The 54,659-nt window shown below is 34.4% G+C and overlaps 2 protein-coding genes across 2 annotated transcripts in view; one reads left to right on the top strand and one right to left on the bottom strand.

The window, feature by feature from the left end:
* LOC110033649 (RRP12-like protein) overlaps positions 1-16,402 on the top strand; it is a 39,449-nt gene extending 23,047 nt beyond the window's left edge. Inside the window, exons 15-21 of the mRNA XM_020737700.1 lie at positions 7,141-7,302; positions 7,436-7,564; positions 9,642-9,743; positions 10,249-10,325; positions 15,129-15,165; positions 15,460-15,551; positions 15,865-16,402. Of these exons, the coding sequence (XP_020593359.1) occupies positions 7,141-7,302; positions 7,436-7,564; positions 9,642-9,743; positions 10,249-10,325; positions 15,129-15,165; positions 15,460-15,551; positions 15,865-16,402 (1,137 nt within the window). The remainder of the gene's footprint in view (positions 1-7,140; positions 7,303-7,435; positions 7,565-9,641; positions 9,744-10,248; positions 10,326-15,128; positions 15,166-15,459; positions 15,552-15,864) is intronic.
* Positions 16,403-18,421: 2,019 nt separating this feature from the next.
* LOC110033658 lies at positions 18,422-46,049 on the bottom strand. Its single transcript, XM_020737712.1, has 9 exons — positions 45,860-46,049; positions 28,014-31,122; positions 27,857-27,928; positions 23,003-23,155; positions 22,718-22,881; positions 22,251-22,398; positions 22,031-22,153; positions 21,541-21,628; positions 18,422-18,859 (listed from the first exon to the last, which is right to left on the bottom strand). Exons 2-9 carry the CDS (start codon positions 30,900-30,902, stop codon positions 18,693-18,695), a joined length of 3,804 nt encoding a protein of 1,267 aa, XP_020593371.1. The 5' UTR covers positions 30,903-31,122; positions 45,860-46,049; the 3' UTR covers positions 18,422-18,692.
* Between the last annotated feature and the right edge of the window lie 8,610 nt (positions 46,050-54,659).

Genomic DNA, 54,659 nt, shown 5'->3' on the forward strand with positions numbered 1-54,659 from the left:
GAAGCGGAGCGGAGCGGAGCGAAAGAATCTGTCCAAACCGGGAAGTTACGTTATATGGGTTGGGGCTATACGGTACAGGGGTAATTTGGGAATTACATATTGTACTGTAGGGCTTACTCTAGGATTATAAATAGACCTGCTTGTAATCCTAGGTCTTTGAGAGAGTTGGATCCTCTATTTTGTAACATCTTTTCTGAATATTGAAAGGAATACGCCGCTCTGCTCCCGAGGATGTAGGCATCTTTGCCGAACCTCGTTAAATCTCTGTGTTCTTCTGGATTTGTGTCGATTACTGTTTTTCTTCGCCCTAATTTTCTCAACACTATCAATCACCGATGAGTTTCAATTTTACTCCAAGATATTTTTTCGATATTGATGTATGCTACATGTTCAATATTTAGTTTGTTTATTTTTTTAATTGATGGATTTGATTTTGATAGGCGACCTTTTTAGCATGACTTGTGTTCGGGTTTGGGCTGGGGATTATATCCCTTGGAAACCTCAAGATTTGATTTAATAAATTTTTTTGCTTTATATCGATTCAAATGGATAGAGATGGGGCTTACATTCATAGGAAGGCCTATTCCTCTAGCTTCTTGAGACTAGTTGCTCTATTTGCAATAAGTCAAGGCTTATAGTATTGGCTTTTGGCTTGTCCGCAGGTGGGACTTATGACTCAAATATTGGAATCGACGTAATAGTTGGTCTTATAACCTCAACATATTAGCAAGGCAGCCCATATAACGCAGTTTTCAATCTCATCCTACAGGCAAGATGACTAGCTGATTTTTAAGATGGAATGATTTGAGCTTTTAAACTGTGGATTTTTCGAAGTAGGTTTTGATTACACTTTTTTTACTTTTAGTAGGCAAAACACACATTAAAAGGAAATATAATGCATTATTATTATTATTATTATTATTATTATTATTATTATTATTATATTTTTTTCTTTCTTAAAGTATCGTTAAGAGAATGATGTGGTTGCCAAGGACATCACCCCATGGTTTTGTGGTTCTTGTTTTAGTAAGGTAACAAGGCATGCATTTGTAGATGCCCTAATGGAGCATAGTTCAATTTACACCTTAGTAAAGGCTACAAGGCTCACCCTGACGTACTGCAGCTCAATTATCTTTCAAGAGATGCTCCTAGTTTTATTCAATTAAAAGGAAAACATTTCAACTATAGTAGAGGGAAGCTCTTTGTGATAACTAGGGGGAAATAATAACAATTACATTTTCTCGTCCACCACCAACCAATGTTTTCACGTCAGGTGATTGCATTATCTTTCGTTCACTGATACAAGAAAAGTGACATTTATATTTTCATTTTTAACTTTGTACACTTTGCAACTGTGTTAATTTATCCCATTTTTTAAAGTTTAGTGGATATTTATCATTATGCAACTGTGGATGTATCATCGCATCACATAAATTAATGTTTTGTAATTGTGAATTTTGGTTTTTTCCCTCATGTTTTCACTTTATTTCATCTTTATTACTATCCTTGTAGCGGTTAGGTTCATGATGGTGGTTGCCATGGGCTGTGCACTTTGACTAGGCATTAGGCAATCCAATCAGCAAAAACAAGGAGGCAAATATAGATCGGAGATTTGAGGTGTCAGTTATGTTTGATCTTTGTTCCCCTTGAGTCATACACCATCAGAATATGATTTTATCCTCTTTGCGGCTCTCTTTATATGCACTTATATTGTGTGAGATAGTTTAGGATTTTTAGGTAGTGTAGGTGGTTGGGGGCACTTTTAAATGTTTACTTTCACTGTAGGAAGTGCATAAGGTTGGGATAAGTCATGCAACTGGTTCAGTTTGAGTCTAATCTAAAATTCTTAGCAAAGTTTAATAAGACTTTATTCAACCCAACTAGTCCTAGAGTAGGCAACCTTGGATTAATTAAGTTCGAATAGTCTAATCTTGTTTCACTAGCTAATCATGAGTTGACCTAATTAAGGATTGAGCTAACTTTAGTCAGCCCTAGGTCATTTTGTTCACCAATGGGTTCACTAGCCAATGAATTTATTATGATCGAGCTTTTAGGTTAACGGGTCATGATCTGACTAGCTTAAACCAAATTATAAGCTATATTTGACTTGAGTTCATTTAGACTTGACTTATAGGCTAGACCTCGGGTCAAATAAGTTGATCTAAAGTGCTATGGATCCCGCAAGGATATGCTCTTCATAGGGGTTAGGTCTGGGTCATTGATTTAGAGTTTGGCTAGGTTAGACCATTTGTTGGCTAGAGTTGATTTGGGTTTGTTCAAAGTTTATAAATACGATATTAGGAAATGAAATTTTTGCCTTAGTAAGGCAAGGCATAAGTCTCGCAACAACAACAACAACAACAACAACAATAACAACAACAACAACAACAACAAAGCCTTTATCCCATCAAGTGGGGTCAGCTACATGAATTCTTTTTCTCCATTATGTCCTTTTGAGTGTCATATTTTCATTTAATTCTAATAGATTAAGATTATTTTTTATACAATATGCCCAAGTCTTTTTAGGTCTACCTCTACCCTTCTTTCCAAAAGTCAAATCTAAAACATCTACTCTCCTAACAGGATCATCAATTGGTCGACGTTTAATGTGACCAAACCATCTAAGATAGACTCTCTCTAGTCTTATCTACTGCTAGAGCTACATCAAACTTACTGATATATTCATACTTTTGTCTTTAAGTGTAAAGAAACTCATCCACCCAATTATTCCCATCTCAACAACATTTAGTTTTATGCTTCACTTTCATAGGCCAACATTTTGCACCATAAAACATTGCAGGTCTCACTTACATCTTATAAAAAAATTTCCTTCAAGTCTAAGTGGTACTTTTTTATCACACAATAGGCCCAATGCAATCCTTCGCTTCAACCATCTAACTTAAATTAATAACATCCCCATCTATATCATCATCACCATGAACAGTAGGTCCGTGATGTCTAAAACTTACACTCCTTTTAATGACTTGGATCACCTATTGTTACAACCACACCACTTGATCTACTGTTGTTACTAAAATTACATCCCATGTATTCAATTTTAGATTTACTCAAGCAAAAGCCTTTAAACTCTAAATTTAACCTCTAGAATTTAAGTATTTCCTAAACTCTTTCTCTAATCTTATCCACCAAAAAGATATCGTCGACAAAAAGCATAAACCAATGTACATCCTCATGTAAATGTCTTGTAAGAACATACACAACTAAAACAAAAAATATGATCTTAAAGTCAATCACTAATGTAATCCAACTTAAATAGGAAAATACTTGGTCCAGTCTAGAAACTTGAATTCATTGATCATTGTCGCGGGGCTTGTTGGGGTCGGTTGAACAACTGGCCAGCACTGGCCTGATGGCTGGCTGAACCAGTCAGCCATAAAGCGCCAACCGCCCATCCCCTTCTTTTTTTTTCCTATTTTATTACTTCCATAGGAGGGATCCCCTTCCTATTCTATTTCCTGCCTTTTTCTATCCCGTTCCTATTCTAATATCTTGCCTTTTCTAGTGCCTTCCTATTCCATCCTTTTTTTTAATACTACTTATTGGTTTTATCTACTTCCACATATTATATATATGTTACTTTGCTTGCTTAGAGGGGGTTTCTGATTGTTTCTAATTCACTTTGCTGCCCCTAAGGCGTTTCAGCCCTTTGAAGGTTGTATCTGACAGCGAAAAGGTGCTTTGGTTGTAACTTGTCCGAGGTGGTGATTATCTCCGCTTGTTCCATCCCTTCCGATTGATGTCCAGTCCATTGCAATCTCTCCCTACTGCTGTCCAGTTCACTGCAAGCTCTTTTAACTATCGTCCACTCCACCACAAACCCTTCATGGCTGTTGTCCAATCCACCGCAAGCCCTTCTAGTTGCTGTCCATTCCATTAAAACATCTTCCAGATGCTGTCTAGACCACCGAAACTTCTCCAGCACATGCCTTATGACCACCGACAGCCTCCTGCACCTTCCAGCTTCCTTCCGGTAGGTCGAACCTCTTCCAGCTTCTTTTCGACAGACCACCCTCCTACATCTATAAAACAAACCGCTGACCTCCTGTTGCTCCATCCAGCACCGCAGCCACTTGCTGCCAACCACCTTCTAGCACTACCGCAGCTCCCTTCCTGCCCTTCCGGAACTGTCGCTCTCCCTTAGAGAGAGTGATGTGCTATTTTCTTCCTTATTTTTGCAGATTCGTCATTATCACATGCCGTTTGCATGTTTGTGTTGTTTTATGTTGAGGAGTCATCATAACTTTTTGAATTCAACAACAATATTTATTGTTCGGTCGTGGTTTGGATTAACGCTGGTATCACTAAGGTACATCCTCATGTAAATGTCTAGTAAGAACATTCATAACTAAAACAAAAAGGTCTTAAAGCCGATCCCTATTGTAATCAAATTGAAATAGGAAAATACAAGGTCAATCCTTCTTCTGTTCGAACACAAGTAACAACTCTGATATATATATCTTTAATGACTTGAATATTAGTCATATGAACATCTTTCTTTTCTAAAACTCTCAAAAGTATTTTTCTTGGTACCTTATCATAATTTTTTTCTAAATCAATTAAAGAACATATGTGGATCCTCATTGTGCTCTTTGTACTTCTCCATCAAACGTCTCAATAAATGTTTTGTTTTCATAGTAGACTTACCTGACATAAATCCAAATTGATTTTGAGAAACCTTTGTATCACGTCTTTAATTTATGTTCAATTGCTCTCCTCGATAATTTTAATGTATGTCACATTAATTTAATTCCTCTATAGTTTGCACACCCTTGTGCATCTCCTTTATTCTTAAAATTAGAAACCAAATACTCTTCCTTCACTCCTCAAGGATCTTTTTAGTTTTTAAAATAATAATAAAAAGTTTGATAAGCCAAAAAATTCCTAAATCCCCTACACATTTTTACATTTCTATTGGGTTACCATCAAATTCTATTGATTTTTCGTCCTTCATTTTCTTTGAAGTTTTTTCATATTTCGTTATACTAATGTGACTATGAAAATAAATTTTTTTTATTATTATTAACTATTTGAAGATCACCAAAATCGATTTTATTTTTAAAATCTTCATTAAAAAATTTATTAAAATATCTCACCCATTTTTGTTGAGTATCATCATCTAAGAAAATCACTTTTTGATTTTCATCCTTAGTACACTTTAATTGAACTAAGTTTTTAACCTTTCTCTTCTATTTCTTTGACTAACTTATTCATATATCTTTCGCCCTATTTAATATCTAATCTTTTATAAATACCACTAAAAACAAAATTTTTAGTATCATAAATTGTTCTCTTAGAGTTTCTATGGGTCACCTTATATTTTTCTTAATTATCTAAGTTTTTACATTTAAACTAATATTTTTAACAAAATTTTTTATATTCTATCTTTTCTTGTACATTATTAATCAATCATTAACTATTTTTATTTATAATTTTTTTTCTTTTTTTGATTCTCCAAGTACTTCTTTTGCAATTTGCTTAATAATGTTCGATACTCTATCTCACATTGTATTAACTTCTTTATGAACATCCTAAAATTTAAGATTTTAAAGTTTACTAATAAAAATAATTTTATTTGTCTTTAAGTGCCCCCAACTAATTTTATGATAATATTTTGTTGTATTGTTTATCTTTCAACTCTTCATCTTAAAATCTAAAACCAATAATTGATGTTGAGTACTTACATTTTTACTTGGAACGACCTTACAATCTTTAAAATCTCAACATTTTTTTTTCTCAAAAGAAATTAATCAATTTATATTTTATTAGATTCATTCTTATAAGATAATATGACTCTACCTATTTCATTAGTCACTCTAAAACTGTAGTCACCGTGAATATTTATAAAATATTCTACCACTCTACCAACATGTCAATTTATATCTCAAATAATTTTTTTTTTTCAAGAGTTATTCTTTGTATTAATTCTTCTATGTCGTTTCATTTTTTTTAACATGTACCTAAACCTACTTGGTGAGCATAAACATTTATAACATTAAGAATCTTAGTATCAACAACTTTAAGACTAATTCTATCTTCAATTATAGTCATTTTAAAAAATTATCTTTGAAACTCATATATAATTACACCTGCACCATATCTATTATGTCTCATATCTGAATACTAAAATTTAAAATCTAAACTATCAATCTTAGCCTTTTTCTTCAATCAATTTCTACTAATTTCCTTGAATGCATAAAATATTTATTTTTCTATAAACCATAATATCTACTAATTTCAGTAATTTACTTGTGAGAGTACTTATATTTAAAGATCATGTTCTAATATTAATCTCGTGGACTAACTTTTTTTGCCCACATTTGTCTATAATATGAGACCCTATTTAACACTACACCCGAGCGTCGGTGCAGCGGCCCTTGCACACTTTTTCACTGTTACAATACACACTTAAAGCGGACACCAATTTTCATAACATTTTCATTAACAACAACAACAACAACAAAGCCTTAATCCTACTACGTGGGGTCGGCTACATGAATCCTTTTTCTCCATTGCGTCCTATTTAGTGTCATATTTTCATTGCGTCCTATTTAGTGTCATGAAAATATTTAGTTTCATAACATTTTCATAATGATTTAAAAATTTTTTGGTAGTTGCCGACTACCTAATTCAACTCTTCTTTTTTTCAAATCCGAGGCTTCAGACCCGACAATGGAAATGTTGAAGCATAAGTTTCACAATAGAAAAAATTATAAAATTAGATGTAATTAATTAATATGATACGAGTAAATGATATATTGATTTAATTCTTTATCATAAAGACACAAACTGCAAATCTCCATTTTAAATTTTAATATAGAATAAAATTTTGAAACGAGATTCAGGTAAGAATCCACTTAAAATTTCAATAAATTTTGAGGTTCAACATCCAGAATGACTTTGATTCTTATTTCATCTTATTTACAAGAATCAACATATTTAATAATTTCACTATCATCTGTTTCCAAGTTGTTGACATTGAAACGCATGAATTAGTTTTATTTTGAGTCCAATGTTTTTCTTTATTAGTGAGTTTTCTCATAGTGTTGTTGAGACTTGCTATAAATATCCCAGATTCTGAGTACTTCCATTACTAAATATTCCTTTCTCTAACCCCTTCAGGTTGCTGGAGGTTTGGTTAGTGAAACACCACATATGGTCAGCGCAGCTATCAAAGGTCTAGCTCGCTTGGCATATGAGTTTTCAGATCTCATAGGTGCTGCCTACAAGTTGCTCCCATCTTCATTTCTCCTCTTACAGAAAAAAAACCGTGAAATAATTAAAGTAAGCTTGCTTTCCATTGTTTTTTTTCTTATTAAATGTTCGTTACCAAATTTATAAATGCATGCATCTCTCTGGCCACATTTTAGCTAAAAAGAAATTCCTGCAATTTTTTGTTTTGTTTTTGTCATCACAGGCTAATTTAGGTTTGATTAAAGTATTGGTTGCGAAATCTAAAGCGGATGGTTTGGAAGCACATTTGAAGGGTATAGTTGAAGGTTTGTTGAAATGGAAAGACGATACCAAAAACCATTTTAAAGCAAAGGTATGATATTGTAAATTTGATAATATATAATGACTTATTATGGTCTATTACCTTGGGCACACTATTTTACTTTATGCCAGGACTGCATTTTTTGACACACATTTATAAGATTTTTCTCTTGATTATTTTGAACAAGAGACTGAAACTGCTACCTTTCTGATTCTTGATTAGCGCCAATTGATTATGGGACATCCCTATAAAAACTTAGATTATGAGCTCTGGCCTTCTCTGACACCAATCTTTTAGTAATTTTTTTTTCTTTTTACCTTTTTCCACTCCCAAGTTTTAATTTTTTGTTTTTCCCTTCACCATCTTCCACTCCAAAGTGTATCTCATCATGACCAGAGTTGCAGTTCTCCTTAATCTCTCCTCAATATGTAATTTTGTTGCATGTGAAAATATTATTACCAATCAAGTTTTCAGAGAGTAGTTGATGTATACTCTTGTTGAGGCTTGCTCTTTTGATGGAGATTGAAGAGCTCAATCACATGGAAGACAAGGAATCACGAACGTGCCTCTTTTTAATTCCACAAGCATGATTCATGTTGGAGGAAGACGAAGCAATTGGTTTTGAAGGAGCTTATTGTTGTAAAAAAAAAAAAAAATGATTTGGACCGTGTATGATGTAGAGCAAGGAGGGAAGTTTTCACTCATCTTTAATAAGCTTTGCAACATAGAGACAAGTTTCAAATCTTCATCAATAAGACTTGGGTATTTGATCATCAATTATTGCCACCATCGTTCATCAAGAAAGATTCCACAATTAATTGAGTAGCTTTTCATCATGGAACTCAATAATCATCATTATGTTAATGCCTGATTTGTTGGTGTCCTTTGAAGCATGAGAATGAAGATTCAAATTCTTACGGCAAGTCATGACTTGAAACTAGGAAGTAGTCACGCAAAACAGGGAAGGTAATTCAATAATATAAAAATAATCTCCTTATGTGGTTGATCTTTTGAAGGATTTGTTTTTTATGCATGATATTTGTGATGAGATGATTTTTCAATATGCTTGTGAATCAATGTAGAACGTAGGCTCTTTTCTTATAGGGAGTGCTTGTAAATTACCCTAAAACATAATTTTTGATTACTTTATTGAATAATTGTAACATTCCATTATGCCGTTGCATATGTTCATTTCATTTTCCATTTTAATCCCCCTCCCCATGCTTCAGCTCAACCCCCACTTCATTATTCACCATGGCCGGCCTCGATGAGATAACGAAAATTTGATTAAGGCGGTGCATTTGTTTGTTAATGGTGAGGTGACGTACCTTAGTGTGGAAGGGGCTATTAAAAAAAGATAGAAATAGCAATATTATATCGCGTGTTCATTTTGGACAATGATTTCGATGCTATATTTTTTGGAGTTGACATCAGAAATTGCGATAGGTCCAACTTTTCGTCTAGACTCGACTCGTTGTTGTCCATCACAATAACATTTTCTCCCATTCTTCTTCTATTTTTGAAGGAAGAGATCAAGGTTCTTTTTTAGTATTCTTCTTTTATGTTGTCAACTATCTAACAATGGTCACATAAATTATTAAAAACATCAATCTTGTAAAAGGAAGGTCATCAATAACCTTCTTTGCTTTCTTTCTTTTGGGGCAAGAAGGCCCCGTTTCAGAAGGGTCACAGAACTTTTAACAGGTTTCAATTAACTTTTGGACATATTATATTTGATTTTAAATAATTGGCCTTGTCCTTATAACCTTATTTTTACGAATAGAGACCCATGGTTTGAAATATAATTATTTTCGAGGTCAATGGAGTGTTTTATGATCCAAGTTGCGTACGAGCTTCTGGTTTATGGCCATCACATATTATATTGGAAGTGCACATCTTGATTACAGTTATCCTTGTCTAAATTCAGAACTAGCTGACATCTTCGTAAATCATTAACCATTTGTATCTACTTGAAAATAAGAACAAGTTTTATCATCAACACATTGATTTTTTCATCAGATGTTTAACTCATTTGTATAGGCAATTTTGCACAATATTTTAGCAATGCTATATTGTTACCTTCTTTCAAATCCATTCACAAGAATTTTTATTTTTATATTTTTGCCAGATTAAATCTCTTATTGAGATGCTTGTGAGTAAATGTGGTGTAGAAGCTGTGAAGGCAGTAATGCCTGAAGAACACCTGAAACTTCTCAAAAACATCCGCAAGGTAAGGAGCTTTATTATGTCTTTGCTTTGCGTTTGCTGTTTGATTTTTGGAGCATTTACATATATAACACACAATTCTTATGTATTTACATATCTGATGCCTAAGCTCATATTTACACAAATAGCACTTAAATATTTAATATCACATAAAAAATAACACTACCATCACAAGTCAAATACACCTTTTAATGCATAGATTTATAGCACAATAGTGCTATGTATGTAATATGGAAATTTAGGTGTAAGATATGTAAATACATAAGAATTGTCTCCTACGTTTGTAAACTTCCCTTGTTTTTTTTTCGAGTTTGTCCAATCTCACATTATCACATAAAAAATAGCACTATCACCCCAAAGTCAAATGCATCTTTTCATGCATAGATTTAAAGCACCATAGTGCTATGTATGTAAATATGGAAATTTAGGTGTGAGATATGTAAATGCATAAGAATTGTGCCAAGTATGTAAATTTCCCTTGATTTTTTTCTGATCTCACGTTTTGTCAGATAAAGGACCGAAAAGAAAGAAAAGCTAAATCTTGGGCAGATACTAATTCACTGTACTCGAGAACAAGTGCTTCTAGGTATTTCAGTCTGAATTTAAATGTATTCTGTACTTGGAGTTAATGGTAAATTTGTTTGCTTGGGATAGCTGTCAGTTGATTTACAGCATGTTTTTCTTGCATTTACCTTTATGCGACCCAATTCCTACGTATTTACATATCTAACTCATAAACTTTAGTTTTTTACTTTCCTACGTATTTACATATCTAACTCATAAACTTTACTTTTTTACCACTAAATCTTTCATATCACATCAAAATTACAACTATATTGACTTTTAGAAAGTGAAATAAATATTTCCATGCATCAGGTGGCATATATAATTTTTTTAGAAAGTGAAATAAATCATTTATATCTCATCAAAATTACAACTATCGCTTCTGGCATAGGTTGAATGACGCGGGTGCAGGAGAAATTCCCGCGTGGAATAGCCTGCCGGTTCGGCCGGCTGGCATAGGGCTTGCCTAGGTCCTTTTACTGAACCGACCAACTTCTTGGAGGGGCGAGACTGTCACTCCTCCTTTCTATTGCGTTCGTTTTGTGTTCTTTCGCTGTGGGAGTCTTATATCTACTGATTTTCTGGAGTTAGGGCTTAGTTTTTGTTATGTTTGGTTTTGGATTTCCAGTGTGGAGTTCTTTTCCCTCTTGCTAGGACTGTATTCGTCGATAGGTGGTGCTCTGGCCGTATCCTGCTCTGATGGTTTTGTATCTTCTCTTTTACCTTTATTTAACCCTCTTTCTACCCCTTGGCCGCCAGCCACCTCATCTCCCTCAAACAATTCTGCCACCACCCTGTTGCCACCAAAACCTGTTGTCCAGTCATTCAGTCCACATTCCAGCACCCCGTCCTCCCTTCCCCTACAACCACCTTTGTTGTCCAGCCCTCCAGGCCATCTTCCTGCATCCTGCCATCCCTTCCCTGCAGCAATTCTTGTTGTCTAGCCCATCTACAACCCACCAAACCCCATTCCAACATACCATACAACCACTAGGCCTTCCTCACCTTTCCTTGCCACTTTGCTGACGCCACCACCACTCCCGGATCTTTTCTTCCGACCCAAACCAGAGATTAGTGTTGTATTTTCTTTTTTTCGTTTGTGTTGTATTGTAACCCTTAATTCCATACATTACTAAAAGTCCGTTTTCATTTCCACTGAATTCCGAATTAGTTCCAGTATCATTTGGTATCAAAGCTAGCCTAACCCTAGTCTTATCCTAGGATTTCCTAGCATCCACCTATTTCCAAGCCATAGCCTCCAAATCCCAAATTCTCCTTTGGTGATTTTCAAAATCAACAAATCTAAACAATTTTTCTGCATCTGCCATCAATCGCATACACCCTCTCTCATCTCGACCAAATAATTTCCTTCCACAACACAAACCCTAACCAGCCCATCAAAATTTTTCTTTCCTATTTCTTAATCCCTAGCCATGCTACCAAGGAGAAATACACCCGAGCCTACCCGAGAAGAGATACGACGAGAGTTGCATCGTCTTCAATAGAGGCTTGCAGAGATTGAAGAGTTAAAACAGGAGGAAGTTACCTTTAAATGGGAGCTAGAGAGTCAAAGAGAGAGATTGGATCAGAATCATTTCCATAGGGATAATTTAAGCGATGAAGAAGATAGGCCTTGGCGTTTTAGAATCCAATGTCAGAGGAGACCGAGTGAGGGATATCTGAATCCCTTACATAGGGAGAATTTACAGAGATGAGATATCATTTGGAGGGCACAAAGAATTTGGCATCAAAGTTGATCTACTAGAATTTGAGGGAGATATGGATCTGAAAGATTTTATTGGTTTGCTGCAATCTATTAAACGAATCTTCGAATATAAGGATGTGTCAGAGAACATGAAGGTCAAATTTGCTGCTATCAAGATGAAGAAAATTGCTTTTTTTTGTGGTGGGAGAACTTATAGAGAGAGAGGAAAAGAGAGTGATAAGATCACCAGGTGGGAAAAGATGAAAAAACAATGCAGAGAAAATACCTTACACTCCATTACCGTCAGGATATGTTTCTTAGGCTCCATCACCTGCAGCAGAGGGATCTGTTAGTAGAGGAGTTCACAGAGTTAGCAATGTAGTGTAGCCGCAACTTTTTTCGTCACTTGGAGATGCTCAAAAACTAGCCCTAAAGGTGGAGAGACAGCAAAAGTAGAACAAGCAATAGTCATCCTTTGGGCACCAATCGTGAGACAGGCAGTCATTTACAGTTACCACGACTGACTAAGGTACATTGGGAGACACTAGCAAGCCCAAATAAGGGAATGACACTTCGGATCAGAGCGGGAAGAAACATGAGAAAGGTAGCTCCTCCAACACTGTACGACTAAGAAATGTTATAGATGTCACAACTACAACGAAATAGCCTCCAGCTGTCCCCTGAGTAGGGTAGTCACACATACATATCAGGGTGCCGTGGAGAGGTTAGCGCCGAGGAGAAAGCTGAGGAACAGGGTGAGGTGTACCAGCTTCCACCAGGTGGAGAGACACTCGTGATTTAACGGATCATGCAGACCGAGACCACAAGGGATCCGCTGTGGCTTTGCCACAATATTTTCTACACTCGCTCCACCGTGAACAGGAAGGTATGCAGTTTTATCATCGATGATGAGAGCAACAAGAATTTGGCGTCGACTCATATGGTAGAGAAATTGGGACATGCGACTCATAGACATTCCTAACCGTATTTGCTACATGGATGCTGAAGGAGAATCTGGTCGACCGTAGATGCTTGGTGGATTTTTTGATCGGAGGCCTGCTGCAAAACCAAGTGTGGTGTGATATGGTCCCTATGGATGTCTATCACCTTCTGTTGGGAAGACTTTGGCAGTTTGATCGAAGAACTCAACACGATATATTCAGAAACACATTCTTTCACTAATGACGGGAAACACATCATCCTACTTCCTTCAATGGAGCCCGAGCGTCTGTGGGACCAGTTCTAGTGACGACACAAGATGAGAAGATTGAATACCTGCTCCAGACACGGAACATATACGATGGAGTATTTCGGGATCCACAGTCACCACCGTACCCTTGGCTCCACCATTGAGCCAGACGATTTTGTCTACACTCACTGCACATTAGACTGAACCGATAGTGGGTTACTTTAAGAAGATTCAACAGTACTAGCGGAGCTCGCAGTCCCAGGAGAGTAGATCGATACAGAAGTATGCTCTCAAGTTGAGCAAAGTCCTCTGGCGTTTTGGAGTACAGTACAACCGACAGTGGGAGTCGGGTGCTAATAGGACCATAGTTGACAATTCGTCCGTCCCGGAAGATTACATCTCCCTCGCCATTCATGTGCTCATAGAAACTTCAACGAATGAGGTTGAGGCCCCCCCAACTTCAAGAGACTGTCGTGGGTGTAGGAGAAATTCTCGCGCGGGAATAATTAACCGGCTGAAACGGCTGTCATAGGGCTGATGTTGGTCCTTTTCTGAACATGGCGACTTCCTGGAGGGGCGAGACTTTCACTCCTCCCTTCTTTTGCTTTCCTTTTGTGCTCTTTCTATGTGGGAGTATTATATTTACTAATTTTATGGAGTTAGGGTTTAGTTTTTGTTATGTTTGCTTTCAAATTTCCTGTGTGGAATCCTTTTCCCTCTTACTAGGGCTATATCTGACTACAGGTGATGCTCCGGTTGTATCCTGCTTTGAGGTGGTATTGTTTCTTCCCTTTTACCCTTACCTAACTCTTCTTCTACCCCTTCTCTAGCTGCTAGCCACCCTCATCTCCCTCCAACAGCTCTGTCGCCACCCATAATGCCACCGAAACCAGTTGTAATGCCATCTAGTTCACATTCCAACACCCCGTACTCCCTTCCCCTACAGCCATCTTGGTTGTGCAGCCCTCCAGGCCATCTACCCGCATCCTGCCATCCCTTCCTCGCAACAATCCTTCTTCTCCAGCCCACCTACAAACCATCAAACCCTGTTCCAGCCGACTCACCAGACCTTCCCCAACTTTTCTTGCCACTTTGCCGATGCCACCACCGCCCTCAGATCTTTTGTTCCGGCCCTAACTAGATATTAGTGTTGTTGCATTTTCCCCTTTTTCCGTTTGTGTTGTGTGTTTACTTTCTTTTCCGCAGAATTCCGAACTAGTTCCGATATCACTAAATTTATCTGTTTAGTTACCATTTATAGTTTTTGTTTTAGGATAATTAACATACATAGAACCCAAAAGATTGCTATTCACAAAATCTAATACCAGATGATATTTTTAAACGATCAAATCGATGTATTTACACGTGCCACAATTAAATCATTGAGAATTTGATAAAAATGAAAAATATGGGTTGGGATTTTATCATGAATTTTTGATATTTGAGTGAGAATTTGAAAAATGGATGAAAGAGGGTGCTAGATTTGAAAACTACAATGTTTCTGATGCTATGTATGTAATTGCCTCCCCTTTTTTTAGTGCTGTGAAAGGTCAGATAATCAGAAGAATTATTATAAAGAACCAAATCAAGTTATAAAACTGGATAAATATGATATCAATTTCTTAATTCATGCTTTTTCATAAACACAATTCTATGAAGGGACGAATAATCAAATGGATATTTATCAAAAGAAAAAGGAGAGGTAGAAGTGTTTTGCTATAGTTCCCATAGACCTTGGAATTCAAACGGAGCCCAAGTTTGTAGTTATGCTTATCCTTACTTTTCATTTATTTCATAGTTTCTACTCGATTCACTAAATTTAATATAAATTGCATGCATTGTAAATTATTTTGCATGATAAAACAAAGTTTTCTCTGCGTTTTACTCACTCTTCCTCGTCTTCTGTGATTATTTTCAAAACCACATATTAGGCAAAGTAGATGGAATCATACCCGCATATTTTCTGACATCGGAGATGAGGATGGAAGGGATGGTAGCGATATTGAAAATGGAGGAGCACGCACCAGGACATCTTTTCCAGCATCCAGAGCTTCATTAAGGTGCACAATTGCTCTATCTTCTTCTTTTCGTGTATGAGAAAAGTTCCAAAATAATCTCCTGATTTTAGTCATTTTTAGTCCCAGAGCCTATGAGTCATTTTAGTCCCCGAGGACTATTTCAGCCCCAATTTTAAGATTTTGGAGACTTATTTCAGCCCCAATTTTAACTTCCTGGACTTCTTGTTATATTTTATTTTCTGACATCGGAGATGAGGATGGAAGGGATGGTAGCGATATTGAAAATGGAGGAGCACGCACCAGGACATCTTTTCCAGCATCCAGAGCTTCATTAAGGTGCACAATTGCTCTATCTTCTTCTTTTCGTGTATGAGAAAAGCTCCAAAATAATCTCCTGATTTTAGTCATTTTTAGTCCCAGAGCCTATGAGTCATTTTAGTCCCCGAGGACATTTCAGCCCCAATTTTAAGATTTTGGTGACTTATTTGAGATTTTTACACACTGCAGGACTAAAATGACCTTATATAAACGCTTCTCTTTGTATTTTCTTGGAGTTTTTTAACTTCCTGGACTTCTTGTTATATTCTCACTAGTAAAAGAAAGAAAAATGACCTGAAAATGTTTTTCAAATCATAATTGTTTTTCTCAGGTCCACCCGAAAGCGCAAATCATTCAATAAGAGCTTGCCGGAAGACTTACTCGATCAGTCTGACGATGATCCGCTCGACTTATTGGATCGCAGGAAAACCAGATCGATCCTGCAGTCCGCATCTAAGCTCAACAGGAAAGTTGAAGCTACTGAAGATGAGCCAGAAATCGATAATGATGGCCGACTCATTGTATGCGACGACTTGATTAAACCCAAGCAACAGAAAAATTCTTCAGTTAAAGATTCTGAAACAAGAAGCTTATCTATCAGCCTTAAATCAGGAAAATCTTCACGGAGTTCCGAGAAGAAGCGGCATAAGACGGAGTCCGGCTGGTCTTATACCGGCGCTGATTACACGAGCAGAAAAGCTGGTGGTGATTTGAAGAAGAAAGGTAAGCTCGAGCCCTACGCCTATTGGCCTCTCGACCGCAAACTTCTGAACCGCCGAGTGGATCGAAAAGCCGCTGCTCGCAAGGGCATGGCGACCGTAATGGTGACAAGAGATCTTAAGAGTGACAAGAGATCTTTAGAAACTTGAATGAAAGAGTGCTTCCAGGGCACTGGCAGTAAAGCTCAATAGGAGAAGGGGTAAAAAGGTGAAAAAATGAAATTGCTCTGATTTAATATTTTTCAACTGGTGATAGGCTGAATCAAGGTTTTTGGATTATGTGAGGAGTTTGATCTGTTATAGAATGTTGATTTTGATCTTTTGTATGGGAGGAACAGTCTATTTAAGTTAATGAGCACAGAAAGGAAGCATTGGAAAGAAAAGAAATGTATCAGTTGTTTTGTATGCATGTGGGAAAAGTTTTCTTTTTGCAAACTGTAGCTATTTTGATCAATTTGTAAAAGATTGTTCTTCATGCAAATTGTTTCATTATTATTTGTCGATTGCTTTGGTTTTTGTAGTAGTAATATTATTTCGAAAATTTAAGGACTTACTGGGGATCAATTTTATTTTGGGTCATAACATACAAATTATCTGGGTCTTATGTATTTACAAATCATACATTTAGCTTATATTTTTTATGTTTTTACCTTCTAAAATGTTCATGTTGCATCAAGGATGTCATCATTTTAATTTTAAAATGTAAAACATGCTTGATATGAATGTAAAAATCAAAGTTTTAAGTGTTGGATATATGATACATGGGAATTGTTTTTTTATATTAAAACTTGATTTTTTTATCTTTTTTTTTGCTGTACCAAAATATTGGAGCTGATTGATGAAATAAATAATGATTTATAGCACCCAAAAAATATTATTAAAAAAAAAAAAAAAAAAAAAAAAAAAGGCAATCTCCCTCCCTCCCTCCGCTAATTTTTTTGTGCGGACTCCTGACGTAGCTTTACATGCTGCAGAAATTATTCCTGAATTATTTTTAATAATTCTGAAATAATCCCAAAAATAACCCGTGGTTTTTATTTTTGAGTTATTTCAAAATTATTAAAAATAAATCAGAAATAACATGAAAATAACTCAAAAATAACTCTCACGACATGTAGAGCTACGTTAGTAGTCCGGACAGAAAATATGCTCCCCACCATTATTTTTCTCTCTCTCTCTCTCTCTCTCTCTCTCTCTCTCTCTAGATATATATATAATGGCGAGTTTATATCTAAATACAAAAAAGAGAAATATATGCGCATACCACAATTTTATCTATTTACATGTCTAAATCCTTATCACTTTAGTGACATAAATCTATTTCACTTCTAAAATGTAGGTAATAGTAGTATTTTTGATGTAATGTTAAAGTGGTGTTATGTTCGTAAATATGGAAGTTTAGGCTTTACATACCAAACTGCATAAGATCTCTGTGGTATATACCCTAAAAAAAATTTAAATAACCCGTGGTCTTTATTTTTGGGTTATTTCGAGATTATTAAAAATAAACCAAAAATAACATGGAAATAACTCAGAAATAACCTCCACAACATGTAGAGCTACGTTAGTAATCCGGACAGAAAATATGCTCCTCACCGTTAATTTTTTCTCTCTCTCTCTCTCTCTCTCTCTCTCTCTATATATATATATATATAATGGCGAATTTATATCTAAATACAAAAAAGAGAAATATATGTGCATACCACAATTTTATCTATTTACATGTCTAGATCCTAAAGTTTGATATTTATATTTATCACTCTAGTGTCATAAATCTATTTCACTTCTAAAATGTAGGCAATAGTAGTACTTTTGATGTAATGTTAAAGTTGTGTTATGTTCGTAAATATGGAAGTTTATGCTTTACATACCAAACTGCATAAGAACTCAGTGGTATATACCCTAAAAAAATTGATCGAAAACAAAATCTAATTTAACAAAGCTATGCATAAATCAAGCTACAAACAAACCAAACTATAACTTGGCATGATCTGTGATGAACTTGAAACTGGACCCTTTTACAGCCATTACCAGCCATTTACAGAAGTAAAAAGACCATTAAGCTTTCATTCAGAAATGTCACCTTATCATTATTTCACCAAATCAAGCCGGGTCCGAGCGCTCATCCTGCCAAAAAAAATATATATATATAATAATAACTGCTAACAATGTATATATTCCCATATACATAATCATATAATAGTGCCGTGGCTGCAAAACATCCACATTTATATAAATACATAAAATCAATCCATACAAAAAATATATGAAGGCCAACAACATACCCTTCCAGATTGAAAATATAATGCATACTTATCAGGTCTTGATATTAACAATCACAAACAATATACATAGCTGCATACAAAGCTCTATCAACAACGGTAATAGAAATATTGATAGTACTTGAATAATAAAGCTTTAAGATGTAGATTGGAACCATTTATTTTGCCGGTTTAGATTGAGACATGGCGCGTAAACGGTTCGCGATTTGCGTGAACGACGGGCGCTGCTGCGGGTCCGGTGCCCAGCATTGTTCCATTAATCTTCTCCAGTCGGGATCACACGATGCCGGAATGAGGGGCCTTAGCGAATTATTCACAATACCCCCTGTATTAAATGACAGATTGAACATTATTATGTTAAATTTGTAAAGGAGAGAAATGAACTGAAGAATTGAGGATGAAACTGCAAACTTGATTGACTTGTTGGAATTAAGAATAAGTCAGATTAAATTTAAAAGAAAGGGGCATTTACATTCGTAGCACATTTCTTCTCATGTATTTGCCTATCTAGCACCCAAACTTTCATATTTACATGTGAAACACTCAAATCTTTAATATCAAATAAAAAAAAAAAAAAAACCAAGATCCTCTACTAATTAAAAGTGAAATACATGCACCTTTTAAAGTATAGGTTTCTTAAACCAAAGTGTTAAAAATGTAAAAATGAAAGTTTGGGTGTTAGATATGTGAATACATAAGAATTGTGTGGCGTGCCTGCAAATTTCCCAAAAATAATAATGAAGAAAAATTATTTTTTGGCCCATCAGCAGAGCAACACTCGATTATCCATAATAATGAACTACATCTTCAAAAGTTTGAATTGCAAATTTTCCACTGAGTGTTGGTCATCATTAATTTGTAGGACAAAAAACTAAGCATGGACTTGTAGTTTTAATTTCGATAAACAACAAAAGAAAGCAATGGGTCTGTTTAGGGTGGTTGTAGCTCCTTGCAAATTTAGTTGTGATCCTTGTGAAATTGTTATTAGAAGAAGAGGCAGATTTTTAAGAAGTTGTGAGCATTATAAAGTTCTTCCTTCTAAAAATTTTTCTTTATTCAACATAGGTGGGGGAGTTTTTTTTATAAGCATTTCAATAAAGTTTCTAAAAATGCGATTGACCTTAGTGATCTTAATATTGTTAATAATAATAAAACGTTTTATTTTACGTTAAAAAGAAGTTGAGACTTTCAAGAAAATCAATAGTGGAAAATCAGTAGAACCTGATAATATCCCAATTGAAGTGTGGAAACATTTAGGAGATTTGCAAGTTTTTGGATTACTAAACTCTTTAATATTATTTTAAAAACTAAGATGCCCGAGTAGAGGAAGAGTATTTTGATCCCCTTTTTAAGAATAAAAGGGAGGTAAAAAAGTGTGCAAATTATAGAGGAATTAAGTTGGTGTGTCATACTTTTAAATTATGGGAGAGGGTAATTAGACATAGGTTAAGACGCAATACAAAGATTTCTCATAATCAGTTTGGATATATGAGAGTAAGAAGGATCGACATATGATTTTATTGATTTGGAAAAGGCTTACGATAAAGTTCCAAGAGAAGTCATTTGGAGAGTTCTAGAGAAAAAATGTGTTGATACGACTTATATTCAAGTCATTAAAGATAGAGCTATTACTTAGGTTCCAACATAAGGATTGACCAAGTATTTTCCTATTTCAGTTGGATTACATAAAAGATCGGCTTTAAGCCCATATCTTTTTTGCTTTAGTTATGGATGCTCTTATAGGACATTTATAGGAGGACGTACCTTGATGTATGCCTTTCGCTGAATATATCCTTCTAGTAGGTAAGACTAGAGAAAGAGTTCAGGAAATACTTGAATTATAAGGTCTATATTGGAGTCTAAAGACCTTCGTTTGAGATCTAAAACTGAATATATGAAATGTAATTTTGATAGTAGTAGCTCTAGTGGCAGAACTGTAACTATGAGTGCTTAAATCATTAAAAGGTGTGAACATTTTAGATATTTTGGGTCTATTGTTTAAAGTGACGGTGATATAGATAAGGATGATATTAGTAGAATTCAAGCTGGTTGGTTGAAGGGGAGGAATGCATTAGGCCTATTGTGTGATGGAAAAGTACCACTTAAACTTAAAGGAAAATTTTCTAAAATGGTGGTGAGACCTGCAATGCTCTATGGTGCAGAAAGATGGCCTTTAAAAGAGAAGCATAAAATAAAGTTAAGTGTGGCCGAGATGAGAATGCTTAGGTGAATGAATGGCTTGACACTTAGAGACAAAATGCAAAATAAATATATCCGTAATAGGGTTGGTGTAGTTCCTGGCGGACAATATTAGAGAGAGTTGTTTTATATGGTTTGGTCACATTAAACATCGACCATCTGATGATCCGGAGAGTAGAAGGTTTAAATTCGAATTATTTTAAGAAAGCTAGAGGTACACCTAAAAAAGACTCAGACATATTGTAAGAAAATGATCAACACCTATTAAAATTAAATGAAAATATGACACTCAATAGGACATAATGGAGAAAAAGAATACACGTAGCCGACTCCACATAGTTGGAAAAGGGCTTGTTGTTGTTATTATTTACTTTTTTATGTTATTGCACTTTAAGAGACCCCAATATGAAAAATAGAAAATCTCAACAAAAATTCTTGAAAAACAACAATAAAATTGTAACCAAACAGAAGTGTGGCAACAATTTGTTAAGTGTATACGAAAAAGCAGTTCCAGATACACCATTAAATCTTAATCTCAAAAGCTGCATTACCTAGCACATTACATATTTTACACCTAAACTTTCATATTTACATACATAGCACTTTGGTGATTTAAAACTATTGTGTACTTCACTTTTAAAAAGTGGTAATTGTGCTATTTCTGATGTGATATTAAAGATTGGAGTGATATGTGTGTAAATAGGAAGGTTTAGATGTGAGATATATACATACAATAGAATTGTGTGCTATGTATGTACATGCACCCGCACCCAAAAAAAGAACTAGAACAAACAACAATTGTCATACCTATAATGGCACCATAATGCATGGTTGCATAAGGCTCTTCACCAGTTAGAATCTCCCACAACACAATGCCAAAAGAAAAAATATCAACCTGCAACAAATTGATTCATAGATAACTACATTTAGAAACCAACACCAACATAAAAAGTGAGACAAAAAAGTAGAAACAGACATGGATGCAGAAATGTCTCTTCCTTGACAATTTTTTAGAAAGATTTATATACATACCACTTCATTCTTATGTATTTATATATCTAACATCTAAACTTCACTTTTACATACATATATGTCACCTTACTTATGCATGAAAGGGTTTATTTTACATTTTAGAAGTTGAAATGGATGTACTATTAGTGTGACATGAAAGATTTCGGCGGTACAAATGTAGAAGTAAAATTTAGGTGTTAGATATGTAAAAAAAAAGGAATTGGGCAGTATGTATGGAAAATGACCCTATTTTTTATATGTTAAAATGACACAATGGAACTGCTACCTTTTCAGAAACTTTGCTGGTGCTGCCATTTAACAGTTCTGGAGCCATCCATGGCAATGTTCCTCTCACACCACCAGAAACAAGTGTATTCCGTTTTATTTTCGACAACCCAAAGTCTCCAACCTTAATTAAGTCATTTTTAATTAACGAAAAAAATAATTGGAGCACGAAAGTCAAAACTCAACCTTTGCAAAGATCAAAGACAAAAACTCTAATTTACCTTGCAAATGGGGCGAGACTGATCTTTCAGGTTCACGAGCAAGTTATCACATTTCAAATCAAAATGAACAATATTCTTTGAATGCAAATATTCCATTCCAAAAGCAGCATCCATTGCAATTATAAGCCGCTTACGGCGATCAAGATACCTGTGGGTTTCATGAAGTTAACTTCGATTGCTTCAAGCAAGCACTCAAAAAGATAAAATATTAATAAACAAATAAAGGAAGGAACATGTACATGTATACTACTCAATTCATATCACGTCTAACACCTAAATCATAATTTTTACATATATACCTATGCATGAAAATGTTTATTCCAATTTTTGATATGATAGGAAAGATTTGAGTGGTATAAATGGAAAAACCAAAGTTTAGGTATTATATATGTAAATACATAAGAATTGGGTGGTATGTATGTAAATGCCCAAAAAATAAAACTTCAAAGGATAAATAGAGTATTTACTTGTCTTTACGAAGCAAAACCTGCCTAAGAGATCCATTAACCATGAACTCCGTTACTGTTGCCAATGTCCCTCCTGGACCATCCTGCACCACCCCATAAAAGGCCACCACATTTGGATGATGAAGCTTTGAGAGAATCTCAGCTTCTCTCCAGAATTCTTGAGTCTGCCAGTTATGTAAAACTAGGAATGTATTACTTTTCAGACTGGTAAATCTGGCATTACTAAATAAAATTTTTTAGACAAAAAAATCATGAACATTTAGAAAGATTTGAAAAATGTAATACCAGTCTCTCTTGCTCAGATGAGCGCCCGGTGAAACAGCTCTTCTTTATCCGCTTAATGGCTACATCAGTTCCCCTCCACTTTCCATGATACACAGTTCCAAATGTACCTGAACCCAGTTCTCGCAGTTCTTCGAGGTCTTCATTCTTTATAATCTGTTTTCAGTTGAACAGAGTGACATTTGCTGAAGGCATTAGATCAAACTAACAAACTATATATATATATATATATATATATATATTAAAAGGTTCGGTAGAACAAGTATATATATATATTAAAAGGTTCGGTAGAACAAGAAGTAAATGAAGCAAACATCATTTTGCATTTTTCTCCATGTTCTTTGGTCATATATAAAAAAAAAAGATTGCTTTTGGTATATTAGTCTGTGAATGCAAAAATGCATATTAATTATTTTGCATTATGGATTCATTGAAAGACGTTATTATTTCTCATTAGGTCCCGCCAGCTCTAACAGAACAAAGAATCTCTTAGTATATAGAAAATAGGTGAGCTGAGAGCACATGGTCAACTTTAGTGAGCATTCAAAGATAGACTTAGAAAGATTGTCACACAAAGAAAAATCACCTAAAAAAACAAAATATATTTAATTAGTCCTAATGTGTTAAAGAATACTTCCTCCAGTTAAGAAGGTTCATGAACTTGACTAAATTTATAAATACTGTATCATGAATTGAAATCAGAACTTCACATACAGAAAATGAACCTTGCATTTCATGCCCAGATATTATAAACTTCTGTTTGCATCACTTCAATTTAATAACAAGTAACCAAATCTGCTAACTTGTTGCAAAATTATGAGTACGGTTATAAATATCTGTATCATGAATTGAAATCAGAACTTCACATACAGAAAAAGAACCTTGCATTTCATGCCCAGATATCATAAACTTCTGTTTGCATCACTTCAATTTAATGACAAGTAACCAAATCTGCTAATTTGTTGCAAAATTATGAGTAGGGTGTACATTATTTGGTTAAAACTGAAAAATGGAACCGAACCGAACAAGTTTGGTTGATTTGGTTCAATTTCAAATAAGCATTTCGGTTTAGTTTTTAAAACCTCAATATTTGATATTCGGTTATTGGTTTGATTTTAATTTTCATATTGCCGAATAAAAAGAAAAACTAGAAAACTGAAAATTCAAAATTAAATGGAGGATTTATGAAATTAAATCGATATTTTACAGAAAAAAAAGTAATTCTTGATGTTTGTTCATAATCGAATTCTAAAAAACAACAAAATTTTGGTTTATCCATAACCAAACCGTTTAAATTGAATTAAATTACAGTTCAATCAATTCGGTTTATCAAAATTTTAGTTGGTTCAGTTTTTCGGATTTTGGTTACAATTAATTTGATCAATTTGAAAATTAATACATCCAAGCTGATGGAATGCTTACCCTTGATTATTGGTATAGCATAAATATATTAAAAAAAGCCCTCCATGAACAATTGCAATCTAGCATTTTTTAACTGGGAAGAGCTACAAACTATGCATCTTAAGAGAAGTTTCAAGATAATCACCTAAGCAGAGTAACTAAATTGCCACCTTTTTGGTCAACAACGTATGGATAAGAACAGTTTGATTGATAATTGTTAATCCTACCTCAAACTTCAGCATTAAAGCCAAGTTTTATATATTTTGCCAAGTAATCAAATTGTAATAGCTCATTCAAATTGTTTTATTCAGTGCATGATGAACAGCAACAATAAAAACAACAAGCCATTATCCCACTAAGTGGGGTCAGTTACATAAATCCTTTTCCTCCATTGTGTCCATAGAGTGTCATATTCCTTTAATTCAAATAAATTAAAATAATTTTTTTTAATATAAAATGACTAAGTCTTTCTGGGTCTACCTATACCTTAATATAAGTCTAATCTAAAACATCTAGAATCCTAACCAGATCATTAGATGATGGTCAACGTTTAATGTATTTAATGTAACCAAGCCATCTAAGATGACTCTCTCTAATCTTGTCTGTCACTGGAGCTACACTAACCCTTTCAAAAATATATTTCTTTCACATTTTGTCTCTAAGTGTAAAGTCACTCATCCACATAAGCATTCTCATCTCAGCAACACTTAGTTCTATGCTTCTCTTTTATAGGTCAGGATTCAGTGCCATAAAGCATTGTAGGTTTCACCACCATCTTATAAATTTTTCCTTTACGTCTAAATGGTACATTTCAATCACACGATATACCCGATGCAATCCTCCACTTCAACCATCAAATTGAATTCTACTAATAACATCCCCATCAATATCACCTACACTTGGAACAATAAATCCGAGATATCGAAAATGTTCACTCCTTTTAATGATTTGATCACCTATTGTTATAACTCTATCACTAGATCTACTACTACTAAAATTACATTCCATACATTCAATTTTAGATCTACTCAAACAAAGAACTTTAGACTCTAAGTATACTTCCATAATTCAAGTTTTTCCTTAACTCTTTCTTTAGTCTAATCCACAAGAAGGATATCATCAGTGAAAAACATACACCAAAAGTACATCCACCTATAAATATCCAGTAAAGCATCTATAACTAAAGCAAAAAGATATAGGCTTAAAGCCAATCCTTGATATAATCCAACTAAAATAAGAAAATACTTAGTCTATCCTCCTATTCAAGCACAAGTACCAACTCTAGTATACATAAATTTAATGACTTAAATATAAGTCATATCAACACCTTTCTTTCCTACAACTCTCCAAAGAACTTATCTTGGAACCTTATTGTAAGCATTTTCTAATTCAATAAAATTAATATGTAGATCCTCCTTACTCTCCCTTTACTTCTCCATCAAACCACTCAATAAATGTATAGCTTCCATAGAAGACTTGCCCGACATAAATCCAAACAGATTACGAGAAATCTTTGTATCAAGTCTTAACCCATGTTCAATCACTCTCTCCCATAAGTTTAATGTATGATACATTAACTTAATTCTTCTATAGTTAGTATACTCTTATGCATCCCTTTATTCTTAAAAATGGGGGATTAATCCCAAAACCCCCCCCCCCCAAAAAAAAAAAAAAAAACTTCCACATCAGAGTGTTCTCGAAAGAACAAACACAAGAATTTGGGGAGAGGAGGGGGGGTAAGGGGTTGGAGGTACATTTAATTTACAAAATAGAGCTAATGAGAGAAGAACATATATGCCTCTAAGGGATTTAATATAGAGGGAACTTTGGAGGGTTTCCTAGTGTGGTTTAATTAAACTTCTACAACAATTATGTAATATTTATACCCTAACTGCTTCAATGAAAGTCAGCTTCGAACTCTTGCAAAAATTTATGTCAATGAGGACTGTGTTGCCCGTTTTCGGATTAATTTGCGCATCAAAGATATTAAATACTTTGCAAACCTCAACATATTTGCATCCCTGTTTAAAATGTTCTCTAACTTTCCCGCCATTTTCTAAAGGTCCTTGATTATTTCAAACCTAAAAAAAATTGTGTCAAATCCCATCCATAGACCCCTTACAAGGAAAACTTAGCTAAGACTCTTTTCAAAATAGCCAAAGAAACCTCTTAATAACCTTCCCATCATTTGATATCAACGACAAGGTGGTCTAAAACCCCACAGCCTTTGTTCTAAAAGAAATGTAAAATTAATACCACAAATAAAGACCCATCTTAAAACTTCACCAAGGTATTCTTCCACACAATAATTATATTTCAAGGGGAAATATTATACTTGATCAACAAAGCATATTCAAATAAAGTGACAACATTTGCTTTTCCTTTACTGCTAAAGTTTTACAGCCAAAAAATCCTCAGAAAACAAGAATGTAAATTAAAAGAAAAATTAAACACAAGTGAAGAAAATAATCATATATAAGTGCATAAACCCAACATCGCCAGAAGGGAGAAGAAAAGAACCAAAACTACTTCAACGAAATAGTCACCAAATCAATTCCAAATGAAGATATCTCCTCAAATTGATTTCAAATTTTCAAAATATAATATGACATGCCATATATATATATATATATATATATAGTTTCTGGATAAATTGGATATAGAGAAATCATAAATCATAATATTATGAGGGTCAATCAAAGGGATCTGACGCCATGCTATAAAGATCTAGAAGCTTCGAAGAATTAAGTCAAAGTTTCCTCAACCCCAAGAGACTAACACGGGGCTGGTAGGATGGGGCCACTACTTTTTGGTTTCCCGCATATATATCCTCTATTAAAATGTGTGTTTGTTTAGGTTTAATTAATGTTTTGTTTCAGATTTTTTTTCTATAGGCTTCTCCCTCTTGTCAGGACTGTATCCAAGGACAGGTAGTACTCCGGTTGTATTCTGCTCCGAGTTGGTGACCATCCCCCTTTGATATCCCTTCCGGCTCGTCCTCTACCTGCCTACAGTCGGCCAGTAGTTTTCCAACCACTAGAACTTTGGCCAGGTTTAAGTGAGAAACTCAGAACTTCGGCCAGGATTCTCAATAACGCGTTCGTGTGTAAAAAGAGCTAATCAAAATCAGCTCAAAGTTTTTAACGCAATTAGTGACGAGAGCTTCCTTTGCTTGCTTAGTTAAAGCTACTAAAAAGAGTCAATCTAATTCAGCTGATTAGGCAAAGCTAACATCTTCTTTGCTTACTCAGTTAAACAATCTAACATCTGAGTGAGAAACTCATCATTTTTTAAGAAAAAAAGGCATAATGGCAAAGAAATAAGCATACATGTGTAAAAGAACAAATCTAATTCAGCTAAAAAATTTTTCCGCAGTATGCGGAAATCACTTGCAAGTTCTTCCATATAAACTAGTTATATTAGAAAAATAACTAAAAACTGATTCAAACATCGAACCTGCAAATTACTAAAATCAATATCTGTATCAAAAACTTGCCCACAAGTTTCTTCAATAGAAAACCTCAATTCCTAAAAACAAATAAAGAAATTATGGCAATTAGTAGATCTGCTTAAAAATAGTTACAATATACCATATAGTCATAGAGAAAAGTACCTCATACTCTGTCGCTGTTGCTAGGTTCTCTCTAACCTTTGCAAATGGGTTATCAACCTGAAAGCTCTCTCCAACCTTATCCATCAAGTGAAGTTGGCTAACCTGCGATGATATGTAATCTTGGTGCATAACATTAGCATCATTTCCTACGTTACTGGATTCCTGCTGCATTTCCTTATCGAATTTTATTTGTGTATCCCCATGGCTCAACCCACCTGCCTCTTCATTCAGTGGTGAGAATTTAAAAGCCCTGTGATCCCTATTATAAGCCTTCACTATTGGAGGAGAGTACCCAATGTGGTCTTGATCCATAAGCGAAACATCTTTCCTAGCAAACTCACCTTGAGCCAAATTCCTGAAGAAAGACCACCGCTGAGGTTCATGTTTAGGCAAGTTCAAACTTATGCCAGCATCGTCATGGCGAAGGGGTCGCATGCCTGCTGGGTCGTCATTAATTCCAGCATTTGAAAAGATATCTGCAAGTAGGTTAGTGGGAAAATGATCATTTATATCACTGGCTATATCCCTTTGGTCGGCTGGAGGGTAAGAAGATTCACCCTGTAAAACAGCTCCGACAGAAGAGGCTTCTGCCCATGCAAATGGTACCGTAGGATCATGAACGGGGGTGGACATGGCTGCACTGATAGGCATCCCTTCCCAAGAAAAGTTGGGTAGAATAGAGGTAGGATTGTTCGACTGTGTTGTAGCAGCTGCAGTCACGTTTATTCCATCAACAGGTAGTTCTTCGTAGCTTGCTTTGGTGGGATGTGTTTCACCAGCATCGCAGAACTCCAAAATTCCTCCAGCAACAGGCTCACTCCTTTCCCCGTCATCATTGCGGTGCAACTCACTCTTCTGGTCATTTCTAGCATAAGCCGCTGAACTATCAGAAGCTTCCTCTGTGCCATCTTTGTTTATTTTCTTAATTGCATCAGCAAGTACTTTATATTTTTCAAACTGCACTAAACCATCCTCCAATGTAGTAGTAGTATTAGGTTTTGGTGGTTTTGCTGCAGAAATTCTTTCAGTTTGAAAAACTGTGTTTCCTTCAAGGGAAGAATCAGCAGCTTCAGCAATAGACTCTTCGGCCACACCAGCACGTGCTTGCAGATTTAAAAATTGAGCTGCAATAGAATCATCGGATTTGGACAATCTATTCAAGAATTCAGCCTGCTCCCTAGGAATCCTCTCTGAGTGAAAGATTCGTGGAGGATGAGGAGGATCATTATAGGTGAGATCAGCAATGTCAGTCTCATAATCAGACCATTCTGAAGTAACAGCCCTGCCTGATGCGTAGCGATCATCTTCATTTAACTGAGAAGGCAAACCAGAACCTACAGTAGCATCAGCTGTTGATAAAACCACTAATGCTTCTGGTATATTGCCATTATGTTTTAGAGGAAACATAGATGATACATGCTCTGGTATGGAAGGAACAAGAGATACTTCCTGGTTTATGGGTGCAGTGTATTCATTTTCACGAGAGATTAAATGATCGTTTTCATTTTTCTGTCTGGCCAACATATCAACCGTTATTTTTTTATCAGTCATCAGCACATTTTGAGTGGCGGTTTTGGCGACACTATTTTGTTTTTCAGAACCTGCTTGCGAGTGAGTTGATAGTTCGTAGGGCGTGACCGATGTAGGATTTCCAACAACTTGCGAATAAGGAGAATTATAGTTATAATCCGATGGAACTGATGCAGGTATCGAAATTCTGCTATTCGTGTCATGAGAACTGTCAGGGGCTTGGGAAACAATGTACGGAAAATGCTCACCTTCCACATATTGCATTCTGTTATCCTCATAAGAGTGTACATGTGTTCCATATTCGCTCGACAAACTTTGCAGGAAAGCTGAAGATGTAGGAGTAACCAAATTTCCAACTGTCTCTGATGGAACTCTGCTTGTTTTGGCTCTATCAGCTTCAACATTAAGATTAACTAATAGATCCATGTCACTCGCTGATGTGCTTGCCATCCCATGATCACTGGATGCCTTGCCAATACCAACGTCCATACCATTAACAGCAACCACATATTGAATTTCGGAGTCCCCTTCGATACTTCCAAGGCTGCAATGCGGATCATCATAATCGCTGGAAAAGAGGAACATCCTCAGCTTCTGAGAAGCTTCGCCGACTTCAAGAACACTACATTCCTCCATCATGTTTTGTAAATCTTCATCGCAAGAAACTGATACCAATGCATCAAGATCCTCCCCAGGCAGCTGATATTTTACGGTGTGGGGCTGATTGTAGATAGATGTTGTCTTCTGAAGGAGCTCTTGCCAGGAAATATCTTTATTGATTCGGATAATACGTGTATCGCCACCTACATACCTAAGCTTTCCATCGCTGGGTCTGGGTAGAATCTTACCACCATAACTGCAAAGGATTTTCATCTTTTTGGATGTTGTATCAGAAGTCCCTGAAGAAAAGCAACGAGAAACTCCCCCACGACTACTGCCTTCAACAGAAGGGACCCGCGGAATTGATCTGGAGGATATGTAACGCTGATTTCTAACATCACTTTCTGTCAATCCTCTCTTCTCTATCTCTTTGTATTGTGATTTATCAACAGCAGCAATATCTGACCCATTCTCAGATCCGGTATGAGAGATACCAAGCACACCTCTGAGGTCCATGTAATTGGTGGTGAAGGTTTGATCCGCTGATGTATTTGAGCCGGAGGGTTTTTTAGAAGTAACTCGTTCTCTCATAAATTCGAGTGCAAACTCCTCGCCTGTTTGAATTGAGAAGTTTAACACAGGGCTTAGTCCGCTCAATCCAGCGATCTCTGGAAGTCCACTGTTCGTGTTGGCAGAAGTTGAAGGGCCTTGCACAAACCTTTGACCCGCATGGCCAAGTCTTTCGTTTCTAGAATCCATCCAAAAACGTAATGTTTTGCAGAGATATACAGCTGCTTAGACAAATTTAATTTATTTTTGGCATTTTACAATTAATCCCGAAATTACAAAAAGGATGTCTGCTAACACAAGTTTGTCCTCGTTTGAGTATCAGAAAAATAATTGTTAAGCATCTCTGTCCTTCAGAATCAGATGCTAAGCTCTTGGAAGAATATCCAATTCAGGAGTTGTGAAGCACCGCCTATAAATTCAAACATTAGAAAGTGAATTTTAGAAAATGTAATGATTTCATGTATGATGAAAATGGCATTAGAAGCAAAAAAAAAAGAAAAAAGAAAAAAACAGCAAGATGAAAAACGAAAACTAACAAGCACATTAAAAAACGCCTACTTAGCAAAAAAATTCATAGACACCCCTTTTTTACGGGATTAAATGCTTCATGAATTTTGGCAAAACATATAACATAAACAGATCAAAAAGAATAAGAGGTATTATTCTCCTGAAAACAGGCTAGAAAGACCACCAATGCATCACTCTGAAAATTTATACGAACTATATTCTCTTAAGAAAAGCCTTATTGTTGCATAGCAGTAGTAAAACCAACATCGACTATAAATTTCTTATTTCAATAATCATCACTTAGCAGGAGTAAAACCAACATCTATAAATTTCTTATTTCAATAATCATCACTTAGCAGTAGAAAAACCAACATCTACAATATAAAGGAATATATTGTAGTTTAATGCTGTATTGTACTACAGTTGAATGAGATACAAATGCTACACTCTAGAGTTTCATCAACCTCTTTACTCTCAGCTCTTCAGTTTCGGCTTTTAAATTATACTCTGTTCATAATGTCGAATCTAGCGTAGTCTTTCATGGCATCAGAGAACTCAACCATCCTATGGATCAATTTGAGTCCTCCTTGCCGATTGGACAGAAGACAAAAGGGTACAAGGTTGCCAAAATGGCTAACGCTATCATCCCCTGGCCACTTAAATCAAACATGAAATCAATTGTTAAGTAGCCCATTGTCCAATGAAAATCATCCCATTTGGAGGTTTTAAATCCTCAAATTATTCAAGACAAATGACTTCAACTGTTCTTGATGATTCCTCTGCTCGTCCTCCAAAATTCTCATTTGATGCCAGACAACTTGATCTGATCCTAATTACAACATTTACCAACTTATTAATCAAAACCTAGCAGCATCCCTATACTCCAGTATCACACATAGATCTCCCATATATGCTCAACCAAAATTGCATTTCTGACTTCCGGACAACAACCGAAAAAGACCTACAATCTTCAAATAGATTCAGACTTCATACTTGTCAATGGCAAATAACAGACCATAGCAATCACACCATTTTAATGACACAAAATATTAAAAAATTATACATAGGAATATGGCTACATATAAAAAATATTATATTGAAAGAAAAATAATCATGATAATGAAAACAACCAAAGTGACGCTTAGGTTAAAGTGTTCAACACCTCAATCAATAGATTAAATTGATATAAATAAGAAAATATTTAGTGAAACTTTTTAGAAGCCACATCTCAAAGTAAGTAAAATTTTTGATAAGCATGTGTTCAGTTTCAAATAGCATAGTTTATTCTTCTAATCATTTAATAATTCTATTCATTTAACACCTCTAAACATTTAAAACCTCAAAGTCATGAGAGAATTTGATACAAAATAGTTCATGTAATACTTGATCCTAGTTTAGAAAAAAGATTATCAAATGTAAGTACAACAACAACAACAACAACAACAAATGTAAGTAATAAAAAAAAAATTCCATATGAGTTCACAAGTAAATTAATGAAGCCATCTAGTTCAATTTATAAATTCAAATAAAATTAAACCCTAAACCCTAATTTAAATAAAATAAAACTAATAAATAATATATACATGATATTAAAATTAATTAATTTTAAATTCTAATCCAAATAGTATATGCTATGGTACAATGAGCCATTGCCCATGCATATCACAAATAATACACGCCATTTTAGATTGCTACATCAAGCCATGTGCCATGGCAAATGCCCTTTTATGCTTCTGAAAAAAAAATGTTGAAATCATCCAATTGAAAAATGACTTGCACAATATGTCCAGAAAACCAAAACTAAGATAAAATATCACTTAGAAAATAAAAACTCTTATCGACAACATACCAACCAACATCTCTCCCCTTGACACCAAAGGCATCTGTTGAAATTTAAAAGAAAAACTAAAATTATTAAAATTATTAATATTGTTAAGTAGGTTCATTAAACTTAAATAATATTTATTAATTAGGTTAGTTAAACTTAATTAATGGTAAATCTTCATACATCAGTCTGCTCCCTGCTCTCACTAGACGACATAACTGTTCCTGCATATGTTTGATAGAAAAGCCACACGATGGACACGGTAGCCCCTCATATAAACAGTTTCGGACATTCTTTTATCTATGTGCACTGTGTAGTTCCCTTTTCATTCGTCTTCTACTCTCCTCAATGCTCGGTTTGCCTCTATTGTTCTCCCTCAGCTTAATCATCTCCGGTTCAAAGCCTCTGCAGCGAAATCATAAGTCAGTTGTTCTTCTTTGTCGTTTTTCTTCCTTCGTTCATGTAAGAATCCTCTTTGTTGGACTTCTAAAGCAACGAGCCGCAGTTCTTCTCTTCCTGTTAGAAATACACACAAGTGTTTTATGTTTCTCTTCACTGTTTGCATGAGAACGACTCACTATTCCCCCTTTTCTCCTTCTACTTCTTGTTCTAGTCCGTGACGACGTCTATTGCAGAGGGGAGATGAGAGCTTCAATTGCTTTTTTTCCTGTTCAAGTTGACGCGCCTGCTCTGCACAGAGCCGATCGTCCTCGCATTGCATGAACACCACACCTTACTCCCTGTGCAAACACTTATGGCTTCGCCTGATCTCCATCTCATGCACTCGAATAAAGGTCAAGTCTTTTTTGCACAGTCCTGTAACAACTTCTTCGCCTTCCATTATTTCACGCACAAATACCCCTATCGCGATTCCCCCTTCCACTTACCCGCAAACTATTCTTCTCCCTGCTGCGATCCTCCCACATCGCTTCTGTAAGCAACAGTAAAAGCCCTCGCAAGCCCGATCTCTCTGCACTAAAGCCTTGAGCAGAAGTTGTCATCTCCTCACTTTATTGCTTGCACGACCCTGTCTGCCTTTCGCCAATGTTGCGTGCTTTACCATAGCCCGAAGTTGAAGCTTGTGATCCCTCTTTGACGCGCCTCCCTCGTAGTGAAGCCCCACACCGAACTATACTCTTTCACACGACCCTTCCCTGCCCCAACCACATACAACCAAACTCCATTGTGCGAACCCTGGTTGTTAAGCAAAACCCAACCCACCCCTTTTGTTATTTTGATTCGCCGAGTTTCGAAACCTCTGTTTGTTAGCCTAGTCGAGCCAAATCTTTCTTTTATTTGTTCATTTACTGCTTAAACTGATTGTAAATAAAAAATGTGTTATCCTGTTATTTTTATTTTATTAGGTTGCCTCATCGTCGTCGTCGACAATATCGTGGCTCGGAAAGGTATAATTCGGACAATGGGAAATTCCTGAAAAAACCTCCATTCAGGGAGAGCAAAGTACCAGTTAGGCAGGGAAAATTGTGAACTCGTCTGGAGAAGTACTTTTAAATTGGGGAACTATCTACTTGTTATTTAAAATTTTATGCAGGTACATTGAAAACCCGCCACATATTTTGAGATTGCGGGTTAAAGACTCTTTAGCTCCCTGTTGCGTCTTTTAAGACCATTGGATGAAAATTTGATTTTGCTCTCCAATCGCAGTGTCTTACAACACGATTGGGTGTCTTACAACACTGACCAGCGAGCCTTTTGAGATAGCTGAAAAGATTGAAATTCTCCCGTGGCCCCTAACAAGGGTTGATGCCGGGAGGCTGCCAAAATTGTTGGTGACATTGGACTGGTAAATAATATAAAAATATATATTGTTTGAGCTTTCAAAATGACAAAATTAAAAGAAAGTGCATGTTACAAAACACAATAACACTTGAGCCATTGTTGAAGTCATTTCAAGAGGATGAATTAAATGCACTTAAGCCTTAGTCATGAAAATTGAATGACTCGTCAATTAATATAATTGGATTTCTTTTTGGCTTCAAATTCGATCCTATTTGAAGATGATTAGATAAAAAATATATCGTTATGTAAATGAATTTTTATGTGATCTATTTGAAAATATAAATTGGGGCTAAGCTTGATTGGTTTGAAGCTTAGGTGGGCTGACAAATTGATTTAAATGTTAAATATAACAAATTGGGTCTACGTTTAAGACATAAATTCCATTTTTAAATGCTAAAATGAAGAATTAGTATTTCAATTTCACTACTGGATTTGCAATACTCTTGCTAGCTAACAAAAGACTGTCTCTTTTTAAAGCCTAAAATTATAACACTTCCACAAATACTTTAACCTCCAAATGATTTCAAAATTTATAAAAATTTCATGGTTATATTCTAAGTTGAATGAGATATTTTGAAATGTGAGTCCACTCTCAAGACTTAGATGAGTACCACTTATGATACCCTTGAGTTGTATATGCTTTAAGATATCTATATAAACAAATTGTTCACAAATTCCGCCATCTGATTCGTAATACTCCTATTAGCAAACAGAAGACATTCACTTTTTAAAGCCTAAAATTATAACACTTCCACAAATACTTTAACCTCCAAATGATTTCAAAATTTATAAAATTTTCATGATTATTTTCTAAGTCAAATGAGATATTTGGAAATGAGAGTCCACTCTCAAGACTTAGATTAGTACCACTTAAGATACCATTGAGTTGTATATGCTTTAAGATGTCTATAAAAGCAAATAATTTACAAATGCCCTTATGTAGTCCAACCAACATTAAATGTTTAAATACGAGGTTAGAGAATACTACTCGGGTTAATCTGACCGCCTTATCTATAGAATAAGGTCGTAAGTCTCACCTCACTAATTGTTCGCATGTATTCCAACCAAAGTTAAATGTTTAAATACGAGGTTAGAGAATGCTGCTCAGGTTAATCTGACCGCCTTATCTATAGAATATGGTCGTAAGTCTCACCCCACTAGTCTGATCCTCCTCACAAGGACTAGAATTGAGGAGCTTAGTAATTTTGAAATAAATGTTCAATTCTTAAAATAGAAATTTATAAGTCCAAACTGACTAGTCTCATCCTCCTCCTCATAATGACTGGAGTTGACAAGTCTAATAATCTTTAAATAAACATCCAAATCCTAAAATAGGAATTTACAAGTCCAAATCGCCTAGTTCGATCCTCCTAAATATGAGGATAGGAGTCGACAAAACTTAGTTTGAAAAACTTAAACTAACAAAACTAAATGTCTCACTTTAAATATAAAAGTTTTAAATGCTCAAACCCTGATGATAGTCGTGTTGATTGAAGATTTCAATCGAAGTCAATCTTTTATAAATCAATATTTTCTATTTTCAAAGTAACCAACCAAATATTCAAGTTAAAATTCAATCATTTAAGAGCTAAAAGCAAAATTGATCCACCATCCACAATAGTTCTTAGAGGGTGACCAACTTCTGATTGGCTTCAGCTCGCAAAGAGCAAATATCACATCAAATGTATCAACATATATTCACAATCAAAGTAATTGCATGCTAGTAAAGACGTGAACCCAGTCATTTGTCCATGTGGTTTTGCCGCCAAATGACACCACAAAGTAACGTTACGACCAGAGCCCTCTGACTGGAAGATTGCCGTCAAATGGAGCCATTATATTACGATCAAAGCCTCAACCCATATATTTCCCAACGGCTTTTTACTCCTTGAGTTGTGAATCATAATGATACAATTGATTGTCATAAAACCTTATTTTAGCTAAGGTAGACGAAAATTTGTCCCCTTATACAAACATCCACCCAAGATCTATAAGAATATATTGGACGATGCAACACATGACTGCTGACAAGAATCTTTCTGCCATGTTGGGTCGACTAACTCATTTGACTAAATAGATTAGGAACCACGATGGCTCAGGATGACGTAAACATGAGATCTTTATCGAGTTTCGTTTTCATTCGCTCATCATCTGCTTTAAACTCAAAGTGATTAATTCTACAATTTAAATCTTAAGTTTGCTGCTATTATATGTTCAATTTTCAAATTTTAATGACTACCATTAATAAAAAAGTGCTATCTCATTATCATGAGGGGTAATTAACCATAGGGGCTTAAAGTCATCGCAAAATGAGGGTAAAATCTCTGGATAATGTCTTGTCAACAATCCAATCAGCCTTTTGAAAATTCAACCCTCATAAGTTCTCTCTCAAAATAAAATAAAAATAAAATGCTGAGAGTGTTTCCTGGGAGTGGTCTTAAATTTTCGGAGCCCAAGCATCATTTTCTACATTCTCGATGGAATGCCATCCTTCTGCTAAGTCATTGAAACTATTATTCATATAAAGTTCACTCCCGACAGCCTTGATCTATACCCCCTATTATGAAATGAAGTAATTAATATAGCAGCTGAAATCACCATTAAACAATTCACAATCAGTCCACAATTAACTCTAAATGTAAAATGTGCTAAATCATCAATCTCAGCAGGGCATAGCCAAAATTTCTTCAACTTCTTTAGACAACGAAACTCCTTCTCAAATAGGAGTGGTAAATAATCAGCCAAATCGGCAACAAAGGTCATCTGATGGCACGGAAAAAACCTGAATTACATCTATTCTACCAATAAGCTAGCCAAACAAAGCTCTACTTGATTCTGAAGGCTCATACCTGACAAACAAGGTCTAAAGACTATGGCGTTACCTCCAATCATGATCACCAATAGTAATCCTCCTTCTCATAGCTCCAAATTAGCTGTGCTCAACAATAGAACCTTAGTACCTATCCCCCATATAGGCCATGGCATTCTTCCCACACTTAATTTTGAGTTATTTTTTCTAAACTTCTTCACACTCCGCAATCATCATATAAACTCCTTACCATTCACAAACTCATGACTGATATCAATTTTTTAATCTCTTTTGATGCAATTATATTCCAAATCAATGACCGAACAACCGATTGGCATTCAACAACATCATAAGAATCTCAAACTTCCACCATAAATATCTCTGGCACAAACAACTAAGCCCTCCAAACGTAAACACCCTTACAACAGTATCCAAATACAACTCTCTCTACATCGCCCTTTAGTTTATTTTAGTAATACATGTTGTTTCATTTAAATAATAATAATAATAATAATAATAATTCATGAATCACACTTTATAAAGTATTCTTCTCATACTTACAAACTCCTAAAACTAATTCACATCAATGAGCAGGGACCTTCCCTCGTTATCTTTATTCAAGTATTCAAAAATTATAAATCTTTTATTGATGATTCTAATCTTTTTTTCTTGCATTTATTCCATGGTCTTAAAATGAAAAACCACTCAAAAAGTTATTCAACTCCAGTTAATGTTTGAAGTCAATTCAACACCCATATCAAACTCCATCATTCTGATGGAAATGACAAATATTCTGACACCACTCATAATGCTCAATTGCTCATGGGATACAACATCAATTCAATTGCCTTTACAATGCCACAATAAAATAGGGCGGCGAAATACAAACACCGTCATCTCATTGAAACTACTCACACTTCTACTAGAAACCAATCTTCCCTATCAATTTTGTGTTTGTGCACTCCTTCCACAACATATCTAATCAACCACTTAACTTTCAAAACAACACAAATGCATTCCCCGTAGCATCTACCCTATAAAAATTTGCCCACATATGCTCATCTAAAGTACTCCTAGTGTACCTGCTTTTCGTGACAGAAACTAGCCTCCCCGCACAAACTAGCTCCTAAATCTGCTGCCTGCATTTTCCTACATTACTTAATCTCATACAAGCTATCACTATCATAATGTCACTTCTGACAAAGTCATCATCTCGCAGCACATTGTTTTTGCTGGATTAACCTTCCTTCCCAGCCACAAATTGTTTCCAAGCAAAACCAGCCCATCGATAACATCAGCCACACTATCTCTACTATTAACCCCCATCTCTAACCACAAACTCCAACTAACTACATAGAATCACAACAACCAATCAGCCAAGCAGCTTCCCCAACATCTCAACCTTTGCCTTGCCACCTCCCAATAATCAACACCCCTTGCCAATACAATCATTGAATCTTCTCACGTGCCTAATTAATCACTAGGTCCACCCCAAAGAGCAAACCACAATCCAGTGCAAATGAGACTCAAAACTGGTGGCTGGAAACCCAAACAAATTCTTGATCTCTCACATCAATTAACACAAATCATGGTTTCCACATCATTCACTCAAGCAGCTAAACATTGTCATTGAAGGTAGGCTATGTCTCGTGAATTTCTTGCATTGCAACAACAGGGAACCCGAGTCTTAGTACCTCCACCATCAACTCAAATAATCATTGGTTGTCATTGGACACAAGATAACAAAACTAAATTTCATCGCACTTTACGAAGTCTATTTGGTCGCACAAGGATTCAACCAAAAACAAGACTTAAATTCATAAAACATTCACTCCCATGAAAAAAATGCCTACCATCTGCATACAATTAACCTTTTCCACTCATCAATAAAATTCTAGAACTTCATGTCTATAATGTGTTCCTTCACAGCAAGCTAGATGATAAAATCTACATACATCAACCATCTAGTTTTAAGGCTGCTTAATACCCCAATCATATGTACATACTCCAGAAAACCATATATGGAGTTAAGAAAACTCCTAGGCAATGGAACTCATTTTTCCATGTGCCAACGGAAACAAAATTTCAAACTCAGTTAAGCCAATTCTTCAGTACCTATTTATCACATAGCCAGCACGCCAGCATTTATCTCATTCACTGATGGCATATGCAACACCAAAAATGATGATCAAACAATTTACACCTTAATCCAAAACTTGCACACTGCCTTCAGCATGAAATAACTCCTCTCCATTACGACAATATTTTAGTGATAGAGCTTGCAAACAACCCTACATTTCAAGCACGAACAAAACACATTGAAATAATATATCATTTTATTCGAGATCCCAATCTCTACAAGAAAATCACCACTCCAAGCATCAAAACTCAAGATGAAGTCATTGATATCTTTACAAAATCTCTATCAACTTCTTATTTTCAAAAGCTCAGAGAGAAGTTAAAGAACCAATCCTTGTATCATGAACTTGGGGGTAATAACAACCTACACTCACAGTTATACAAGGAGCAGCCACCATTATTTTGTTGTTGCATTTCAACAATAGCTCTATAAGAGCCCATTTCATTCTTCACCTATACTACATAAAGGAGTGAATTGTAGTTCAATGATGTATTGTCTTAAACATGAATCCAAAATACTCCATTGCAGAGTTACAACTACCTCTCTGTGATCTTCCCTCTGGTTTCAGCACTGATATTATACCCTATCTTGATGGTTTATCCTCTCCATTCTTCAATAAATACATTATATACAATGTATGATACCTAATAGAAAAGATAAAATATACTTTAAAAAAATAAATAGAAAAATGTAGTATTGAAAGAAGAATAATGGAAATGAACGGTTTTCTGCCCTTTGCAAATTATTTTGGGAGGTCGAATAAGTGGTCGGAGATAATCCGCGAGCCCATTCCTGCCTCTATTCATGCTCTTGACTTAATAAAACAGTATTATAACTCATTTATCATTCCAGATGTTCACTATTGTTAAAGATATACCACTGCATCACATGCTTCCTTTCAAAGAAGCCATTAAAGCAGTCACTCTTGTAACTCATCATTAAACACCAAATAAAAATAATCAAATTACAAACAATCATTTTATTGAAAAAATACCATTTCTTCCATTTTTTTCCATTATGAGATACACCAAAAGATTCAATGTAACAAGAATAAAACATGACTGCAACATCATGTCTCAAGTTCATGCTCTAAAAAAGGACTTAGACCAGCAGCCAGACTCTTAATTGCAATATTGGCACAATGAAGCTCCTCTGGACACAATGTATTTGACAATCAAATATATTTTTTTAAGTGGGATCTCAGCCCTGGATTAATTAGCGAAGAACAAACTCACTTAGCCCATACAACAAATTAGCTCCTTTTGAAAATCTTAGAAAACTTCACTATAAAATGACCATCATGATTTAACTGACCTCTTGGCAAATATCATGGGCATTGCATGCTAGAGGAATTGTGGCAGTAAAGTGAATATATTAATAGTGCATAAAGCTTTATACATATATAGAAGTTCACTAAAAATACAATTTTTTTACATAAAAACCTGAAAAAAAAACACACACACACAGACACTGAGCGTAGCCCAGTTGAAATAATCCACTATGACATAAATAATTTAAAATATACTCTCCCCCACAATCAAAGAAGATGGGATTAAAATTTACAAGTACGAATTTTGATTGGCCTCTAGTAAAAATATTGGGAAGTTATTAAGAAGCGATAAAAAGGTGATGGTGGTGATCAGGAGATGGTCATCAATTGATGGCATTAGCCTTAGTCATAGTGATTGGGAAATGACAATGGGGCGTCGTCAGATGCGATTATGAGAAAATAATAATCGGGTGATACCAGATGACAATGTTGGTTGGCAGCAATCCGAAGACAACAATAGATCGATGGCGATTCCCGACGATGATCATAAGGAGCAATCATTAGATGGAGCTTTATGGTTCCTTAGATCTCTAAAATATCACAAATTTTAGACCCCTTTTATTTGAAGATTAAGGGTGTAATTATTATTCTTTTGGTAATATTTTTATTATTTTAGCCAACATCTTTAAACACGGCATCAAACAACATGTGTGGATTCCCCTGATCATAGACCATTTCTTATGTATTTAAGTATCTTAGTGACATCAAAATTGAATGATATTGAACTTGTTGTATTCTTCTCATTAAGACCATTACTTTGAATATAAGTAGCCAAGGTTTGGATATCATTTAGCCCCTCAAACAATTTCATGGAGTATTTAGCTATGCTATGCTTCAAGTGCTTCATTTGGGCACATTGGATGTAGATCAAAGCATTTTATTTGTCGCTGAGCTTGTCTCATCAAGCTGTTTGTTTTGATCATAAGTTTGCATCAATCCGAGTTTAGATGGTCTTCACGTTGATACTGAAGTTTCAAATTCGAATGCTTACATCAAGATTCATACTTGATTAAGGGATTTTCAAAAAAATTATAGATTGACAATCAATGAAAACTTAGCAAGGCAACTTGCAACAAACTGTTTTACTTTAACCTTCATGTGATTAAGGCGGTCTTCATCAGGTTAACTAGAAACTTTGAGCCTAGCAACTATCTACTCTGAACTCATCAAACTCTTAATCTGTGTGTTCATTTTTTTCTTAGCCTCGATTAGCTTCTTAAAAAATTTAATCTTAGTAGCACCTCCTGAAATCTATCCTTCGAGATCAGCATTATGGATTCTCCTTCAAGTGAACTTGTAGTAGAAAAAGTCCCCTAAGTCCCCTCAAAATCCACAAACCCCTTGGCATGAGTTTCAAACTCAATATAAGAAGCCACCTCATATGTTGTTTCATTTTTGCCTTGGCCTCAATTAGCATTGTAAAAAATTCAATCTTAGTAGCACCTCCTGAAATCTAGCCTTCGAGATCATCATTATGGATTCTCCCTCAAGCCAACTTGTCGTAGATAAAGTCCATTCAAAATCCACGACCCTCTTGGTATGAGTTCCAACCTCATTATGAGAATCCATCTCATGTGGGTTCATTTTTTCCTTAATCTCGATTAGCTTCTTAAAAATTTCAATTTTAGTAGCATTTCCAGAAATCTAGCCTTCAAGATCATCATTATGGATTTTCCTTAAAGTGAACTTGTCGTAGAAAAAGTCGCCCTCAAAATCCACATCCCTATTGGTATGAGTTTCAAACCCATTATAAGAAGCCACCTCATCCTTAATAACATTGCACTTTGGTCAATTCAATCATGCTCGTTACTGAAACCAACATCAGATTCATCATCACCAATGTCCTTGTTGTGTTCTATCTCTGTTTAATCTATCTCTTTAACATCAATAATAAGGTCGTCACTATTCATGAAATGGAATTCATTATTATCATCGTCTTTACACATACTCCAACTCCTTAAGAAGGGTCACTTAATATCATTAATACATCTCTTAATATCCTCTTCTCTGGCAATTTTGCTTCCAATCACAGCAATATTAGAAGATGAATCCTTAGCACTATGCTATTATGCCTTCTCTTCATAAACAATTTATGGGAACCTACTTTCACCTTCAGTTGAAGTTGCTCTACGCATTGACCAATTCACTCCTTAATTTCCTTAGGCAGATTAAAGATTAACTTGGAGATAAAACCTCGATCCAAGAATGTGTTGAAATCTACATTGTTTAAGGACCTAATTATTCATGTCTAAGTAAATAGATTTGAAGAGTTAAATTCTCCTCCCTATCCTCCTATCATGGGATAATCAGTGTCGCCCATTGTTGCTGAAGCATCTTTTAGAATGTCTTCAAAATTTTTTGCTGAATCATCCACTCTATAAATTACAATTTTCTTAGCATCATTGGCTTCTTTCACAATAACCTTTCCTAGTTGAAGGTTTATCTCATTCTGGCCTTCTTCCATTTTTCAATCTTCACCTTCCACGAGGGAGGTTCTTTCTTGATGAAAATATTTTTATAGACGATAGTAGCCTCTCTGAACTTCTTTCAAACCTCATCAACAACAATCAAGCCTAGAACATGCTTAAACTTGTTCATATCAACATGAAGAAGAGCTGTAAAACAAATCTAGATCAAAAGTGTAAATAATAAAGTTCTAAAAAGTAATCATAAACCTCAAATATCCATACATCGTTGTTTATGTGTCAAACACAAACCAAAAATTCAAACTCTTTGTTGATTCAACACTCTGGATCAATCCATGCTTATAAATTAAGTTAACTAGAATAGTTTAGGTTCGTTAAAATGTTAATTCTCGGTTCCTTCTCAATTACTTTGAAAGGACAAAAGAATCTGAGATTTGATATGCATGCACATTCACATGGGTAGGTAAATTAAGTCATTATGAGGACTAAAACTGAGTTCAAGAAGTTGTCAATTGAGAGCTACTTTGAACCTCCTACAACTCAGAACTTGCAAAGTATAAAATTGTCCAAAATCTCGTGCCACCATGAACTATATTTCAAATAAATCATTGAAAAGTGAGCTCCAACTTAGCTCAAAAGTCGTTGAATTCACCCGAGGGACTCACAAAGCCACCTATCAGTAAAGATTATTGGCCCACAACTACTCTTCACCTCACCCAATGCATCGACTAGTTGCCTTTGTTGAAATAAATTGCAAAGGGTAGTTACCCTCAATTAAAACTTGCCTAAAGCCATTCTATGTAGCGATCAACTACAAGTCTAACTCGCCAACTATAAGTTGCTAACAACAAAATCAACCTATACATATTCCGTGTAACTGCATTGCGAAGTCTATGACACAGACCTTCAGCCCGTCTTATCATTAGTGGAGCATTAACAACGCAAATTAGACAAAATCTCTCTAAAATTATTCATAAAATCTCTCCTTAAATTGCTTCCCTATAGCCCGATTGAGCTCAACTTTCCATGTTCAAAAGGATTTGATTGAGCTCGTTGTAAACAAATTATTCAAGAGATTTACTGAGATCAAGCTTATCTCTCATACTTTCTTTTATATTGATTCATTTTTCTAGTAAAGTATTAGTATCTTTCTACGGATAACTTGGATCCAACAAACTAAAATATTAAAAATAAAATATGTATTAAAGTCTTGATATTGTATTAGAAGAGGAAAAAAACTAAAAGATCAAATTCATACCACACAACAGATAAAAAAATATCATCTACTAGTGGATCGAACCTTCTTCACCATTAAATCGGCTTCTCTAACTAAAAAAAAGTGTTAATAGACCTTTCCAACTTGTCTGACAAACCCAATATAACTATTATCACCCCACAACCTATTTGGTGAAACGTTCAAAAATATCTATAGCCATAATCAATTTTTTGTCACGAGTTAAGGAAATACTGATTAAAGTTCAACATGCATTACACGTAAAGCCCACAGTTACCAACAAAAAATACTAAAATATATGACAAACTACAAGGATTGGGAGGAAAGCATAAGTGCTATACATGGGAAAGAATGTTGAGTGCAATCCCATTTTTTACTTGGGCGATGAAATCATCAAATCACATACCATAAATAATCAACCCTTTATCATGTAATGCTTTGGCTCTACTAATCAAAGTTTGGCCAATGCAAAGCAAATTCCTAAGTGCCAAACTTGTTGTAGCACATCAATAGGTCTTATGATGCCAAGTCAACAGTAAGGGGTGGATAAAAACGAGCAGAGCAATCAATAAACCAAAACAACAAAGCACAACTAACAAATCAGAAGTCCTGAAATCCTCACAAATTATATCAACAGAGTTTTGCCTCCCCCTTAATAAGTACAAACCAGTGCCAATGATCATGAAAATTAGCAGAGATACTTAAGAAAACATCGAATGAGCGTAACATGAGAATAATAATAATAATAATAATAATAAAAGACTAATCCTAGTTGAGTAATACCTAACAACTCATCCCGCAAAAATTAAAAAAAAAAAAGAAATTAAAACAGAAGAAAAGGGGCTGCCTTTAACCCTAAGGAAAAAGAATACACCAACCAAAAACTCCACTTCACACCAGATCGACAACCTCAAGCACACAAGTACATGGATCCACCGATTACTCTAGCATCAAAACTGTGTACCATGCATAATGGATAACGTTTGAAGACCAGCATAGTAGCAAGAAACAAAACAAAAAAGCTTAATTTCAGCAAGATCTAGTGGGAAAAACCTAGTCTGCACGCAGCACTCACCCGAAAGTAAGAGGAAAGCAACGGTACGACCGAGCCCTCCTCCAACGGCCGAATTAGAAGAGGCCGACGAGAGCGGACATTGCAGCCGCCGATTTTCCTCGTGTTAGGGATGAAGAACAGATCAAGAAGACGGAAGAAGACGTAAGAAGCGGAAGAGAAGCCCAGGTGCGTTGGACAATTGTATGTAAATTTTATTTGGCCAGTTGGCTTCAGTTATTAGTCCAAGCACTGCTCTAAAACTGGCTAAGGTCTCTCAAAATTATGGAGATCAATTTTGCAGAAAAAAAATATTCTTTTAAATAATTCATTAATATTATTTTAAATTTATTTTAAAATAAATATAATGCATAAATAAACAATAAAAAAGTTATATTATACTCATTTTAAATAATATTAATAAAATTAAAATTCATTCTTGGATGTGTCACCATAAAATTATCTGATCAAATATGGAATTTGTTGCTAGTGTATAAATTATATTTTTTTTAAATTAATTTCTATAAATAATGAATTTTATTTCAAGTTGATATAATATAAGTATTAATTTCAACAACAAAAAAAAAAAAAAAACATTCTAACAAGCCAATGATCTTTCAATTTTATATCATTAAAACTCTTAAATACTCAAAAAAATTTATGTGATTAATAACATATTAAAATCATTAATAAAACAATCATTCTGTGATTGTCATCAACATCATTATCAACACCTCCCATCATCGCTAATGTTAGTGAATTTATCAACAAATTGGATGCTAGCCATTAAAGCCAACACTGATGTATATCATTGTCGACAAATGATACACATGTCATTGACACCAAGGCAACATCCTATTTATTGAGACTAAAACATATGAATCAGTAATCGTTCATTCTATAAAATGGAATAATCAGACAATTCACTAATGATCACACGATTATACTCTCATTGTCTCAAGAACCACAAGTAACCATAAAATTTTAAGGCACAAAAGATAGGCATCTATCAAAATAACATTTTATAAATGATAAGATTTCTTTAAGTGAACTAACATAACATTTTAACATTACTTTTATTGTATGTATGTATGTACATTATAGGTATGAGATTAATGTGAATAATATGTATATATTAAAACTAAGAACATAAATAATTATGTTAACATGATGTTAAAAACAATTAACATAACATAAACAAATAGTTCATAATTTTTTTTTATATTTTATATTTTTTTTCATTATCCCCTGTTTATCAACTTCTGCTTATGCCTATAATTATTCATATTTCTCCTTTGTCCCTTATATTATAATCTTTTCTTATACCTGCATATATTCACATATGTTCAAGCGTATTAAACTCACAAATGAATAATTACATATGTATAATGCATATATATATATATATATATATATATATTACTAAAAGAAAGTTTAGAGTGTTCTTACAATGCGATTAATAAGATTTATAAATAAAAAAAATACATTCAAAATTTTTAATAAAATGCATCAAAAATTAATTTTGACATATTGAATTTTTTTTTAAATTAAAAATTATTAAATTGTAACAAAAAAGTCAGCATAAAACCAACTTTAAAATAAAAAAAAATATTATTAAATAGAAAATAAACATGTAAGTCTTATGAGATAACAAATTAAATCATCACAATTGCACCTAAATATTATAAAGGGGCTTTCACATACACTTATTACAATATCAAAATCTACTCTAATTATGGGAAAGGGCGATCACTTATAACTTATAAATAATAGTAATATAATTATTTCAATAGGAAGAGATTTCTCCATTTTAATATTTTTTAAATTCAAAATCCGTCTCACATGAGCAACTTTTTATTTATTATCTATGTATGCACTATAATTATTATTATATATATTTCACCATATAGTAATTACGATTAATGATGCGTGCCAGAAAATTCATGACAGAAGAGTAATGAATTATCGTCTTAGCGTTGCACGGGATTTCAACACACACACATAATAGAAGAGAATTAAGCCGAGGAGATATCTCAACTTTTTAAGTGGAAAGCCCTTGAAATGGGGGAAAAATCACTCGGCCTAGCCTAGTTGAAATAATCTAATGTGAATGATGAGTACACCTGTCTATTCTTCCTTTAAATTAGAAAAGAAGGAATTACGAAGTTGTATAACTATACTCTGGCTACAGATCTTGGTGATAATAGGTTGCAAGGGTCATTATTGATTGTTGTGGAGATAGTATTCCGTCATGAGTGTTGTAGATGGTTGCTCCAGAAGCATTGATTGACCAAAAAAATCGTAGTAAGTAGTTACGGGAGTTGTGGACCACATAGGCCATAATGGCGAGTATGAATGACGTCTGTAGGCCGCCGCGACTAGAGTCGGGAACTGCATGAGTTGTGAACCACATAGGTCTTAGAGGCGAATATGAATGATATATGTAGGCCGCGAGGACCGAAGTCGGGAGCTGCATGATGTAGGTCATTTGGGCAAGTATCAATGACGTCCGTAGGTTGCGGGGGCCAGAGTCGGGAGTTGCACGAGCTGTGAACCAGGTAGTCCGTATGTGCGAGTATGAATGACATCCGTAGGTCATGAAGGCTGGAGTCGGGAGCTGCATGAGCTGTGAACCGCTTAGGTCGTATGGGCGATATAAATGACGTCCGTAGGCCGTGAGGGCCGGAGTCGAGAGCTACACGAGCTATGAACCTCATAGGCCATAAGGGCGAGTATGAATGACGTCCATAACCGCGGTGGTCGGAGTCGGGAGCTACACGAGTTGTAAATTATGTAGGTCGTTGTTGACACATGGACCGTAGTGATGAACTCATGTCCCACGAAGATTACTGATGACATCTTGTTGATAGTGATCGACGGTGACGATCGATAGTGGCTAACGACGATCGACGGGTGTCTACGACGGTCGACGGTCGTTGATGGCGATGAGCGGTGATAAGCGACGGTCGGGATGATGCTATAATTCAGCTCCTTCTCAGATCTTTCAGTTCTCTCTGAAGCTTCAAGCCTTTCTCTTCTTGTGAGGGGTGCAACTCTATTTATAGTGTTATGAGTGTCATTAATACATGAATAGAATGTGAATCACTTTGATCAGACGGTCTGAAGAGCTTCATCCGATCAAACGACGTTTAATGAATATTTGAGTTCCTTAACAATGTCAGAATTGCATAATCTTAGGCCCGTTGGATTTGTCTTGTTGAGACACACAATTTGACTATAAACTTGTCAGATTCAACAACTGTTTGACATTCCAAATGTGTTCCGAAATCTCCCAAGAATAATTTAATGACTTGATATGGGCTTAATTTGACTCGGATTGTAATGACTTTGATACCATTAAGTCCGGGGCTTAATTTGACTCGGATTGGAATGACTTTGATACCATAAAGTCCTATACCATTAAGTCCGTCTCATCGAACCGGTCCGTTTGACTATATGTTTACATAAATCGAAGCTCTTGATGACTTTTTATCAAGGTTTAAACAACTTTTGCTTAAAATATTATCTCAAAATCTGTGTCATGCCTCGAGATTCGTGCTGGACAATGAAGATTTGTCGGGAGCTACATGATATAACAAACTTGATTAATATAATTGACCACTAGCATATAATTTAGAGATAATGATAAAAATTATATTAAAAAATAAATTTAAACTCTTACGTCATTTCATCTTAGCTTATTTTGATAAAATTATTTGCAAAAAAAATTAGATAAACATTTAAATTATCTTAAAGTTATTTTTTCAATTATTTTGATTCCATAATTTTAGTTGAATGCACCAATATAGACAATATTTGTGAATATTATGAAGTGCACAAGCAAGGCCTAATAATGTGTCTATAATTTTCTTGTAAATATTACATTTTAATTTTTTATATGTAAGAAGGTTTTAATAGGAAGATAAAATTTTTTTGGAAAGTAGATCGATACAAAGAGAAAAAAAAATCTATGGAGGGTGGAGATAAGAAACTTAGACCGATACAAAGCGCAAGTGGAGAGATAGGAAGCTCAAATATAAGAAATAATATTAAGATGATAAAAAAGAAAGTAGGCATTAGATGGACAAAATATAGGGAAAGGGTGGGGAAAATATTACATCAGGACTCCTAATGTAGAGCTACGTTCGGAGTCCACTGATATGCAGACACATGGAGGTGACATAAAAATAAAAAAAAATCGTTTTAGCACAGGGGAATATTCCTTCCATGTTATTCCACATTATTCAGGTGTTATTGTGGTGGTATTCAGGTGTTATTGTGTTCTGGGAATATTCCCAGTGTTATAATAACACAATAACACATCAATACCATCACAATGACACCTGAATAACGTTGAATAACACAAGAGGAATATTCTCCCGTGTTACTGGACCGGATCACAGGAAATGGCGCATGTTTTCTTGAAGTCAAGTGTCTGCATATCAGTGGACTCCAAACGTAGCTCTACGTTAGAAGACCTAATGTAATATTTTTCGAAAGGGGTGACATGAGAAATTAAAAAAATAAAATAATATAATAGATTTTTTTTTCTGTAAAGTATAGCGTTGCTTCAATTCTCTAGAAGGTTTATGACAAAATTTTATTTAAAAAATTATATATATAGAGATAGCTAGCATAACTAAAAAAAAATTGATAACAAGTGTCATTACACCCTTCACCATACATTGCATGAGTGATGAATTTAGCATCCATGCAATTAATGATTAGTTTGTTGTCAATTGTATCGATTACATTCTACAAGTCAACTTATAACTTGACAATCTTGTAGTAATTTAAACTCTCAATATCATGTAATTTATCATTGAGATATCTCATGATACATTACAAAACTATATAATCAATAATAAACATCTTTTTTTTTTTTTGTATCATGATAGTCCTATCAACTTGATATCACTAATATAGGTGCTTAATGATCGATATCTCATGATACATTACAAAACTATATAATCAACTAACAAACATCTTTTTTTTTTTTGGTATCATGATAGTCCTATCAGCTTGATATCACTAATATAGGAGCTTAATGATGCTGCATCAAAATAATGCATGAATCTCTTTAAAATCCTTGGGATAATCTAGAGAACCATGTAATAATAATGATTTTATTTATTTATTTATTGGTAGCTCTATCACCTTAGTATCATTAATATAGATGTTTGATGATGCTACTTTAAATTAATGCATGAATCTCTTAAAATACTTGGGATTTTTTAGTAAAACATATGTCACCTAGAGGCCTAGATTACTTCTAATGAAAATTTTTGTGATTATCACTTCAAAACCTCTCCACATTAACTCATATAAGGAACACTAAAAAATTTAAAAATTAATTATTTGTTGGAGTTTCCTCCTCTCTTAAATTGATAAAACAAACTCCTTAACATATTTTATAAGAAAATAAGAAGCATAAATGTATTATTTTATTCAAATTTTTTTAATAGTGTATTTTAATGCTCATAATTCATTGTGAAATTACTAATGTTTATAGTATCATCAAAAATCTATTTTTTAAAAAGAGTTTAATTAATGGAAGAAGTATAATATAAGTATAAATTGTATTTTAAAAGATCAAATGTTGAAGCAATAAGATAAACTATATTACAGAGAAAACACACCCCATAGTGATATATAAATATATGTGTTGTATGACAAATATATATTCCTATTTTGGTGATATCCCCTTCCAACTATAAAATGCATTTATATTATCTTACTTACAATGTAAACATGTTGCATGGAGTCACCTCTTATGTTCTATGAAACAACATCTTCTTATATTGCAACTTCTCTCAACTCTACAAGAAATTGATTTAGTTGTTCCTCACTATATTAATATGTGAGTTTCTTGTAGATTATCTTATGCAAAATAATATGCACATATATGCTCTTTTAAAATTCTTTCTATAAAATCAAAATTTAAAGGAAATGTAAATTTAAATCTTAAGTTTGCCAAATTTTATGCAGCTTTCTTTCTAATACATGCCAAATTGGCATTCAAACCATATACTATATTGAATAATATTTGTAAATTAGAATCACATCATAAATCATATTTTTGTTGATAATATTTTTTTGTGAAGTTGACGCACGTTCTATTCCTTAATTTATAGGATTCAATCTTAGTATAAGAGCTTTCTCATTGTACCCTTATTAGACTTTCTATGAGTTGTTGTATCTAATACTGCCATACATCTAGTCAGGTTAACCTGGTAAGCCCAGTTTGACCTAGTTAATCCTAAGTGATCCTATAGGGCCCACTAAATCAATTGAACTTAACCACTCAATTATTTATATTATAATGAACTTATACTAATTTATACATCATTCAAATTATACTTAGGTTGAACTCAAGTCCTCCAAATCCTAGAGTTAACATACTCTCATTTTGTAGACAAAACTTTGAACCATTTTGGTCTTAAAACCTAATTAATTCAATTAATTGAATCAAAACTGACTAAATTTATTGAAAGACTTAACTTGACTATACAAATTATAATCCAAACAATTGATTTGGCCCATTTGCTAGGCCATTGATTGATATGGACCATTTGTTAGTCGTTGACTTAAATTTAGGTTAGGATATATTTTTTTTAATTGTAGTGCATTGAATATTATGATTATTAATTGTTGTGATGTTTTAATATAAATAGGCTGATTATTTGCCCACAGGCTAGATGTTACGTAGATTGCTTATTAGGCAGCATGTTATTTTCAATAGGAGATTGCTCTTAGCAAGGTAAACAATAAAATAAAATTAAATCTAATAAATTTTTTGTTGGCGCTTATTAATTCATGCTTATTCTCTTCAACACGATTGATTATGATAAGAGACTTAACACCATTTGGTGTTTATGGGCATATGCATCTATATAAGTAATTGATTGTATAAGTATGTCTTCTAACCTATATTTTGTAATTTTAGTTAGATCTTTTTTTTATAATTTAAATTAGAATTAAAAGTAGGACCTATAGGATTAGGATGAGCTAGGATAAACTGCACAATCTGGTGATGCAATTTGATGACCAAAGAACTTTTACAATAAAGAAGGTGAATTGAAGATGGAGTACGAGAATACACCATAGGTCTTAGGTTAGGTTGTATATGGGCAAAGCTTGACTACCAATTTTTTAATTAATTTTTTATGGGGTACATTGAACTTTTTTTATATATTTATTTTAGTTATTTGCTTGTATACTATTGATTTGTTTTATTTTTGAAATAAAAATATTTATTTTTCTTAGGTTCTTTTTCTTTGGATTTTTTGTGTTTGTAAAGCCTAGTCTTTACTCAGTAGGCTCCTAGGACAAATTAATTTTTTACCCAATTAATCAACAAAAAATTAAAATGCAATAGTTCAAACAATAAAATTCAAACTCATAGATAATAAAAAAAATTAATTAAAAACCCCTAGAAATAATTAAACTGTTTGCATTGTATATTTGTCTCTTCCTTAACTCAACACTTTACTCATTACACATAAGAGAGCATCCAGCTGATGACGATAGCCACCATTTTTTTTTTGTGAAATCAACTTGGACTCTAGTCAAACTTTAAATCTGATTGACAATGCATGCATACATAAATTAATTGCATACTAAGATCCTCAAAAACAAAAAAACAAAAAACACAAAACTATAAATTGTTTCATTAAGTATATAGGGTTGAGTTATAAGTCCCACCATTCTCTTAAACCTAAATAATAACCTGACTTATCTTACATATCATTAAATTGAACGTCATCGATTTAAAGATATTAAGAGGGTAACAGACTACCATTTCCAAGTGTGTTCATAAGTCTAGAATAAATAGGCTTGATTTTATTTTTTTGCGGGATAGAACTTATAACTCCTATTACATCCTTATAGATTAGCTTTGTAAGTCTAATGATATAATAGTTCTCACTTTAGTCTTAGGTTCTGAGACAGTCTAATTCTCTTTATTGTGGGATAAGTCTTCACTTTCTAACTATTTCCAAAATCATGTTCTATTAAAGTATCAGTCATAACATTCTAATAAAAGAATAATTCAATAAATCTCAATTTTTAAATATGAAACCCAATCTAAGGCACACTAAAGTGCTACTAAGTTACTCAGTATTAAAACTCTTTTTTGAGATTTAGCAAAACAATATTTATATCTTGATGATTTTTTACTTAATTTTTTAATAAAAAATCTTTAATCTTAAAAATGAAATCTATAGAGGTATGAATCATTTCTTTAATTGAGAGTGTTCTTAGAATTTATCACTCCTATGATGTAATTAAATTTAGGGTTTTGCCAGTATAGAGAACCTTAATCTTAAAATAAAATAGATCCAATCATACCAAGATAGGGTAAGGGAAAATCTTTGATGATATAGAGCTCGAGGTTGAAATTATTGTTTTGGTAATTAGATTGATCATTGTATTACACTTTTATTTTTCAGGATGATATATTATTCATATGTCATATTCGATCATAAAATGAATACTTTAGCTCTTAAATAGTCCACATTCTAAGCAAGCAAATTCATATTCGTCCTCACAACAATTTAAACTGAATAAATTGTCACTCATTTTAATGATTTAAACAATTTAAAAAGTCTCTTTTATGTACATTATCTTATTTAATTGAACATACAATAATAAAAGATCTAATCACTTTGGCATAATCCATTCCATTATATATAATGTTAAATAGTAAATGCATAGAAAGTTCATGATAATCTATCTTTCTTAGAGATAAATGGTATAGAATGTGATATATGCTTTAAACTTCCACACACGCACACACGCACACACGCGCACACGCATATATATA

Source organism: Phalaenopsis equestris, unplaced genomic scaffold (assembly GCF_001263595.1).
Source record: "Phalaenopsis equestris unplaced genomic scaffold, ASM126359v1 Scaffold001247, whole genome shotgun sequence".
NCBI classification, from domain to species: Eukaryota; Viridiplantae; Streptophyta; class Magnoliopsida; order Asparagales; family Orchidaceae; genus Phalaenopsis; species Phalaenopsis equestris.

Coding starts and splice junctions, on each gene's coding strand:
- LOC110033658 (XM_020737712.1), bottom strand. CDS start 30,902: ATGGATTCTAGAAACGAAAGACTTGGCCATGCGGGTCAAAGGTTTGTG. Junction 27,929..28,013: donor CAACAGCGACAGAGTATGAG/GTACTTTTCTCT, acceptor ATTTGTTTTTAG/GAATTGAGGTTTTCTATTGA. Junction 22,399..22,717: donor GTTTTGCTTCGTAAAGACAA/GTAAATACTCTA, acceptor TGAAACCCACAG/GTATCTTGATCGCCGTAAGC.